General features: G+C 28.3%; 3 long non-coding RNA genes across 5 annotated transcripts; all 3 read left to right on the top strand.

The window, feature by feature from the left end:
- The first annotated feature begins 1,870 nt into the window (after positions 1–1,870).
- On the top strand, positions 1,871–9,430 carry LOC138356033 (uncharacterized). The gene is made up of 5 exons (XR_011224081.1): positions 1,871–1,987; positions 2,260–2,369; positions 3,855–3,983; positions 4,546–4,655; positions 8,982–9,430. It is a non-coding gene; the product is annotated as an uncharacterized lncRNA (long non-coding RNA).
- A 9,934-nt stretch (positions 9,431–19,364) lies between these two features.
- On the top strand, positions 19,365–25,860 carry LOC138356173 (uncharacterized). Of its 2 annotated transcripts, none has more exons than XR_011224239.1 (5): positions 19,365–19,484; positions 19,760–19,872; positions 21,357–21,485; positions 22,037–22,154; positions 25,363–25,860. It is a non-coding gene; the product is annotated as an uncharacterized lncRNA (long non-coding RNA). The 2 variants fall into 2 exon arrangements; XR_011224240.1 differs by having other exon boundaries at positions 19,448–19,652.
- A 16,281-nt stretch (positions 25,861–42,141) lies between these two features.
- On the top strand, positions 42,142–48,637 carry LOC123751917 (uncharacterized). Of its 2 annotated transcripts, none has more exons than XR_006772146.2 (5): positions 42,142–42,261; positions 42,537–42,649; positions 44,134–44,262; positions 44,814–44,931; positions 48,140–48,637. It is a non-coding gene; the product is annotated as an uncharacterized lncRNA (long non-coding RNA). The 2 variants fall into 2 exon arrangements; XR_011224238.1 differs by having other exon boundaries at positions 42,223–42,429.
- The last annotated feature ends 23,452 nt before the right edge of the window (positions 48,638–72,089 follow it).

The raw sequence follows: 72,089 nt of genomic DNA, 5'->3' as shown, positions 1-72,089 counted from the left end.
AATTACTGAAAACGGCGATGGGTCATATTATTCCCAAACCCCCTGCAGTTTTCAAAATGTTTGAAATGTCCGAAATTTGTTTCTTGAGCGTGATTTTTGAGCCGAATTCTGACTCTGCACCTATTTTCAGTTTTAAATTACGACTTTTTATACCGAAAATATGCCAATTACTGAAAACGGCGATGGGTCATATTTTGGCCAAACCCCCCTGCAGTTTTCAAAATGTCTGAAATGTCCGAAATTTGACTCCTGAGCGTGATTTTTGAGGCGAATTCTGACTCTCTGCACCTATTTTCATTTTCAAATTACGACTTTTTATACCGAAAATATGCCAATTACTGAAAACGGCGATGGGTCATATTATTCCCAAACCCCCTGCAGTTTTCAAAATGTCTGAAATGTCCGAAATTTTTCTCCTGAGCGTGATTTTTGCAGCTAACGGCCGAAAACCGCACTATTTTGCGCAAAAACCATGCGATTTTCGCAGCTGGCGGGCAAAAATCGCGATTTTCGCCGCTACCGGCCAAAAATAGCGCGATTTTCGCCGCTAGCGGCCAAAAATCGGGCGATTTTTGCCGCTAACGGCCGAATACCGCGCCATTTTGCGCAAAAACCATGCGATTTTCGCAGCTGGCGGGCAAAAATCGCAATTTTCACCGCTACCGGCCAAAAATAGCGCGATTTTCGCCGCTACCGGCCAAAAACCGCGCGATTTTCGCCGCTAGCGGCCAAAAACTATGCAATTTTCGCAGCTTGCGGGCAAAAATTGCGATTTTCGCCGCTACCGGCCAAAAATAGCGCTATTTTTGCCGATAGCGGCCAAAAATCGGGCGATTTTTGCCGCTAACGGCCGAAAACCGCGCCATTTTGCGCAAAAACTATGCGATTTTCGCAGCTGGCGGGCAAAAATCGCGATTTTCGCCGCTATGTTACGCTATGTTTCGTACGTTACGCAAGTACTTACGAACCTGTACATCTTTTCTCAATCGTGGCGGCTTTGTTTACAACTGTTAAACAGTTAATGAGCTCCGAAGCACCAGGAGGCTGTTTATAACATTAACAACAGTTGATTGGCAAGTTTTCATGCTTGTAAACTGTTTAATAAATGTAGCCCAAGCCGTCAAAGATTGAGGAAAGATGTACACGTTCGTAAGTGCTCGAGTAAGTGCTTTCGTGAATGAGGCCCTTGAACTCCACGGTACTGTACCTTTTACTGTAGTGTAGTGTACGGTACTGTACTGTTCTATATTGTAGTGTAGAGTACTGTGCCCTTGAGTGTACTGTATCGTAGGGTAGTGTACGGTACTGTACTGTATTGTAAAGTATACAGTATAGTAGACTGTAGTGCATCGTAGCGTACGGAAGTGTACACTACGGTACTGTACTATGGTGTACTGTGTTGTACTGTACATACAGCTTGAATAATTAATCTTATTATGTAATAATTATAATAATAGTTATATAAAAATAAGTAATCGAAAATCCTGAATTTTGAGTGTAATGTAAAACATTAAAAAAATGTATTTCTAAAAATATTGATATACATTAAGGTACAATGGGTTTGTGAGAATACATAGCATAGTACAGTAATTACACTGTTGTAAAGCCAGTAGTACGCGCAGGGTTTCGGGCCGGTCCTTAATTTAACCAATAATTATAAGTAGGTAAAATCGGAAAAAAAAAATAATTTCTCATCCATTTGATACATGTATGTTTCTCATACTTTGGGTATACATTTGAGTTGATATATTTCAGTTTCAAAAAATAAAACTCATTAACTAGTAAGGTATCCAATTACGTCGAGGCGACCAATGACAGTACAGCTTGCGACAATGTGACGTGAAGTGAAAATAGAAACGTGATTGGCTATTGAGTATGTGACGTCAACTGAAAATGAGAAACGTGATTGGCTATTGAGTCCACCTGCTCGTTGAGGCGCAACGGAACGTTATTTTGCCCCTAGAATTAGCCGAGTAGAGGTGTACAAGTTAGTGTTAGGGCGTTTTGTTACTCTGAGCTGGTACCCCGTTACCCTTTGGGGTCGCTAGGGCTGACAGACCCCTAGGTTACACTGTCACTCTGTACACCGTCCAAACGCACATAGGGGGAAAAATCTATATTTTTAGCTGTCGTATATACCCCCTGTTGGGTGGTATATATACTGGGATATTTGTTAGTCCTGACCCATAATCAGTACTAAAAGAAAAATAATAATGTTTACGTACTGTATTGATTAACATTTTGTATTTTTTTCCACAGCCGTCTTGAAGGAGCGATGATTGCAGTCATACCCTGCCGAGGAGGTGGTGGTAGATGTTCCAGTTGTGCTACTTTAGTTAGCAAGGTCTGATGGCCCTATCCGGCAGAAGGTAAATAGTTATAGTAATAATGTATTAGGATTAGGCTAATTTGGGCAATTGAAGTTTGACCAGTCATTACTACAGCCATATCAGGACCCGCATCAGTTTTGTTTTAAATCTGAAAATCTATGAGTTACGGTAATTAATGTTAAGTGGTGTAAAAAGTTGAGATAGTAAAAAAATGTAGTGTGGAAGGATGATGGTGGTGTTGCTTCCGGTAACTTTGGTGATTAAGAGTAGTGAATAAGTTGGGCGATAGGGTTTGGCCGCTGTCGGTGTGGGTCGAGTGTAGTGTTATTCAAATTGAAATTGCTGTTGCCCCCCCCCCCCCCCCCACACTTTAAATTGTTCAGGTTACCTGGGTACATAATTTGACGTATGAGGGGTGAACCGTTGATAATACGTAGCCTTCCTGTCCTCGTCGAAGGACGTAGACATGAATTGACGCGAGTCGTTTGAGGTACATAGGTGATAAAAATCAACATTGACTTATGAATGAAATGTTAGTGCCATTATTAATTGAAATTGTTTATAATGTTAAATATACAGCATTAAATAAGCGCGACCTCCTTCGTAGGACAAAGGTCATGTAAATGATATATTTTAGGTTTATTTTGTTACATGGAGTGGATGTGAAGGTTCCGGTTTACTTGCGACCAATGGCTGATTGACTGGAGATGTGACCCTCGTGACAGTATTTTTCTTGTTTACTGTAGGTGGCTGGCGAGGGTAGACGTGGGAGTGTGTTGGTGGTGGTTATGTTGTTGATATTGGTGTAATTGTGTAGTGAGCGGGATAGCGTGCGCTCCACCAGTAGTGTAGGTTGATGCAAAAGTGAAAAAGTCACTTGTAACTTAAGGTTGAGGTATTTGTTTACGATCTGTTTATCATTGTGTAGCAGGAAGTATATTGTGTGGACTTTATTTTATAGCGTTGAGAAATGTGTACTAGGAACATAGTGTTGTTTCCCTGGAACATAATCAGGCAAAGTGTGGTCATATAGGTACCCCAATTAGTACTGGTAGGTAATTATTGGGCAGTTAATGTTGTCTAGCCATAAGTGTAACAGAGACGGTGATTTGTGGAAGGGAGGATGATTGCGCGATCAGGAAACCCGAAGAATTGTCAATCTCGTGTTTAGCTTCGGATTGTAGGTATACCCGACATGGTGTTTGGAGTGTGGGGAAGGGTATTGTCATGGCTGCGCTTTGATGGTATTGAGAATAAAATTAGCACTGACGAGTGCTCCAAGACATGTTTTGTTATGTATTAGTTTTGTTTCGTCTAAATGGAGTTAGATGTTGGTAGACATATCAGAAAGTAATATCCAAATTGTTAGATGTTGAATTATACAATTATATTAGAGGAAATGAATTCGCAGGGAAGACAAAATTGTGTAATGAGTTTTGAGTAGAGTATTCATAGATGGTTGTAGCCCTTAACATCTTTTATTAAGGTTAGATGGATGCATATTACGCATTATATTTCATGCAGATGAGCGTGTGGAGAGCTGCGGGCTGGGCGAAACAGCAATGGTGAAGTATCTATTTGTGAAGAAAGGAGCATTTGTGGAGGCCAACCAACGGCACACTGCAGAGTAATGGAAGAGGCTGTGACCTACAGGCGAGTGTGATATGTTCATTTCAACACATCTTGCTGCAATAAATTAGTTAAGATTTGAGTTTTATGCACTACGTAACTAGTACTAAATATATTAGCATTGCTGAATTAATCATGTGGTGTACTTTGGCTCTCATCACGTCTAATGCTCAGTGTTACTAGACGGAACACTTGTATTATATAATAAAAAGAAATTGGTTGAAGTTAACATAACGTGTGGAAGCTTGGGTGTGTGTATAAATGAATGCTACGCGGTATTCATGTATAGATGTTGAAATACACATGAACATCTCACACACTCGCAGCTCCCAGATAAGAGAATAAGCTTAGTTGATAACCCCCCCCCCTTCCCCCCCCCCAACAGTGTCTGGAAGGTGGACTGGCGCTTTGAATCATAACTCGGTGCATGTCGCATTTCAAAACCTGGCCATGAGGCACCCCCCCTCGCTCCCAAGCTGTCTTGTTTTTGTGAACAGTGCATGGCGGTGTATTTGAGATATTAATGGTGATAAGGAAATTTTATCGTATGAATGTTCAGAATCCTGAATATAATATAGTTTCGCAGGTGACACGCTTGAGGAGGCTGGAGGTGGATGACGTTGATACCATCCTGTGTAGTTACTCTAGGGACACAACCTCCAGCTGTTGACTGATCAAGTTTCTCTTCCATTGAAGGTACGAAAGAATTAAACTTTGTTGTAAATGTATATATTGCAGAATCGTCGATCATGTAATTTGATGGTTAATCGATATCCAGTAGGTTTTTAATAGTTGTTAATGTTGATTGATACTAAAGTTGTGTATATATATATATACTAGAGAAATAGGAGGGAGTCGCCTAGAAGGCGTCTCGTTAGAGATGGCATTAAATGTGGTGTGGTCAAGGAAGGGTAAATATATAGTTGATGTAGAGAAATATTTTGGGGGAATTTTTGAATCATAAAGGAATAGATAGTTGTAGGGAATGTTAAGTAAATCATGAAATTTGAAGTACCTAATTTCGTAATAATTGTTACTGTAATTTCGTAAACCTAATAATCGTAATTAGGTACGTAAGTACCAAATATATAAAGTACCTAATTGCAGTGGGTATTAACGTTGGTATTTTATACTAATCAAGCTGTCAATGCAATGTGAGGTTTAATATAGCAATGTTGTATAATATACCTGTACCTACTAATGTGTTTACTGTCATGTTTTGTTTGTTTTTTATTAAAATGATTGATACATTGAAAAAATATCGTTAGCTAAATTCTACATCAAATTATGTTAGATTAAGGAGCTGGGCGAAACGCTGCGTGTACTAATGGTCTTAAAATTGTAAATAGCATGGTATGTATTCAAAGTCAATGTACCTTGTATATATGAATATTACTTTGGCATTGTAAGGAATAAAATAACAAGTTTGTAATGTATGGCAAACGTTAACGAAATGAAGAGGACTTGTTAATCGATATAAATGTAAAGTAGACGTGAATCAAGTGTTAGATCATTGACTGTAATTGACTTAGGCTAGTGTAAACGGTGGGTATAAAAAATTGTCGAATGTGGTTTCAGTTGGAATGTGTTATGGCTCACCAATTATTTATCTTTGACCCGCATCACGGGTCCAAGTCTGTTGGTGTTAGCTTCCTTTGGCTTGAAACTAAGAATTTTTTGTTCAATTTATTACAAATTATGGAATGGCGTCGTGCATGTTTTAATAATTTTATTCAAGAAGCAAGAGTTATGAGTGAATAAATAAGTAAAGCAACCTAGAATGTGGTAGTTCCTGAGTTCGAAGCCTCATGGCTTTGAGTTGAAGAATATAGTGGTATTGCGTACCATGAAGTTACCTGAATTTAATAAATCAATTTCTGGGGGTTAAGCTTCATGTTATTTACTGTTACTGGTGTTGGAATTGTTTTATTGTTTAACTATTGTTAGGCATGAAGTTTTCAAGTGAGTGAGTTAGGCTGTGATAGGCGCGGAGTAGGCCCACCCCCCTTGCCTCTTTTGTTAAGCTGACTGGCCCTGCATTGACGTTCCGTTACATCAGGTAACTCTTGCCGCCTATTATGCAGCGTCTTGGTGCATGTATATTTATTTATTACTGGTTTACACTGACGTGTGTTGATCATTTTGCTTATCGCTTAAAAGCGAATGGGTAAAGTCAGGTAGGTTAGGGTAGCTGCTGTGTGATAGGCCTCCGGTCCCTAGCTTGAAGTTTTCATGAACTTGTATTTTCCAAAAGTTTGCAGGATTTATTAATGAATGTTATGCAGTGTCAAGGTGCATGTTTCTTTGGTTGTTTTACAATTGTTGAACTTGTGCTTTTCCTGTACATAATAACTTAGTCAGGTAGGATGTGATAGTTGCAGGGATCGGGGCCCTTGCCTCTTGCTTGAAGTTTAATCTGGGTGTGCATTGACGTTTAGTTTGCTGTGCCAATTTTGTGCATTTTACATCGGTGTTGCTGCATTTTTTACTTAAAGGTGAAGCATTACTTGTTTACAAATAAGTAAACATAAGTTAAAGTCGTCTAGGATGTCGTAGACGGTGTGTTTGGGCCGCATGCCTGTGCCTTTAAGTTTATCTTTGAATCATAATATTAGTTCCTTCAGCAATTTATTTGTAGTTATGGATTGCTTAAGTGGATGTCATTTTAATTAGCGTGTTACGTTTATAGTTGTTTTCATGGGTTTGTTATTAAGTAGTGACAGGTAGAGAGTACGAGTTTCGTTTACCAGTAGCAGTAAACGTTTGCAGTCGTTTTGTCTGCCCGGTGTAGGCCGAAAGAATCTGGAGGCTCCCGGCTGGTTGTTTATCCAGATATGTGTGGCCTCCCAGGCCGCTGGTTATCCGACGTTGTGTGCTTGGTGTAGGCCGGAAGATAGTGCTGCTTCCCAGGCCGGTTGTTTATCCAGAGGAATTTGTGTTCCCAATGTAGCCGGGAAATTTGTCATAGCGACTGCCGTCTTAGCTGACTGCGTTGAGGGGCTGCTCTCGAGGCAACGTTGTTCTTATGAGTTAAGCCGGGGATGATGTTCAGGTATTATATTTGTCATATAAATATACGGGCTTCCAGGCCTGTTGTTTATACAGACATGTTGTGTGGCCGTAATTGACAGTGGCCCCACCCCCCCCAGGCCGCTTGTTTATCCCGACGTTTTGTCTGCCCGGTGTAGGGCGGAAGGTTTTCACAGGCACGGACGTCTTGGCTGCCTTCGTTGAGGGGTTGATGTCCGGCCGATGTTGTTCCTGCGACGTGTCACTGTTGTAGCGGCCGATGCTCGGTTTGGTCTGTTGCAGCCGGTCCAGCCATGTGGCCTAGTGTGCGAGCCGGCAGTCTTGGTACGTTGTTGCTCAATGTTGGTGTTCAGGTGTTTGTGTTCCGGCTGGTGACATTCCCGGCAGTCGGTGTCTTAGCTGTGGGTACAGCTGTTGGTGTCCCAGCTTGCTGCTGTTCAGGTTGAACCTGGTCCACGTTCAGGTGTTGTAGCTGATGTTCAGAGGCATGATTTTACAGTTTACATTAGGGAATTGTTGTTTGTTAAGCCGTTATTGACCACTAGTGTTCGTGTTGTGCATGCTACGTTATTGTTGGTTTGTTAAGGTTAGGGTTTCCCTGCTTAGTTCCTCCTCCGCAGTGTGGGACATAGACGTATTTATGTATACAGTTCGTACTGTATCATTACTCGTTATTTAAGTTGTTTATTAATAGGTGTTGGTTTTAGTCGCTGTAGTTGTAGCCTCGCTGTGCTTTACTTGTTATCGTTTTGTCTGTCATTTTTCGGCATGCCCTCGGTCTGCCCCGTACTAGGCCCATTAGTTGGGGGAGTGCGTTACTGGCCTAGTCGGGACCCCTGTGGAGCCCTTAGGTTGGCGTGGCCGCCGTGTTAGCGGGCTAATTGTCCTGCGACGTATTACTTTGGAATGAGTATTTGTTGCTTTTCCCTATCCTTGTAGTGGTTGTCTGTGTTTGACATATTGTTAGTGAAAAGTTCGTTATATTTGTAAGGTGGTAGTTATTGGTTGTGAATGTATGTGTGTGTATATATGTATATTCAATAGTTGCTACACTAATTGATAGTACTGTCATTCATTGTATTAATCGCATCTTGTCCGTAGTAATTTATTATGAGTCATTGAGTGTTTGTTACTATTTTCGTCCTTATTTGTGTTATTTGCATATATTAAATAAAAAAAATAGTTGACATTTAGGGATCCCTAGCGTGTTTGGTGTCCATTTCAGTTTAAGATCTCGGGATGTGAGGCAAAGTTGTTGGGGTACTGCTGCTCGCAGAATGGTGATTGACAGTGACCGAAGTCTTTACGCCTGTTAAGGGAGTTTGTTCGGGTAACTATTCAGCTGTAACATGCTTTGGGAGGCCAACATACACTGTAGATAACTGTAAGTGACTGTAACCATCGTTATAATTTGTCACTGTGGACGCATGCATGTTGCAGTTGCGCGTTAAGAGCTTTTTGTTAGATTTGAAAGATGGTTTTATTTATATATTCTGATATTATATACATAGTGGTCATAAAAGTATTGATTGTTGTTTATTTATAATATTGTAATTGATTAGTTAGAAAATAAATATTTGTTGCTAGATGCCTCCGCCTTGAATAATTTGTGCCCTTGACGCAGATACGGTAATTGTTCCCCCCCCCCCTTGCACCAAGGTTTGTTTTCGTTGTGCGGGTTTTACCCGCTAAAGTTCTGCTCGGGTTGGTAGTTACCTTAGTTCGCTAGAGAGTATTTTCCTGGAAGATCATTTTGTGTTCCTTTCCCCTCTAAGTGACTCCTTTCCCGTGTGCCAGTGTTCATGTTCAGAGTTGCCGGAGGGTATCACCCTGGGTTTATCCATTAATGACAGTTGCCCATTTCGGTTCGGTAAATGTCCCCCTCCTGTTAGCAAGTCATTGCAGCAGTATCCTTAAGGGTTCGGTTCCTTGGCCGTGACGTTCATACTGCATGCCCGTTTCTGCCCATCCTTACTGCCTTAATACTTCCAGAACCGAGTACGGAAGGAGCACGAGGTACACCATTGATGAACAAGGAAAAGGGATGGAGGCCGAGGGGAAGACTACTGCGGCCATGAGGTGGACACACATTCCTAGTTAAAGCGGGCAGCCGACGCGTTCTCCCTTGTGGGTGCTCCGTGTGAACCCCCAAAGTGATAAGGCCGCAGATATCTAAGAAATGTTCGCATTAAATGTAATTAGTGTAATGAAATAAATGCAACTTTCATATACTATGTATAGATTGTTAATAGTTATAATTGATTAGTACTTTATAATGAATAATCATTATAGGTTAATAGTTATTTGTTAAGCACTAGTCAATAAATAATTATCAATCATGGTAAATAGGTATTTTAATCATTAAAAATAAATGCTCATTATAATATATAATAATGAACTAATATATTATTTACCTATATAAAATAAACAAGTGCCCAATCTGAGGCTGTTTGTTTCCAAGCTCAGAAAAATAAGTTTATAGTATTGTTAGCGTTTAACGTTCTGTAGTGACAAATGTTAAAGTAAAACTGTATAGAGAAATACAATAGAAAATAGATATAATACCTTTGATTGTAAAATGTTTGCTTTCTGGTCACTTGGACAATAGTTAGTGTTGGGAGAGTCTGTCTGAGAAAATTTATTTGACGGAATGTGACTGAGAGGTCATAGATAGTTTTAATATGAAACATTGAAGAAAGTAGAGAATATTATGTTGAAGCGTTAATGTGATTAAAGTTTGTGTGGTTGATGTACACTATATTAGTACTATGTAAGAGTATATGAACGTGAAAAGTTAAATATGATTGTTGTATTTGTACTCGGTGAAATTGTGCGGCGGGAATGGGTAGAAATACCCTAAGGTACTCGTGAGTTGTTAATATTATTTTAACTTGTTTCAAATGACATAGTTCAAGTTTAATACATCATGTTCTTTGGAGTGTGAAGGTATTTAAGTTTCTATAGTTATAGATAAGTAGTTGACCACTGAAAATAGTTAGGATGTGTGATATCATTATAGGTCTGAGCTACAAGAATTTTGGCGCACATTTATATGGTGTGCTTACGATATTAAACCCCCTCCCCGCTCAGCTCGTTGTCGCCGTGTGGGGGCTTCGTGGGCGGCTGCCGGAGTGTGATGCTCCTTGGGACAGTCCTCTGTCCTTTTCTAGCCTTGTGCTCCTGCTGCCGTCCTCTCCAATTCTGCTGGGCACCTTTTCCTTTTCCTTCTGTTTCGTTTTTCTCCCCACTCTTCTATCTGCTTGCCGTTTCCTGCCGACCTTTTGCTCGTTCTGGTTCTTCCCTTGGACTTCTTCTATTTTGACGCCCGGGTGCTTGAGGAGGCATACTCATGCACCCGTAGAACTGCAGTACCCGACGTCGAGAGCGAGGGGAACGTTTTATTGTCAATCCCCTCTTCGTCACTGAACCCGATATCGACGGACTGTCGGTTTCTTAAGGTGGCGTTTGTGGGGCGTATACTCACGACGCACCCCTAGGAGGCCCTGACAAGATCGGCGATAGCTTCTTGTTGGGTGTCCTGCCTCTAATTGTGGCTCCATGGTGGGTGTGGGGGCACATTCGTGAATGAATTCTCCTTTTCGTCAAGATGATAACCCCTGTTTCTGCTGCTTCTGGCTTACCTTCTCAGGCTCGTGGGGTGGGCGACCAAGCCCCCGAGTCGGTCCGTATTGGAAGACCGGGCTCTGTAGCCTCTGCTGCATTGGGCCCCGACCTTGCTCCTCCTTTGGCCTCTCTGCCTCCTTCCCCTGGCTCCCCTCCCTCCTCTGTGGTTGGGTCGAGCCCCAAGCCCCCAGTGGTGACTACCTCGTCCCCTGGCGCGGCTCCTTCTCTAGTTGTAACTACTGTGCCTTTTAACCCCTCTCTCTCTGGGGGGTTCTCATCGCCGTCCTCGTCACGGCCGCCCTCGCTCGATTCCTTCCAGTTCTGCTACCTATCAAGCCTTGTTTGGTCCCGCTTCGTGGGCCAAATATTTTGATCTTCTCCCTCTTGATTCTGCGCCTCCTGACGATTTCTCCCTCCATCGGCATCTCATTGATTCCGTGGATGCCTCCATTACTTTCAACCCCACTCGTCTCGGTACACGTGTCGTTGATGCTCCTTCTCAGGATGCTGCTTCCCGCTTGGCTGCCTTATCCTGCCTTGGCGAGACCCCCGTTCGGGTCTCGAAGAACGCTCAGTTGAATGCCAGTGTTGGCACTATTTTGCTCCCGCCCCATGTTGCGACCGGTGTTCGGGACCTGCGCGACTGCCACGACGATATTCGACATATCCTCGCTGCCCAGGGCCATTCTATTCTCCAGGTGGACACGTTTACTCGTCCCCCTCGTGGTAGTCGCTGTCAACCCCTCCGGGTTGTGAAGATTACCTTTGATGGTAGGACCCTTCGACCCTCTGTCATTCTTGCTGGTGCCAGGTGCTCTGTCCAGGAGTACATTCCTTCTCCTCGGCTCTGCAACAAGTGCTGGAGGTTTGGGCATGGTGCCCTCCGCTGCTCCGGGACTGTCTGTCTCTGTCCTTTGTGTGGTGGCGAAGGTCACTCTAAGTCTGAGTGCACTTCTCCCCAGGCTCGTTGCCTCAACTGCGGTGAGGCCCATCCTACCTTCTCCCGTGCGTGTGTCCATTACAAGCTTGAGGCAGCCGTCCTCAACCTGAAGCACCAGGAGCGTTTATCTTTTCCTGAGGCGAGGCGCCAGGTTCGCCGGCTCCCGCCTTATGCTAATATCTCTTATGCTCGCGTGTTGCGCTCTTCCTCTCCTCGTCCTTCCCGCCTTCCTCAGACTCACAACCGTTTCCGGGCCTTGGACCCTGATGCGCCCACTGCCCCCTCCTCTGTTCCTTTGGGTTCTCTCCCGAAGGTTCCTCCTCCTGGTCCTCTGTCTGGGGTTCCCCTTCCTTCTACCCGGTCTGCCGTGTCTTCTGTGTCTTCTTCCTCGTCCCCCTCCGATCCTCCTTCCCATCCTCTTCCTGCATCTATCGGCTCTCCCCACCGCCTGTCGGTGCGGGCGGATGTCCATCGCTCTCCTACCGGCCGTCGTGTGTGCTCTCGTTCGGCTTCTGTTGAGACACTGGAATCCGTTGCCCGGTACGTAGTTGCTGGGACACCGGTCTCTTTAAGTCAGAAGCGTAAGCCTGGCTCCTCTCCTTCCTCTTCCCCGGCGGGTAAGAAGGCTTCGCTTTCTTCCTCAGCTCCTCCTTCTGGCTCTGTTGCTCCTTCCCCTCCCGTTTCAGTGCTTGCGCCCCCTGTTCCTGCTATGGAGGTTTCTTTGGCCCTTGCTTCCCTTTCGGTTGCTGCTCTTGCTGGGGTGCGCTCCCCTCTTTCTACTCCCCCTCCTCCTGCTGCTGTCCTTGACTGCTCCTCTCCGTTGTCTCCTCCTCCTCCTCCTCCGGACCCTGCCCGCCCACCTCTGATCTGTTCTCCCGTTTCCTTCCCTCCGTCTTTGCTCAGTTTACCCATGCCCCCTAACCCTGACTTTGCTGACCCTGATCCCGACCCTGATATTCTTTAACGTGCTCTGTTGGTCTTTCGCCTTTGTTTCTTCCTTGTTCTCTGTTTTTGTCCTTTCTCTTCTCATCGTTGTCCATTCTTCAATGGAACGTTCGAGGTTATTACGCCAATTTCCTCGAACTCCAACTTCTGGTTTCGCGGTTTTCGCCCCTTTGTGTCTGTCTCCAGGAGCCAATGCTTGGTGCTCGTCCTGGTCGTTTTCGTGGCTATTCCTTTCTCTCCCCCCCCCCCCCCCCAGCCATTGCTGGGGCTTCTAATTCTTCTGCTCTCTTGATTCGGGCTGATGTTCCCTTTGTTCCTTTACTTTTTCCTTCGCCTCTCCATTGTTCTGCTGCTCGTATCTTTGTTGGGAAATGGTACACAGTTTGTTCCATTTATCTCCCCCCGAGTGTCCCGCTCTCTTTTCCTGATTTGAAACACCTCCTAGACTCCTTGCCGGAGCCTGTGCTCCTGCTGGGTGACTTCAATTGTCGTCATTCTCTTTGGGGTGACGTTCTGACAAATACCCGGGGTCGCCTCCTTGAGCCGTTTCTCCTCTCTTCTTCCCTGTCTCTTCTGAATTCTGGTGAGCCCACTCATTTGGACTCTGACTCGCACCCTTTCTTGTCTTGATCTTTCTCTCTGCTCTTCTTCTCTTTACTTAGATTTCACGTGGCAGGTTCTTGATGACCTCAATGGAAGTGATCATTTCCCTATCCTTGTTTCCTTTGTCTGTTTTCGCCCTTCCCTCTCTTTCCCTAGGTGGCAGTTTGCTAAGGCAGACTGGACCCTATTTACCCTCAGTGCTGCTCTCTCTGATCTCTCCCTTCTGGCTCTTTCTCGCGCTCTCCTCCTTTTTCATGACACTGTCTTCAACGCTGCCCTCCGCTCTATTCCTCGCTCTTCCTCTCGGGGTCCACGGAAGTGCGTTCCCTGGTGGAATGCGGACTGTGCTCGGGCTGTCCGCTGTAAGCGTGCAGCCTGGAAGAGGCACCGCCGTAGGCAGACGACCGATTCTTTTCTTTTGTTTCGGAAAGCGAGTGTGGTGGCCCGTAGGGCCATCCGTACGGCTGAACGTGAATGTTGGGCATCTTATGTCTCAACAAATACGTCCGAGACCCCTCTGGCCCAGATCTGGAAGCGTATCCGCAAGATAGCGGGTAAGTTCGTTCCCGATGTTTCACCGGTCCTTCACCTCCATGATACTCTTGTGGCGGACCCGTTGCAGGTCGCTTCCGAAGTTGGTTCCCACTTTTCTTCTGTTAGCTCTGGTCTTCATCTTCCCCAATCTTTCCTTCTTCGTAAACCTGTCCTTGAGTCTCGTCCTTTAGATTTCTGCACTCATCTTCAGGTTCCCTATAATGATCCCTTCTCTCTCTCTGAACTTCGTTCTGCCCTGGCCCTCTGCGGTTTTACGGCGGCGGGCTCCGATGGTATTCATTATGAGATGCTTTGCCATCTCCCTCCGAGCACGTCTCAGTATTTACTGAGTGTGTATAATCGGATCTGGGAGTTGTCGTCAGTCCCTGAGGACTGGCTCGATGCCGTTGTCCTCCCTGTTCGCAAACCGGGGTCTCTGGGTACTTCCCCTAAGGAGTTTCGGCCTATTGCTCTCACAAGTTGTGTCTGCAAACTCTTTGAACGTATGGTTAACGTTCGTCTGATGTGGTTCCTGGAACACCATCACCTCCTCTCCCCTTCTCAATTTGGTTTCCGCAAGTGCCGCAGCACGACAGATGTCCTGGTGAACTTGGAGGTCTATATTCGTACTGCTTTTGCTGCGAAGACCTCCGTTGTTGCCGTCCTTTTTGATCTAGAAAAGGCTTACGACACCACTTGGCGTTATCATATCCTATCTCAACTTCATTCTTTTGGCCTTCGTGGTCATCTCCCTCTCTTTCTCCGCAGCTTCCTCTCTCGTCGTTCCTTTCGGGTGCGCCTTGGTACCGCTCTCTCTCCCTCTTTTCAGCAATACGAAGGTGTGGCCCAGGGTAGTGTTCTGAGCACTACTCTTTTTCTGGTTGCCCTCAATGGTCTTGTTTCCTCTCTTCCTTCTGGTGTCTTCTCCGCTGTCTATGTCGATGATCTTACCCTTTGTTGTCAGGGTGATGATTCGCGTCTCCTTCAACGCCTGCTTCAACTTGCAAATGATACCGTGTCGTCTTGGGCCACAGGTCATGGCTTCAAGTTCTCTACTTCTAAGACTTGTGCCATGACTTTTACGCGGAAACGGGTTGTTCTTCGTCCCTCTTTGTCACTTTATGGTCATCCCCTTGAATACAAAGATTCCGCGAAGCTTTTGGGGTTAATCCTTGACACTCGTTTGTCTTGGTCTCCCCATATCTCTTACCTCCGTGTTGAGTGCTCTAAGGCCCTTACCCTCCTTCGGGTCTTGTCCCATACTTCTTTGGGGGGCAGATAGGCGCACTCTCCTTGCTTTACATTCCTCTCTCGTCCTGTCTAAGCTCGATTATGGTTGCCCTGATTACTCGTCTGCTTCTCCTTCTACTCTTCGCCGTCTTGATGCTTTGCACCATACTGGGTTGCGCCTCAGTTCTGGTGCCTTTCGTTCGACTCCCATCCTTAGCTTGTATGTTGACACTGGCTTCCTGTCTCTCCAGGACCGCCGTGATCGCTACTGTCTTCGCTATCTTGCGCGGTCCTTGCAACATCCTTCCTCTCGCCTCTGTCGTGCTTTAACTTTTACCCCTCCTGCGGTTCCTGTTCCTCTTCACCACCTCCCTCTTTCTGTCCGGTTATCTCGCCTACAGGATTCTCTCTCCGTTCGTATTTGTGATGTTTCTCCTCGTGTTGTTCCTTCTTTGCCCCCGTGGAGGGTCCCTCTTCCGCGGTTTTGTACTTCCTTGACCCGTATCACTAAAGCTTTTACCCCTCCTACGGTTCTAAAACGCCTTTTCCTCGAGCACTTTTCTTCTCACTCCCGCTCCGTTTCTGTCTTCACCGATGGGTCTAAGTCAGCGGACGGTGTTGGCTACTCTGTTGTTTTTCCTGATCGCACTTATATGTGTCGCTTGCCTCCGGAGACTAGCATCTTTACAGCGGAACTTTATGCTATTCTCTATGCTCTTCGTCTCGTGCTTTCTCGTTGTCAGTCTTCCTTTGTGGTTGTTGTTGACTCTCGTAGTGCCCTCATGGCTCTCGGGTCCTTTAATCCGGTTCATGGAGTAGTTGTCGAGATCCAGCATTGGCTGTTTCTCGTTCACAGTAAATTTAAGTCGGTTGAGTTTTGTTGGGTTCCCAGCGATATTGGTGTGTCTTTAAATGAGCGTGCGGATGCTGCTGATAAGGAAGCTGTCCGCTCTTGTCCCATCTCTCGTAAAGGCATTCCGTATTCCGACTTTTACCCGGTTATCCATTCCTCAGTCCTTACCCGTTGGCAGGCTTCTTGGTTGTCTGTTACTGGTAACAAGCTACGTACTCTTAAATGTTGTTTCCTCGTGGCCGTCCTCGTTCCACCGAAACCGGCGGTGGGAAACAGCTCTGGCGAGGTTGCGTATTGGCCATACTCGCTTAACCCATGGTCACTTGATGGGGCGCCGCCCTGCTCCTTATTGTCCTAGTTGCATTGTCCCTCTTACGGTCGTAAATGTCCTTCTTGAATGTCCTGACTTCCAGGACGAGCGTGTGTCTTGCTTTCCGACCGCCCCACGCGGTCGCCTGTCCCTCGATAGAATTCTTGGTGACTCGGATACTTTTCATATCGTTCGCCTTATGCGTTTTTGTTCTCGTATTGGCATCCTTGGTGATATTTAGCGCCCTCTGATTATTTTGCGTATTTGATGGTGCTACATAGCCTTCCCGGTTTGGTGCGTTCTTTTGATAATTACTTACGATATTAAACAGGATTCTTGTATTGCGAATTGTGTATTTGCAGTGACTGAATTTGTGTGGGCCCTTGAGGTTCTGCAAATCGATTTGAATGGAAATACCGGAAAGTAGTGTATGTAATTGAGATGTATTTAATATTGTCTCAATAAACATAATTGAAGTGAATGTTGTTTGTAGTTTATTTATTGTTAACATCCTCTTTTGTCGTGTTTTTAGTCACCGGTGACATGTATGTATATAAACGTGCTTAGATTGGAAACCATTAATATTAAATAATAGTTGTGAAAACATTAGTATTAAATAAATAATATTGACCAGTATATTGAAATAAATAATAATTATTTGTTATTAATATAGTATTGAACAATTTTCTTTATTATTCAATATTTATCTTCCATATTGAAGAATATTTTTGAATATTGAAGAATATTCTTCAATAATAATCTTCAATATTTAAGAATATTCTTCAATATTGAATAATATTCTTCAATATTCATCTTCAATATTGAAGAATAATATTGAAGAATATTATTCAATATTGAAGAATATTATTCAATATTGAAGATGAATATTGAAGAATATTCTTCAATATTGAATATTATTCTTCAATATTGAAGAATATTCTTCAATATTGAAGAAAAATATGCAATATTGAAGAATATTCTTCAATATTCATCTTCAATATTGAAGAATAATATTGAAGAATAATATTCAATATTGAAGAATATTCTTCAATATTGAAGAATATTATTCAATATTGAAGAATATTCTTCAATATTGAAGAATATTCTTCAATATTGAAGAATATTCTTCAATATTGAAGAATATTCTTCAATATTGAAGAATAATATTCAATATTGAATATTATTCTTCAATATTGAAGAATATTCTTCAATATTGAAGAATATTCTTCAATATTGAAGAATATTCTTCAATATTGAAGAATATTCTTCAATATTGAAGAATATTATTCAATATTGACGAATAATCTTCAATATTGAAGAATATTCTTCAATATTGAAGAATATTCTTCAATATTGAACAATATTCTTCAATATTGAAGAATATTCTTCAATATTGAAGAATATTCTTCAATATTGAACAATATTCTTCAATATTGAACAATATTCTTCAATATTGAACAATATTCTTCAATATTGAACAATATTCTTCAATATTGAAGAATATTCTTCAATATTGAAGAATATTCTTCAGTATTGAAGAATATTCTTCAATATTGAAGAATATTCTTCAATATTGAATATTATTCTTCAATATTGAAGAATATTCTTCAATATTGAAGAATATTATTTCTATATATATTAGAATATTCTTATTATATTATAATATTATTGAATATTATAATATAATATTCAATAATACTGAAGAATATTATTCTTCAATATTGAAGAATATTCTTCAATATTGAAGAATATTCTTGAATATTGAAGAATATTCTTCAATATTGAATATTATTCTTAAATATTGAAGAATAATATTCCATATTGAAGAATATTCTTCAATATTGAAGAATATTATTCAATATTGAAGAATATTCTTCAATATTGAATATTCATCTTCAATATTGAAGAATATTCTTCAATATTCATCTTCAATATTGAATAATAATCTTCAATATTTAAGATTAATATTCAATATTGAAGAATATTCTTCAATATTGAAGAATATTCTTCAATATTGAATATTATTCTTCAATATTGAAGAATATTCTTCAATATTGAATATTATTCTTCAATATTGAAGAATATTCTTCAATATTGAATATTATTCTTGAATATTGAAGAATAATCTTCAATATTGAATATTATTCTTCAATATTGAAGAATAATATTCAATATTGAAGATTATTCTTCAATATTGAAGAATATTCTTCAATATTGAATATTATTCAATATTGAATATTATATTCTTCAATATTGAATATTGAAGAATAATATTCAATATTATTCTTCAATATTGAAGATTAATATTGAAGAATATTCGTCAATATTGAATATTATTCTTCAATATTGAAGAATATTCTTCAATATTGAAGAATATTCTTCAATATTGAAGAATATTCTTCAATATTGAAGAATATTCTTCAATATTGAAGAATATCGTACATCTTTTCTCAATCGTGGCGGCTTTGTTTACAACTGTTAAACAGTTAATGAGCTCCGAAGCACCAGGAGGGTGTTTATAACATTAACAACAGTTGATTGGCAAGTTTTCATGCTTGTAAAGTGTTTAATAAATGTAGCCCAAGCCGTCAAAGATTGAGGAAAGATGTACACGTTCGTAAGTGCTCGAGTAAGTGCTTTCGTGAATGAGGCCCTTGAACTCCACGGTACTGTACCTTTTACTGTAGTGTAGTGTACGGTACTGTACTGTTCTATATTGTAGTGTAGAGTACTGTGCCCTTGAGTGTACTGTATCGTAGGGTAGTGTACGGTACTGTACTGTATTGTAAAGTATACAGTATAGTAGACTATAGTGCATCGTAGCGTACGGAAGTGTACACTACGGTACTGTACTATGGTGTACTGTGTTGTACTGTACATACAGCTTGAATAATTAATCTTATTATGTAATAATTATAATAATAGTTATATAAAAATAAGTAATCGAAAATCCTGAATTTTGAGTGTAATGTAAAACATTAAAAAAATGTATTTCTAAAAATATTGATATACATTAAGGTACAATGGGTTTGTGAGAATACATAGCATAGTACAGTAATTACACTGTTGTAAAGCCAGTAGTACGCGCAGGGTTTCGGGCCGGTCCTTAATTTAACCAATAATTATAAGTAGGTAAAATGGGGAAAAAAAAAATAATTTCTCATCCATTTGATACATGTATGTTTCTCAGACTTTGGGTATACATTTGAGTTGATATATTTCAGTTTCAAAAAATAAAACTCATTAAGTAGTAAGGTATCCAATTACGTCGAGGCGACCAATGACAGTACAGCTTGCGACAATGTGACGTGAAGTGAAAATAGAAACGTGATTGGCTATTGAGTATGTGACGTCAACTGAAAATGAGAAACGTGATTGGCTATTGAGTCCACCTGCTCGTTGAGGCGCAACGGAACGTTATTTTGCCCCTAGAATTAGCCGAGTAGAGGTGTACAAGTTAGTGTTAGGGCGTTTTGTTACTCTGAGCTGGTACCCCGTTACCCTTTGGGGTCGCTAGGGCTGACAGACCCCTAGGTTACACTGTCACTCTGTACACCGTCCAAACGCACATAGGGGCAAAAATCTATATTATTTTTAGCTGTCGTATATACCCCCTGTTGGGGGGTATATATACTGCGATATTTGTTAGTCCTGACCCATAATCAGTACTAAAAGAAAAATAATAATGTTTACGTACTGTATTGATTAACATTTTGTATTTTTTTCCACAGCCGTCTTGAAGGAGCGATGATTGCAGTCATACCCTGCCGAGGAGGTGGTGGTGGTAGATGTTCCAGTTGTGCTACTTGAGTTAGCAAGGTCTGATGGCCCTATCCGGCAGAAGGTAAATAGTTATAGTAATAATGTATTAGGATTAGGCTAATTTGGGCAATTGAAGTTTGACCAGTCATTACTACAGCCATATCAGGACCCGCATCAGTTTTGTTTTAAATCTGAAAATCTATGAGTTACGGTAATTAATGTTAAGTGGTGTAAAAAGTTGAGATAGTAAAAAAATGTAGTGTGGAAGGATGATTGTGGTGGTGTTGCTTCCGGTAACTTTGGTGATTAAGAGTAGTGAATAAGTTGGGCGATAGTGTTTGGCCGCTGTCGGTGTGGGTCGAGTGTAGTGTTATTGAAATTGAAATTGCTGTTGCCCCCCCCCCCCCCCCCACACTTTAAATTGTTCAGGTTACCTGGTTACATAATTTGACGTATGAGGGGTGAACCGTTGATAATACGTAGCCTTCCTGTCCTCGTCGAAGGACGTAGACATGAATTGACGCGAGTCGTTTGAGGTACATAGGTGATAAAAATCAACATTGACTTATGAATGAAATGTTAGTGCCATTATTAATTGAAATTGTTTATAATGTTAAATATAGAGCATTAAATAAGCGCGACCTCCTTCGTAGGCCAAAGGTCATGTAAATGATATATTTTAGGTTTATTTTGTTACGTGGAGTGGATGTGAAGGTTCCGGTTTACTTGCGACCAATGGCTGATTGACTGGAGATGTGACCCTCGTGACAGTATTTTTCTTGTTTACTGTAGGTGGCTGGCGAGGGTAGACGTGGGAGTGTGTTGGTGGTGGTTATGTTGTTGATATTGGTGTAATTGTGTAGTGAGCGGGATAGCGTGCGCTGCACCAGTAGTGTAGGTTGATGCAAAAGTGAAAAAGTCACTTGTAACTTAAGGTTGAGGTATTTGTTTACGATCTGTTTATCATTGTGTAGCAGGAAGTATATTGTGTGGACTTTATTTTATAGCGTTGAGAAATGTGTACTAGGAACAGTGTTGTTTCCCTGGAACATAATCAGGCAAAGTGTGGTCATATAGGTACCGCAATTAGTACTGGTAGGTAATTATTGGGCAGTTAATGTTGTCTAGCCATAAGTGTAACAGAGACGGTGATTTGTGGAAGGGAGGATGATTGCGCGATCAGGAAACCCGAAGAATTGTCAATCTCGTTTAGCTTCGGATTGTAGGTATACCCGACATGGTGTTTGGAGTGTGGGGAAGGGTATTGTCATGGCTGCGCTTTGATGGTATTGATAATAAAATGAGCACTGACGAGTGCTCCAAGACATGTTTTGTTATGTATTAGTTTTGTTTCGTCTAAATGGAGTTAGATGTTGGTAGACATATCAGAAAGTAATATCCAAATTGTTAGATGTTGAATTATACAATTATATTAGAGGAAATGAATTCGCAGGGAAGACAAAATTGTGTAATGAGTTTTGAGTAGAGTATTCATAGATGGTTGTAGCCCTTAACATCTTTTATTAAGGTTAGATGGATGCATATTACGCATTATATTTCATGCAGATGAGCGTGTGGAGAGCTGCGGGGTGGGCGAAACAGCAATGGTGAAGTATCTATTTGTGAAGAAAGGAGCATTTGTGGAGGGCAACCAACGCCACACTGCAGAGTAATGGAAGAGGCTGTGACCTGCAGGTGAGTGATATGTTCATTTCAACACATCTTCCTCCAAGAATTTAGTTACTTAGTCCATAACAGGGAAATCGCCACTAGTAGTAAATATATTATCAATCCTGAATGAATCATGTGGTGTACTTTGAGCATTAGACGTCCTGAGACCCAGCCTTAGTAGAGGGAACACTTGATTATATAATCAACTAAATGGGTTGAAGTGAACATAACTTGTGGAAGGTTTGGTGTGTGTATATATGAATGGTACGCGGTATTCATGTATAGATGGTGAAATACACATGAACAGCTCACACACTCGCAGCTCCCAGAGAAGAGATTAAGCTTAGTTGATAAAAGCGCTCCCCCCCCCCCCCCCACCAGAGTGTCTGGAAGGTTGAGTGGGGCTTTGTTCATAACTTGGTGAATGTCCCATTTCAAATGTGTCCCATGAGGCACCCCCCTCCCTCCCAAGCCGTGTTGTTTTTTGAGCAGTGCATGGCCGTGTGTTTGAGATAGTAATTGTGATAAGGAATGTTTATCGTATATGAATGTTCAGAATCCTGAATACATTATAGTTTCGCAGGTGACACGCTTGAGTACCCTCGACGTGGATGACGTTGGTACCATCCTGTGTAGTTACTCTAGGGACACAACCTCCAGCTGTTGAAGGATCAAGTTTGTGTTCCATAGAAGGTACGAAAGAATTAAATATGGTTGTAAATGTTTATAGTGCATAATCGTCTAGCATCTAATTTGATTGTGAGTAGATATCCAGTTTGATTATAATTTGTATTACTGTTGATTGCTAATAAATTGCAGTATATATACAATAGAGAAATAGGATGGACTCGCCTAGAAGGCGTGTGCTAACAGAGGTCAGTAAATATGTGGTCTGGTCAAGGAAGGGGAAATATATAGTTGATGTAGTAATGCAATATTGTAATACGATGATGTAATATGAAATATTGTGGGGGAATTGTTGAATCATAAAGGAATAGATAGTTGTAGGGAATCATAATTAAAGTAGAATTACCTAATTTCTTAATATATTTGTTACTGTAATCTCCTAATATCGTAAACGTAATTTTCGTAATGAAGTACCTAATAATTGAAGTAAAAATTACGTAAATGCATCTTCATAGTTTTGCACATTGTTGATTTAAAATTGCACTGTATGTAGTGGTACCCAATCATGTACCCAATGGCAAAAACTTGACCATTGTGATCATTGGTGTCTTATGTGGTTTAAATTTGCTGTGGTGCCTATTAATCTTAGTATCAATTACCAATGAAGGTGTCAATGCAATGTGAGGTTTAATAAAGCAATATTGTTTAATATAGCTGTACCTACTAATGTCTGTAATCTCATGTCGAGTATTTTCTTTGATACATTGCAAAAATCATTATAATTGCGCTAGAATTGATTTAGTTAAAATTAATGTTACTTAAGGAGCTGGCCGAAAGGCTGCGCGTACTAATGGCGTTACAAGTGTAAATAGCATGCTATGTATTGTAACCAACCCAATGTACCTTTTTGTGTATATAAATAAATGATATTAATTTGCCATTCTAGGCAATAAAATAAGTTTGTAATATATGGGAAAGGTTACCGAAATGAAGATAAATTTGTTATAGATATAAATGTAAAGCAGACGTGAATCTATTGTTAGATCATTGACTGACCGTACTCTAAACGGTGGCTATATAAAATGTTATATTATTGTCTTTCACTTACAATGTGTTACGGCTGACAAATTAATTAACCGCAAATTATGTATCTTGGACCGGCATCACGGGTCCAAGGCTCTTGGTGTTACGTTGCTTGGGCTTGCAACTACGAATTGTTTGTTAAATTTATTACAAATGATGCATTGGCCCCGTGCATGTGTTACTAAAATATTAACTGTTGGATCTTGTATTGAGTTATGTATTAAGTAACCTAGGTTGTGCTAGTTCGTGAGTTACAAGCCTGATGGGTTTGACTTTTAAGAATATTTTTTTATTGTGTAGCATTAATGTACGTCAATTTATTACTGAAAATTATTTGGGTCAAGCTGCACGTGATTTACTCTACTTGTTTGTTGAACTATAAGTTATCAAGTAACTCAGGTAGGCTGTGATAGGCTTGGAGTAGGCCCCCCCCCCCCTGCCCCTCGCTTTAAGATTACTGGCCCTGCATTGACGTTTAGTTACATCACCAAACTATTCCCGCAAATTATGCAGCGTGTTGCTGCATGTGTATTTATTTATTGTTTCCACTTATGTTTGTTTATCATGATGGTTATCGCTTTGAAGTTAATAGGTAAAGTGAGCTAGGTTAGGCTACGTGCTGTGTCAGAGGCGTCCGGCCCGTAGCTTTAAGTTTTCATTGATTTATAATTTCCATAAATTCCGTTAATTTATTAATGAATGTTATGCATTGTCAAGGTGGATGTTTGTGCTTGTTTTACATTTGTTTGTTTAGTTAAAGGTGAAGCATAAGTTAGTCAGCTAGGATGTCCTAGACGCTGTCTTCGGGCCTCATGGCTGTCCCTGTTAAGTTGATCTTGGACTCATATTATGATTATTTCCTTCAGCAATATATTGCTAGTTATGCATTGCTTCAGTGCATGTCATTTTACTTAGCGTTTTACCTTTATACTTGTTTTCTTGAGTTTGTCATGAAGTTATTAAGTAGTGACAGGTAGGCAGCATGATTTTCGTTTACCAGTAGCAGTAAAAGTTTACATTAGTTTTGTGTGGGCGGTGTAGGGCGAAAGAATGTGTAGGCTCCCGGTTGGTGGTTTATGGAGACATGTGTGGCCTCCCAGGGCGGTGGTTATCCGACGTGTTGTGTGGTCGGTGTAGGCCGGAAGATAGTGCTGGTTCCCAGGGTGCTTGTTTATCCACACGTTTTTGTCTGGATAATGTAGCCAGGAAGGTTGTGATAGCCACTGCCGTCTTAGGTGACTGCGTTCATGGGGTGGTCTGGAGGCAACGTTCTTCCTGTGATGAGTTAAGGCGGCGATGTTATTCAGGTATTATATTTATATTGTTATTAATATGCGGCGTTCCAGGCCGCTGGTTTATGGAGACGTTTTACAATTAGGGATCCGTAGCGTTGCTGGTGTCCATTTCACTTTGCCTGAGATTGCGAGATATTTAAGTTGTTGGGGTACTGGTGCTCGCAGATGCTCATTGACACTGAGACTAAAGTAATTTACGGGTGTTAAGGCAGTTTGTTAGGGTAACTATTGAGGTGTAACATGCTTTCGGAGGCCAAGATACAATGGAGGTGAATGTATCGGACGCTGTTAGCATCGTTATAATTTGTCACTCTGGACGCAAGCATGTTGCAGTTGCGCCTTAGGACCTGTTTCTTATATTTGAAATATGGTTTTATTTATATATTGATTTGATATTATATACATAGTGGTCATATAAATAGTTAATGTTTTGTTTGTTTATATTAATGTATAGGAATAGTTTGAAATGAATTATTGGTTGCTAGATTCCTCCCCCTGGAATAACTTGTGCCCTTGACCCAGATACGGTAACTGTTTCCCCCCCCCCCCCCACCAACAGACACACCTGTTTGTACTTGTGTTTGTTTTTCCGGCTAAAGTTGTGCTCGGGTTGGTAGTTACCTTACTTCGCTAGCGACTACATTGCTGGAAGACGTTTTTCTCTTGCTTTCCCCTCTAGTCACTGCTTTCCCCTGTGCCAGTGTCCATTTTCAGTTTTCCACAGGGTATCACCGTGGCTTTATCCAATAATGACACTTGTGCAGTTCGCTTCCTGAAAAGTCCCCCCTCGTGTTAGAAAGTAATTCCAGCAGTACCCTTAAGGGTTATGTTGTTTGGCTGTCAGGTTGATACTTCATGTCCGTTTGTGCCCACCCTTACTGCTTTAATACTTACAGAACCGACTACGGAAGGAGCACAAGGTACAGCATTGGTGAAGAAGTAAAATGGATGGAGCCCGCGGGGAGAGTACTGCGCCCATGAGGTCGACAGAGATTCCTAGTTACAGCGGGCAGCCGCCGCGTTCGCCCTTCGGTGTGTTCAGCGGGAACCCCCAAAGTGATAAGCCTGTAGATAGGCAAGAAATAATCGCATGAATTGTATATAGTGTAATGAAATGAATGCAAGTTTAATATAGTACGTATAGATGTAGTTATTAATTGTAAATCATTATAAATAATGGATATATTATTATTATGGCGTAAATCGTTATCAAATAAATAGTTAATAATATATAATAAAATAAATGTTAGCATTAAAAAAAAATATATATGAATAATACCTTTGACAAATGTTTGACTTGCACAATAGTTACTGTGTGAGGAAATCCCGTATGTTACTGAATGTGAGGGACATGGCCAAGATAGTTTTAATATTAATCATGGAAGAAAGTATAGTGAGAATATTATGTTTGAGCGTTAATGTGTTAAAATTTGTTGGGGTTGATGTACAATAATATACCTAGATAGTACTATATTAACGTGAAAATTGAATGTTGTATATGTGAAGTTTTGGAGCTTGAATGGGTAGAAATACCCAAAGGTACTCGTGAGTTTATAATATGATTTAGTTCAGTTGTCTCCAATAACATAGTTGAAGTTTAATACATAAGGTTGTTTGTAGTGTCAACTTATGAATAAGTATAGAAACTTCAATAATTAGTGTAGCACTTAAAATTGAGTGATATCATTATGATAGACAGTATAGCTCGGAGCTACAAGAAATGTTCCCAAAGAGTCTAACATTTATATGGTGTGCTTACTATATTAAACAGGATTCTTGTATTGTGTATTTGTAGGGCCGTTTGAGGTTCTGCAAGTAGAGTATAAATACCCTAAAGTACTGTATCCCTTTGAGATGTATTTATTAATGTGTCAATAAACATAGTTGAATTGACGGTTGTTTTTTGTTTCTAAGAACCTCATGTGTTTTGTGTGTTTTTTAGTCACCTGTGACATGTACGTATGTACATATTTTATATAAACGTGCTTTGATTGAAAAGTAAGGTTGAAGAATATTAATCATATTCAATATTCTTCAATATTGACGATTATTCTTCAATATTTTAGAATAATATTCAATATTTAAGAATAATATTCAATATTGAAGAATAATATTCAATATTGAAGAATAATATTCAATATTGAAGAATATTCTTCAATATTGAAGAATAATATTCAATATTGAATATTATTCTTCAATATTGAAGAATAATATTCAATATTGAATATTATTCTTCAATATTGAAGAATATTCTTCAATATTGAAGAATATTCTTCAATATTGAAGAATATTCTTCAATATTGAAGAATATTCTTCAATATTGAAGAATAATATTCAATATTGAAGAATAATATTCAATATTATTCTTCAATATTGAAGAATATTCTTCAATATTGAAGAATATTCTTCAATATTGAATATTATTCTTAAATATTGAAGAATATTCTTCAATATTGAAGAATAATATTCAATATTGAAGAATAATATTCAATATTGAAGAATAATATTCAATATTGAAGAATAATATTCAATATTGAAGAATAATATTCAATATTGAAGAATAATATTCAATATTATTCTTCAATATTGAAGAATATTCTTCAATATTGAAGAATATTCTTCAATATTGAAGAATATTCTTCAATATTGAATATTATTCTTCAATATTGAATATTATTCTTCAATATTGAAGAATATTCTTCAATATTGAAGAATATTCTTCAATATTGAAGAATAATATTCAATATTATTCTTCAATATTGAAGAATATTCTAAAATATTTAAGAATAATATTCAATATTGAAGAATATTCTTCAATATTGAAGAATAATATTCAATATTGAAGAATAATATTCAATATTGAAGAATAATATTCAATATTGAAGAATAATATTCAATATTGAAGAATATTCTTCAATATTGAAGAATATTCTTCAATATTGAAGAATATTCTTCAATATTGAAGAATAATATTCAATATTGAATATTATTCTTCAATATTGAAGAATATTCTTCAATATTGAAGAATAATATTGTATATTATTCTTCAATATTGAATAATATTCAATATTGAAGAATAATATTCAATATTGAAGAATATTATTCAATATTGAAGAATATTCTTCAATATTGAAGAATATTCTTCAATATTGAAGAATATTCTTCAATATTGAAGAATAATATTCAATATTATTCTTCAATATTGAATATTATTCTTCAATATTGAAGAATATTCTTCAATATTGAAGAATAATATTCAATATTGAAGAATAATATTCAATATTGAAGAATAATATTCAATATTGAAGAATATTCTTCAATATTGAAGAATAATATTCAATATTGAAGAATAATATTCAATATTATTCTTCAATATTGAAGAATATTCTTCAATATTGAAGAATATTCTTCAATATTGAATATTATTCTTAAATATTGAAGAATATTCTTCAATATTGAAGAATAATATTCAATATTGAAGAATAATATTCAATATTGAAGAATAATATTCAATATTGAAGAATAATATTCAATATTGAAGAATAATATTCAATATTGAAGAATATTCATCAATATTGAAGAATATTCTTCAATATTGAAGAATATTCTTCAATATTGAAGAATAATATTCAATATTATTCTTCAATATTGAAGAATATTCTTCAATATTGAAGAATATTCTTCAATATTGAAGAATATTCTTCAATATTGAATAATATTCAATATTGAAGAATATTCTTCAATATTGAAGAATATTCTTCAATATTGAAGAATAATATTGAATATTATTCTTCAATATTGAATATTATTCTTCAATATTGAAGAATATTCTTCAATATTGAAGAATATTCTTCAATATTGAAGAATATTCTTCAATATTGAATAATATTCAATATTGAAGAATAATATTCAATATTGAAGAATATTCTTCAATATTGAAGAATATTCTTCAATATTGAATAATATTCAATATTGAAGAATAATATTCAATATTGAAGAATATTCTTCAATATTGAAGAATATTCTTCAATATTGAAGAATAATATTCAATATTATTCTTCAATATTGAAGAATATTCTTCAATATTGAAGAATATTCTTCAATATTGAATAATATTCAATATTGAAGAATAATCTTCAATATTGAAGAATAATATTGAATATTATTCTTCAATATTGAAGAATATTCTTCAATATTGAAGAATATTCTTCAATATTGAAGAATAATATTGAATATTATTCTTCAATATTGAATATTATTCTTCAATATTGAAGAATATTCTTCAATATTGAAGAATATTCTTCAATATTGAAGAATATTCTTCAATATTGAAGAATATTCTTCAATATTGAAGAATATTCTTCAATATTGAAGAATATTCTTCAATATTGAAGAATAATATTCAATATTGAAGAATAATATTCAATATTGAAGAATAATATTCAATATTGAAGAATAATATTCAATATTGAAGAATATTCTTCAATATTGAAGAATATTCTTCAATATTGAAGAATATTCTTCAATATTGAATATTATTCTTCAATATTGAAGAATATTCTTCAATATTGAAGAATAATATTGTATATTATTCTTCAATATTGAATAATATTCAATATTGAAGAATAATATTCAATATTGAAGAATATTCTTCAATATTGAAGAATATTCTTCAATATTGAAGAATATTCTTCAATATTGAAGAATAATATTCAATATTATTCTTCAATATTGAATATTATTCTTCAATATTGAAGAATATTCTTCAATATTGAAGAATAATATTCAATATTGAAGAATAATATTCAATATTGAAGAATAATATTCAATATTGAAGAATATTCTTCAATATTGAAGAATATTCTTCAATATTGAAGAATAATATTCAATATTGAAGAATAATATTCAATATTATTCTTCAATATTGAAGAATATTCTTCAATATTGAAGAATATTCTTCAATATTGAATATTATTCTTAAATATTGAAGAATATTCTTCAATATTGAAGAATAATATTCAATATTGAAGAATAATATTCAATATTGAAGAATAATATTCAATATTGAAGAATATTCATCAATATTGAAGAATATTCTTCAATATTGAAGAATATTCTTCAATATTGAAGAATAATATTGTATATTATTCTTCAATATTGAATAATATTCAATATTGAAGAATAATATTCAATATTGAAGAATATTCTTCAATATTGAAGAATATTCTTCAATATTGAAGAATAATATTCAATATTATTCTTCAATATTGAAGAATATTCTTCAATATTGAAGAATATTCTTCAATATTGAAGAATATTCTTCAATATTGAATAATATTCAATATTGAAGAATATTCTTCAATATTGAAGAATAATATTGAATATTATTCTTCAATATTGAAGAATATTCTTCAATATTGAAGAATATTCTTCAATATTGAAGAATAATATTGAATATTATTCTTCAATATTGAATATTATTCTTCAATATTGAAGAATATTCTTCAATATTGAAGAATATTCTTCAATATTGAAGAATATTCTTCAATATTGAAGAATATTCTTCAATATTGAATATTATTCTTCAATATTGAATATTATTCTTCAATATTGAATATTATTCTTCAATATTGAATATTATTCTTCAATATTGAATATTATTCTTCAATATTGAATATTATTCTTCAATATTGAAGAATATTCTTCAATATTTAAGAATAATATTCAATATTGAATATTATTCTTCAATATTGAAGAATATTCTTCAATATTGAAGAATATTCTTCAATATTGAAGAATATTCTTCAATATTGAAGAATATTCTTCAATATTGAAGAATATTCTTCAATATTGAAGAATATTCTTCAATATTGAAGAATATTCTTCAATATTGAAGAATATTCTTCAATATTGAAGAATATTCTTCAATATTGAAGAATAATATTCAATATTGAATATTATTCTTAAATATTGAAGAATATTCTTCAATATTGAAGAATAATATTCAATATTGAAGAATAATATTCAATATTGAAGAATAATATTCAATATTGAAGAATAATATTCAATATTGAAGAATAATATTCAATATTGAAGAATAATATTCAATATTGAAGAATAATATTCAATATTGAAGAATAATATTCAATATTGAAGAATATTCTTCAATATTGAAGAATATTCTTCAATATTGAAGAATAATATTGAATATTATTCTTCAATATTGAAGAATATTCTTCAATATTGAAGAATAATATTGAATATTATTCTTCAATATTGAATATTATTCTTCAATATTGAAGAATATTCTTCAATATTGAAGAATATTCTTCAATATTGAAGAATATTCTTCAATATTGAAGAATAATATTCAATATTGAATATTATTCTTCAATATTGAATATTATTCTTCAATATTGAAGAATATTCTTCAATATTGAAGAATATTCTTCAATATTGAAGAATATTCTTCAATATTGAAGAATATTCTTCAATATTGAAGAATATTCTTCAATATTGAATATTATTCTTCAATATTGAATATTATTCTTCAATATTGAAGAATAATATTCAATATTGAAGAATATTCTTCAATATTGAAGAATATTCTTCAATATTGAAGAATATTCTTCAATATTGAAGAATATTCTTCAATATTGAAGAATAATATTCAATATTGAAGAATAATATTCAATATTGAAGAATAATATTCAATATTGAAGAATATTCTTCAATATTGAAGAATATTCTTCAATATTGAAGAATATTCTTCAATATTGAAGAATAATATTCAATATTGAAGAATAATATTCAATATTGAAGAATAATATTCAATCTTCAATATTGAAGAATATTCTTCAATATTGAAGAATAATATTCAATATTGAAGAATAATATTCAATATTATTCTTCAATATTGAAGAATATTCTTCAATATTGAAGAATATTCTTCAATATTGAATATTATTCTTAAATATTGAAGAATATTCTTCAATATTGAAGAATAATATTCAATATTGAAGAATAATATTCAATATTGAAGAATAATATTCAATATTGAAGAATAATATTCAATATTGAAGAATAATATTCAATATTGAAGAATATTCATCAATATTGAAGAATATTCTTCAATATTGAAGAATATTCTTCAATATTGAAGAATATTCTTCAATATTGAAGAATAATATTGAATATTATTCTTCAATATTGAAGAATATTCTTCAATATTGAAGAATATTCTTCAATATTGAAGAATATTCTTCAATATTGAAGAATAATATTCAATATTGAATATTATTCTTCAATATTGAAGAATATTCTTCAATATTGAAGAATATTCTTCAATATTGAAGAATATTCTTCAATATTGAATATTATTCTTTAATATTCAATATTGAAGAATAATATTCAATATTGAAGAATATTCTTCAATATTGAAGAATATTCTTCAATATTGAAGAATATTCTTCAATATTGAAGAATAATATTCAATATTGAATATTATTCTTCAATATTGAAGAATATTCTTCAATATTGAAGAATATTCTTCAATATTGAATAATATTCAATATTGAAGAATAATATTCAATATTGAAGAATAATATTCAATATTGAAGAATAATATTCAATATTGAAGAATATTCTTCAATATTGAAGAATAATATTGAATATTATTCTTCAATATTGAAGAATATTCTTCAATATTGAATAATATTCAATATTGAAGAATATTCTTCAATATTGAAGAATAATATTCAATATTGAAGAATAATATTCAATATTGAAGAATAATATTCAATATTGAAGAATAATATTCAATATTGAAGAATAATATTCAATATTGAAGAATAATATTCAATATTGAAGAATAATATTCAATATTGAAGAATATTCTTCAATATTGAAGAATATTCTTCAATATTGAAGAATATTCTTCAATATTGAAGAATAATATTGAATATTATTCTTCAATATTGAAGAATATTCTTCAATATTGAAGAATATTCTTCAATATTGAAGAATAATATTGAATATTATTCTTCAATATTGAATATTATTCTTCAATATTGAAGAATATTCTTCAATATTGAAGAATATTCTTCAATATTGAAGAATATTCTTCAATATTGAAGAATAATATTCAATATTGAATATTATTCTTCAATATTGAAGAATATTCTTCAATATTGAAGAATATTCTTCAATATTGAAGAATATTCTTCAATATTGAAGAATATTCTTCAATATTGAATATTATTCTTCAATATTGAATATTATTCTTCAATATTGAAGAATATTATTCTTCAATATTGAAGAATATTATTCTTCAATATTGAAGAATATTCTTCAATATTGAAGAATATTCTTCAATATTGAAGAATAATATTCAATATTGAAGAATAATATTCAATATTGAAGAATAATATACAATATTATTCTTCAATATTGAAGAATATTCTTCAATATTGAAGAATAATATTCAATATTGAATATTATTCTTCAATATTGAAGAATAATATTCTTCAATATTGAAGAATATTCTTCAATATTGAAGAATAATATTCAATATTGAATAATAATATTCAATATTGAAGAATAATATTCATTATTGAAGAATATTCTTCAATATTGAAGAATATTCTTCAATATTGAAGAATATTCTTCAATATTGAATATTATTCTTCAATATTGAAGAATATTCTTCAATATTGAAGAATATTCTTCAATATTGAAGAATATTCTTCAATATTGAAGAATAATATTCAATATTGAAGAATAATATTCAATATTGAAGAATATTCTTCAATATTGAAGAATATTCTTCAATATTGAAGAATATTCTTCAATATTGAAGAATATTCTTCAATATTGAAGAATAATATTCAATATTGAAGAATAATATTCAATATTATTCTTCAATATTGAAGAATATTCTTCAATATTGAAGAATATTCTTCAATATTGAATATTATTCTTAAATATTGAAGAATATTCTTCAATATTGAAGAATAATATTCAATATTGAAGAATAATATTCAATATTGAAGAATAATATTCAATATTATTCTTCAATATTGAAGAATATTCTTCAATATTGAAGAATAATATTCAATATTGAAGAATAATATTCAATATTGAAGAATAATATTCAATATTGAAGAATAATATTCAATATTGAAGAATAATATTCAATATTGAAGAATAATATTCAATATTGAAGAATAATATTCAATATTGAAGAATAATATTCAATATTGAAGAATAATATTCAATATTGAAGAATATTCTTCAATATTGAAGAATATTCTTCAATATTGAAGAATATTCTTCAATATTGAAGAATATTCTTCAATATTGAAGAATAATATTGAATATTATTCTTCAATATTGAAGAATATTCTTCAATATTGAAGAATATTCTTCAATATTGAAGAATAATATTGAATATTATTCTTCAATATTGAATATTATTCTTCAATATTGAAGAATATTCTTCAATATTGAAGAATAATATTCAATATTGAATATTATTCTTCAATATTGAAGAATATTCTTCAATATTGAAGAATATTCTTCAATATTGAAGAATATTCTTCAATATTGAAGAATATTCTTCAATATTGAAGAATATTCTTCAATATTGAATATTATTCTTCAATATTGAATATTATTCTTCAATATTGAAGAATATTATTCTTCAATATTGAAGAATATTATTCTTCAATATTGAAGAATATTCTTCAATATTGAAGAATATTCTTCAATATTGAAGAATAATATTCAATATTGAAGAATAATATTCAATATTGAAGAATAATATACAATATTATTCTTCAATATTGAAGAATATTCTTCAATATTGAAGAATAATATTCAATATTGAATATTATTCTTCAATATTGAATATTATTCTTCAATATTGAAGAATATTCTTCAATATTGAAGAATATTCTTCAATATTGAAGAATAATATTCAATATTGAAGAATAATATTCAATATTGAAGAATAATATTCAATATTGAAGAATATTCTTCAATATTGAAGAATATTCTTCAATATTGAAGAATATTCTTCAATATTGAATATTATTCTTCAATATTGAATATTATTCTTCAATATTGAAGAATATTCTTCAATATTGAAGAATATTCTTCAATATTGAAGAATATTCTTCAATATTGAAGAATAATATTCAATATTGAAGAATAATATTCAATATTGAAGAATAATATTCAATATTGAAGAATATTCTTCAATATTGAAGAATAATATTCAATATTGAAGAATATTCTTCAATATTGAAGAATATTCTTCAATATTGAAGAATATTCTTCAATATTGAAGAATATTCTTCAATATTGAATATTATTCTTAAATATTGAAGAATATTCTTCAATATTGAAGAATAATATTCAATATTGAAGAATAATATTCAATATTGAAGAATAATATTCAATATTGAAGAATAATATTCAATATTGAAGAATAATATTCAATATTGAAGAATATTCATCAATATTGAAGAATATTCTTCAATATTGAAGAATAATATTGTATATTATTCTTCAATATTGAATAATATTCAATATTGAAGAATATTCTTCAATATTGAAGAATATTCTTCAATATTGAAGAATATTCTTCAATATTGAAGAATAATATTCTTCAATATTGAATAATATTCTTCAATATTGAAGAATATTCTTCAATATTGAAGAATAATATTCAATATTGAATATTATTCTTCAATATTGAATATTAAAGAATAATATTCAATATTGAAGAATAATATTCAATATTGAAGAATATTCTTCAATATTGAATATTATTCTTCAATATTGAATATTATTCTTCAATATTGAAGAATATTATTCTTCAATATTGAAGAATATTATTCTTCAATATTGAAGAATATTCTTCAATATTGAAGAATATTCTTCAATATTGAAGAATAATATTCAATATTGAAGAATATTCTTCAATATTGAAGAATAATATTGAATATTATTCTTCAATATTGAAGAATATTCTTCAATATTGAAGAATATTCTTCAATATTGAAGAATAATATTGAATATTATTCTTCAATATTGAATATTATTCTTCAATATTGAAGAATATTCTTCAATATTGAAGAATATTCTTCAATATTGAAGAATATTCTTCAATATTGAAGAATATTCTTCAGTATTGAAGAATAATATTCAATATTATTCTTCAATATTGAAGAATATTCTTCAATATTGAAGAATATTCTTCAATATTGAAGAATATTCTTCAATATTGAATATTATTCTTTAATATTCAATATTGAAGAATAATATTCAATATTGAAGAATATTCTTCAATATTGAAGAATATTCTTCAATATTGAAGAATATTCTTCAATATTGAAGAATAATATTCAATATTGAATATTATTCTTCAATATTGAAGAATATTCTTCAATATTGAAGAATATTCTTCAATATTGAAGAATAATATTCAATATTGAAGAATAATATTCAATATTATTCTTCAATATTGAAGAATATTCTTCAATATTGAAGAATATTCTTCAATATTGAAGAATAATATTCAATATTGAAGAATAATATTCAATATTATTCTTCAATATTGAAGAATATTCTTCAATATTGAATATTATTCAATATTGAAGAATATTCTTCAATATTGAAGAATATTCTTCAATATTGAAGAATATTCTTCAATATTGAAGAATATTCTTCAATATTGAATATTATTCTTCAATATTGAATATTATTCTTCAATATTGAAGAATATTCTTCAATATTGAAGAATAATATTCAATATTGAAGAATAATATTCAATATTATTCTTCAATATTGAAGAATATTCTTCAATATTGAAGAATATTCTTCAATATTGAATATTATTCTTCAATATTGAATATTATTCTTCAATATTGCATATTATTCTTCAATATTGAAGAATATTCTTCAATATTGAAGAATAATATTCTTCAATATTGAAGAATAATATTCAATATTGAAGAATAATATTCAATATTGAAGAATAATATTCAATATTGAAGAATATTCTTCAATATTGAAGAATATTCTTCAATATTGAAGAATAATATTCAATATTGAATATTATTCTTCAATATTGAAGAATATTCTTCAATATTGAAGAATATTCTTCAATATTGAAGAATAATATTCTTCAATATTGAATAATATTCTTCAATATTGAAGAATATTCTTCAATATTGAAGAATATTCTTCAATATTGAAGAATAATATTCTTCAATATTGAATAATATTCTTCAATATTGAATAATATTCTTCAATATTGAAGAATATTCTTCAATATTGAAGAATAATATTCTTCAATATTGAATAATATTCTTCAATATTGAAGAATATTCTTCAATATTGAAGAATAATATTCAATATTGAATATTATTCTTCAATATTGAAGAATATTCTTCAATATTGAAGAATATTATTCAATATTGAAGAACAATATTGAATATTATTCTTCAATATTGAAGAATATTCTTCAATATTGAAGAATATTCTTCAATATTGAAGAATAATATTCTTCAATATTGAAGAATATTCTTCAATATTGAATATTCTTCTTCAATATTGAATATTATTCTTCAATATTGAAGAATATTCTTCAATATTGAAGAAGAATATTCAATATTGAAGAATAATATTCAATATTGAATATTATTCTTCAATATTGAAGAATATTCTTCAATATTGAAGAATATTCTTCAATATTGAATATTATTCTTCAATATTCAAGAATATTCTTCAATATTGAATATTATTCTTCAAAATTGAATATTATTCTTCAATATTGAAGAATATTCTTCAATATTGAAGAATAATATTCAATATTGAAGAATAATATTCAATATTGAAGAATAATATTCAATATTGAATATTATTCTTCAATATTGAAGAATATTCTTCAATATTGAAGAATATTCTTCAATATTGAATATTATTCTTCAATATTGAATATTATTCTTCAATATTGAATATTATTCTTCAATATTGAAGAATATTCTTCAATATTGAAGAATAATATTCAATATTGAAGAATAATATTCAATATTGAATATTATTCTTCAATATTGAAGAATATTCTTCAATATTGAAGAATATTCTTCAATATTGAAGAATATTCTTCAATATTGAATATTATTCTTCAATATTGAATATTATTCTTCAATATTGAAGAATATTCTTCAATATTGAAGAATAATATTCTTCAATATTGAAGAATAATATTCAATATTGAAGAATAATATTCAATATTGAAGAATATTCTTCAATATTGAAGAATATTCTTCAATATTGAATATTATTCTTCAATATTGAAGAATATTCTTCAATATTGAATATTATTCTTCAATATTGAATATTAAAGAATAATATTCAATATTGAAGAATAATATTCAATATTGAAGAATATTCTTCAATATTGAATATTATTCTTCAATATTGAATATTATTCTTCAATATTGAAGAATATTCTTCAATATTGAAGAATAATATTCAATATTGAAGAATAATATTCAATATTGAAGAATAATATTCAATATTGAATATTATTCTTCAATATTGAAGAATATTCTTCAATATTGAAGAATAATATTGAATATTATTCTTCAATATTGAATATTATTCTTCAATATTGAAGAATATTCTTCAATATTGAAGAATATTCTTCAATATTGAAGAATATTCTTCAATATTGAAGAATAATATTCAATATTGAATATTATTCTTCAATATTGAAGAATATTCTTCAATATTGAATATTATTCTTCAATATTGAAGAATATTCTTCAATATTGAAGAATATTCTTCAATATTGAATATTATTCTTCAATATTGAATATTATTCTTCAATATTGAATATTATTCTTCAATATTGAAGAATATTCTTCAATATTGAAGAATATTCTTCAATATTGAATATTATTCTTCAATATTGAATATTATTCTTCAATATTGAATATTATTCTTCAATATTGAAGAATATTCTTCAATATTGAAGAATATTCTTCAATATTGAATATTATTCTTCAATATTGAATATTATTCTTCAATATTGAAGAATATTCTTCAATATTGAAGAATAATATTCTTCAATATTGAAGAATAATATTCAATATTGAAGAATAATATTCAATATTGAAGAATATTCTTCAATATTGAAGAATATTCTTCAATATTGAAGAATATTCTTCAATATTGAAGAATAATATTCAATATTGAATATTATTCTTCAATATTGAATATTATTCTTCAATATTGAAGAATATTCTTCAATATTGAAGAATAATATTCAATATTGAAGAATAATATTCAATATTGAAGAATATTCTTCAATATTGAAGAATATTCTTCAATATTGAAGAATAATATTCAATATTGAAGAATAATATTCAATATTGAAGAATAATATTCAATATTGAAGAATATTCTTCAATATTGAAGAATATTCTTCAATATTGAAGAATAATATTCAATATTGAATATTATTCTTCAATATTGAAGAATATTCTTCAATATTGAAGAATAATATTCAATATTGAAGAATAATATTCAATATTATTCTTCAATATTGAAGAATAATCTTCAATATTGAAGAATAATATTCAATATTGAAGAATAATATTCAATATTGAAGAATATTCTTCAATATTGAAGAATATTCTTCAATATTGAAGAATAATATTCAATATTGAATATTATTCTTCAATATTGAAGAATATTCTTCAATATTGAAGAAGAATATTCAATATTGAAGAATAATATTCAATATTATTGTTCAATATTGAAGAATATTCTTCAATATTGAATATTATTCTTCAATATTGAAGAATAATATTCAATATTGAAGAATAATATTGAATATTATTCTTCAATATTGAAGAATATTCTTCAATATTGAAGAATATTCTTCAATATTGAATATTATTCTTCAATATTGAATATTATTCTTCAATATTGCATATTATTCTTCAATATTGAAGAATATTCTTCAATATTGAAGAATAATATTCTTCAATATTGAAGAATAATATTCAATATTGAAGAATAATATTCAATATTGAAGAATAATATTCAATATTGAAGAATAATATTCAATATTGAAGAATATTCTTCAATATTGAAGAATATTCTTCAATATTGAAGAATATTCTTCAATATTGAAGAATATTCTTCAATATTGAAGAATATTCTTCAATATTGAAGAATATTCTTCAATATTGAAGAATATTCTTCAATATTGAAGAATAATATTCAATATTGAATATTATTCTTCAATATTGAAGAATATTCTTCAATATTGAAGAATATTCTTCAATATTGAAGAATATTCTTCAATATTGAAGAATAATATTCTTCAATATTGAAGAATATTCTTCAATATTGAAGAATAATATTCTTCAATATTGAATAATATTCTTCAATATTGAAGAATATTCTTCAATATTGAAGAATAATATTCAATATTGAATATTATTCTTCAATATTGAAGAATATTCTTCAATATTGAAGAATATTCTTCAATATTGAAGAATATTCTTCAATATTGAAGAATATTCTTCAATATTGAAGAATATTATTCAATATTGACGAATAATCTTCAATATTGAAGAATATTCTTCAATATTGAAGAATATTCTTCAATATTGAACAATATTCTTCAATATTGAAGAATATTCTTCAATATTGAAGAATATTCTTCAATATTGAACAATATTCTTCAATATTGAACAATATTCTTCAATATTGAACAATATTCTTCAATATTGAACAATATTCTTCAATATTGAAGAATATTCTTCAATATTGAAGAATATTCTTCAGTATTGAAGAATATTCTTCAATATTGAAGAATATTCTTCAATATTGAATATTATTCTTCAATATTGAAGAATATTCTTCAATATTGAAGAATATTATTTCTATATATATTAGAATATTCTTATTATATTATAATATTATTGAATATTATAATATAATATTCAATAATACTGAAGAATATTATTCTTCAATATTGAAGAATATTCTTCAATATTGAAGAATATTCTTGAATATTGAAGAATATTCTTCAATATTGAATATTATTCTTAAATATTGAAGAATAATATTCCATATTGAAGAATATTCTTCAATATTGAAGAATATTATTCAATATTGAAGAATATTCTTCAATATTGAATATTCATCTTCAATATTGAAGAATATTCTTCAATATTCATCTTCAATATTGAATAATAATCTTCAATATTTAAGATTAATATTCAATATTGAAGAATATTCTTCAATATTGAAGAATATTCTTCAATATTGAATATTATTCTTCAATATTGAAGAATATTCTTCAATATTGAATATTATTCTTCAATATTGAAGAATATTCTTCAATATTGAATATTATTCTTGAATATTGAAGAATAATCTTCAATATTGAATATTATTCTTCAATATTGAAGAATAATATTCAATATTGAAGATTATTCTTCAATATTGAAGAATATTCTTCAATATTGAATATTATTCAATATTGAATATTATATTCTTCAATATTGAATATTGAAGAATAATATTCAATATTATTCTTCAATATTGAAGATTAATATTGAAGAATATTCGTCAATATTGAATATTATTCTTCAATATTGAAGAATATTCTTCAATATTGAAGAATATTCTTCAATATTGAAGAATATTCTTCAATATTGAAGAATATTCTTCAATATTGAAGAATATCGTACATCTTTTCTCAATCGTGGCGGCTTTGTTTACAACTGTTAAACAGTTAATGAGCTCCGAAGCACCAGGAGGGTGTTTATAACATTAACAACAGTTGATTGGCAAGTTTTCATGCTTGTAAAGTGTTTAATAAATGTAGCCCAAGCCGTCAAAGATTGAGGAAAGATGTACACGTTCGTAAGTGCTCGAGTAAGTGCTTTCGTGAATGAGGCCCTTGAACTCCACGGTACTGTACCTTTTACTGTAGTGTAGTGTACGGTACTGTACTGTTCTATATTGTAGTGTAGAGTACTGTGCCCTTGAGTGTACTGTATCGTAGGGTAGTGTACGGTACTGTACTGTATTGTAAAGTATACAGTATAGTAGACTATAGTGCATCGTAGCGTACGGAAGTGTACACTACGGTACTGTACTATGGTGTACTGTGTTGTACTGTACATACAGCTTGAATAATTAATCTTATTATGTAATAATTATAATAATAGTTATATAAAAATAAGTAATCGAAAATCCTGAATTTTGAGTGTAATGTAAAACATTAAAAAAATGTATTTCTAAAAATATTGATATACATTAAGGTACAATGGGTTTGTGAGAATACATAGCATAGTACAGTAATTACACTGTTGTAAAGCCAGTAGTACGCGCAGGGTTTCGGGCCGGTCCTTAATTTAACCAATAATTATAAGTAGGTAAAATGGGGAAAAAAAAAATAATTTCTCATCCATTTGATACATGTATGTTTCTCAGACTTTGGGTATACATTTGAGTTGATATATTTCAGTTTCAAAAAATAAAACTCATTAAGTAGTAAGGTATCCAATTACGTCGAGGCGACCAATGACAGTACAGCTTGCGACAATGTGACGTGAAGTGAAAATAGAAACGTGATTGGCTATTGAGTATGTGACGTCAACTGAAAATGAGAAACGTGATTGGCTATTGAGTCCACCTGCTCGTTGAGGCGCAACGGAACGTTATTTTGCCCCTAGAATTAGCCGAGTAGAGGTGTACAAGTTAGTGTTAGGGCGTTTTGTTACTCTGAGCTGGTACCCCGTTACCCTTTGGGGTCGCTAGGGCTGACAGACCCCTAGGTTACACTGTCACTCTGTACACCGTCCAAACGCACATAGGGGCAAAAATCTATATTATTTTTAGCTGTCGTATATACCCCCTGTTGGGGGGTATATATACTGCGATATTTGTTAGTCCTGACCCATAATCAGTACTAAAAGAAAAATAATAATGTTTACGTACTGTATTGATTAACATTTTGTATTTTTTTCCACAGCCGTCTTGAAGGAGCGATGATTGCAGTCATACCCTGCCGAGGAGGTGGTGGTGGTAGATGTTCCAGTTGTGCTACTTGAGTTAGCAAGGTCTGATGGCCCTATCCGGCAGAAGGTAAATAGTTATAGTAATAATGTATTAGGATTAGGCTAATTTGGGCAATTGAAGTTTGACCAGTCATTACTACAGCCATATCAGGACCCGCATCAGTTTTGTTTTAAATCTGAAAATCTATGAGTTACGGTAATTAATGTTAAGTGGTGTAAAAAGTTGAGATAGTAAAAAAATGTAGTGTGGAAGGATGATTGTGGTGGTGTTGCTTCCGGTAACTTTGGTGATTAAGAGTAGTGAATAAGTTGGGCGATAGTGTTTGGCCGCTGTCGGTGTGGGTCGAGTGTAGTGTTATTGAAATTGAAATTGCTGTTGCCCCCCCCCCCCCCCCCACACTTTAAATTGTTCAGGTTACCTGGTTACATAATTTGACGTATGAGGGGTGAACCGTTGATAATACGTAGCCTTCCTGTCCTCGTCGAAGGACGTAGACATGAATTGACGCGAGTCGTTTGAGGTACATAGGTGATAAAAATCAACATTGACTTATGAATGAAATGTTAGTGCCATTATTAATTGAAATTGTTTATAATGTTAAATATAGAGCATTAAATAAGCGCGACCTCCTTCGTAGGCCAAAGGTCATGTAAATGATATATTTTAGGTTTATTTTGTTACGTGGAGTGGATGTGAAGGTTCCGGTTTACTTGCGACCAATGGCTGATTGACTGGAGATGTGACCCTCGTGACAGTATTTTTCTTGTTTACTGTAGGTGGCTGGCGAGGGTAGACGTGGGAGTGTGTTGGTGGTGGTTATGTTGTTGATATTGGTGTAATTGTGTAGTGAGCGGGATAGCGTGCGCTGCACCAGTAGTGTAGGTTGATGCAAAAGTGAAAAAGTCACTTGTAACTTAAGGTTGAGGTATTTGTTTACGATCTGTTTATCATTGTGTAGCAGGAAGTATATTGTGTGGACTTTATTTTATAGCGTTGAGAAATGTGTACTAGGAACAGTGTTGTTTCCCTGGAACATAATCAGGCAAAGTGTGGTCATATAGGTACCGCAATTAGTACTGGTAGGTAATTATTGGGCAGTTAATGTTGTCTAGCCATAAGTGTAACAGAGACGGTGATTTGTGGAAGGGAGGATGATTGCGCGATCAGGAAACCCGAAGAATTGTCAATCTCGTTTAGCTTCGGATTGTAGGTATACCCGACATGGTGTTTGGAGTGTGGGGAAGGGTATTGTCATGGCTGCGCTTTGATGGTATTGATAATAAAATGAGCACTGACGAGTGCTCCAAGACATGTTTTGTTATGTATTAGTTTTGTTTCGTCTAAATGGAGTTAGATGTTGGTAGACATATCAGAAAGTAATATCCAAATTGTTAGATGTTGAATTATACAATTATATTAGAGGAAATGAATTCGCAGGGAAGACAAAATTGTGTAATGAGTTTTGAGTAGAGTATTCATAGATGGTTGTAGCCCTTAACATCTTTTATTAAGGTTAGATGGATGCATATTACGCATTATATTTCATGCAGATGAGCGTGTGGAGAGCTGCGGGGTGGGCGAAACAGCAATGGTGAAGTATCTATTTGTGAAGAAAGGAGCATTTGTGGAGGGCAACCAACGCCACACTGCAGAGTAATGGAAGAGGCTGTGACCTGCAGGTGAGTGATATGTTCATTTCAACACATCTTCCTCCAAGAATTTAGTTACTTAGTCCATAACAGGGAAATCGCCACTAGTAGTAAATATATTATCAATCCTGAATGAATCATGTGGTGTACTTTGAGCATTAGACGTCCTGAGACCCAGCCTTAGTAGAGGGAACACTTGATTATATAATCAACTAAATGGGTTGAAGTGAACATAACTTGTGGAAGGTTTGGTGTGTGTATATATGAATGGTACGCGGTATTCATGTATAGATGGTGAAATACACATGAACAGCTCACACACTCGCAGCTCCCAGAGAAGAGATTAAGCTTAGTTGATAAAAGCGCTCCCCCCCCCCCCCCCACCAGAGTGTCTGGAAGGTTGAGTGGGGCTTTGTTCATAACTTGGTGAATGTCCCATTTCAAATGTGTCCCATGAGGCACCCCCCTCCCTCCCAAGCCGTGTTGTTTTTTGAGCAGTGCATGGCCGTGTGTTTGAGATAGTAATTGTGATAAGGAATGTTTATCGTATATGAATGTTCAGAATCCTGAATACATTATAGTTTCGCAGGTGACACGCTTGAGTACCCTCGACGTGGATGACGTTGGTACCATCCTGTGTAGTTACTCTAGGGACACAACCTCCAGCTGTTGAAGGATCAAGTTTGTGTTCCATAGAAGGTACGAAAGAATTAAATATGGTTGTAAATGTTTATAGTGCATAATCGTCTAGCATCTAATTTGATTGTGAGTAGATATCCAGTTTGATTATAATTTGTATTACTGTTGATTGCTAATAAATTGCAGTATATATACAATAGAGAAATAGGATGGACTCGCCTAGAAGGCGTGTGCTAACAGAGGTCAGTAAATATGTGGTCTGGTCAAGGAAGGGGAAATATATAGTTGATGTAGTAATGCAATATTGTAATACGATGATGTAATATGAAATATTGTGGGGGAATTGTTGAATCATAAAGGAATAGATAGTTGTAGGGAATCATAATTAAAGTAGAATTACCTAATTTCTTAATATATTTGTTACTGTAATCTCCTAATATCGTAAACGTAATTTTCGTAATGAAGTACCTAATAATTGAAGTAAAAATTACGTAAATGCATCTTCATAGTTTTGCACATTGTTGATTTAAAATTGCACTGTATGTAGTGGTACCCAATCATGTACCCAATGGCAAAAACTTGACCATTGTGATCATTGGTGTCTTATGTGGTTTAAATTTGCTGTGGTGCCTATTAATCTTAGTATCAATTACCAATGAAGGTGTCAATGCAATGTGAGGTTTAATAAAGCAATATTGTTTAATATAGCTGTACCTACTAATGTCTGTAATCTCATGTCGAGTATTTTCTTTGATACATTGCAAAAATCATTATAATTGCGCTAGAATTGATTTAGTTAAAATTAATGTTACTTAAGGAGCTGGCCGAAAGGCTGCGCGTACTAATGGCGTTACAAGTGTAAATAGCATGCTATGTATTGTAACCAACCCAATGTACCTTTTTGTGTATATAAATAAATGATATTAATTTGCCATTCTAGGCAATAAAATAAGTTTGTAATATATGGGAAAGGTTACCGAAATGAAGATAAATTTGTTATAGATATAAATGTAAAGCAGACGTGAATCTATTGTTAGATCATTGACTGACCGTACTCTAAACGGTGGCTATATAAAATGTTATATTATTGTCTTTCACTTACAATGTGTTACGGCTGACAAATTAATTAACCGCAAATTATGTATCTTGGACCGGCATCACGGGTCCAAGGCTCTTGGTGTTACGTTGCTTGGGCTTGCAACTACGAATTGTTTGTTAAATTTATTACAAATGATGCATTGGCCCCGTGCATGTGTTACTAAAATATTAACTGTTGGATCTTGTATTGAGTTATGTATTAAGTAACCTAGGTTGTGCTAGTTCGTGAGTTACAAGCCTGATGGGTTTGACTTTTAAGAATATTTTTTTATTGTGTAGCATTAATGTACGTCAATTTATTACTGAAAATTATTTGGGTCAAGCTGCACGTGATTTACTCTACTTGTTTGTTGAACTATAAGTTATCAAGTAACTCAGGTAGGCTGTGATAGGCTTGGAGTAGGCCCCCCCCCCCCTGCCCCTCGCTTTAAGATTACTGGCCCTGCATTGACGTTTAGTTACATCACCAAACTATTCCCGCAAATTATGCAGCGTGTTGCTGCATGTGTATTTATTTATTGTTTCCACTTATGTTTGTTTATCATGATGGTTATCGCTTTGAAGTTAATAGGTAAAGTGAGCTAGGTTAGGCTACGTGCTGTGTCAGAGGCGTCCGGCCCGTAGCTTTAAGTTTTCATTGATTTATAATTTCCATAAATTCCGTTAATTTATTAATGAATGTTATGCATTGTCAAGGTGGATGTTTGTGCTTGTTTTACATTTGTTTGTTTAGTTAAAGGTGAAGCATAAGTTAGTCAGCTAGGATGTCCTAGACGCTGTCTTCGGGCCTCATGGCTGTCCCTGTTAAGTTGATCTTGGACTCATATTATGATTATTTCCTTCAGCAATATATTGCTAGTTATGCATTGCTTCAGTGCATGTCATTTTACTTAGCGTTTTACCTTTATACTTGTTTTCTTGAGTTTGTCATGAAGTTATTAAGTAGTGACAGGTAGGCAGCATGATTTTCGTTTACCAGTAGCAGTAAAAGTTTACATTAGTTTTGTGTGGGCGGTGTAGGGCGAAAGAATGTGTAGGCTCCCGGTTGGTGGTTTATGGAGACATGTGTGGCCTCCCAGGGCGGTGGTTATCCGACGTGTTGTGTGGTCGGTGTAGGCCGGAAGATAGTGCTGGTTCCCAGGGTGCTTGTTTATCCACACGTTTTTGTCTGGATAATGTAGCCAGGAAGGTTGTGATAGCCACTGCCGTCTTAGGTGACTGCGTTCATGGGGTGGTCTGGAGGCAACGTTCTTCCTGTGATGAGTTAAGGCGGCGATGTTATTCAGGTATTATATTTATATTGTTATTAATATGCGGCGTTCCAGGCCGCTGGTTTATGGAGACGTTTTACAATTAGGGATCCGTAGCGTTGCTGGTGTCCATTTCACTTTGCCTGAGATTGCGAGATATTTAAGTTGTTGGGGTACTGGTGCTCGCAGATGCTCATTGACACTGAGACTAAAGTAATTTACGGGTGTTAAGGCAGTTTGTTAGGGTAACTATTGAGGTGTAACATGCTTTCGGAGGCCAAGATACAATGGAGGTGAATGTATCGGACGCTGTTAGCATCGTTATAATTTGTCACTCTGGACGCAAGCATGTTGCAGTTGCGCCTTAGGACCTGTTTCTTATATTTGAAATATGGTTTTATTTATATATTGATTTGATATTATATACATAGTGGTCATATAAATAGTTAATGTTTTGTTTGTTTATATTAATGTATAGGAATAGTTTGAAATGAATTATTGGTTGCTAGATTCCTCCCCCTGGAATAACTTGTGCCCTTGACCCAGATACGGTAACTGTTTCCCCCCCCCCCCCCACCAACAGACACACCTGTTTGTACTTGTGTTTGTTTTTCCGGCTAAAGTTGTGCTCGGGTTGGTAGTTACCTTACTTCGCTAGCGACTACATTGCTGGAAGACGTTTTTCTCTTGCTTTCCCCTCTAGTCACTGCTTTCCCCTGTGCCAGTGTCCATTTTCAGTTTTCCACAGGGTATCACCGTGGCTTTATCCAATAATGACACTTGTGCAGTTCGCTTCCTGAAAAGTCCCCCCTCGTGTTAGAAAGTAATTCCAGCAGTACCCTTAAGGGTTATGTTGTTTGGCTGTCAGGTTGATACTTCATGTCCGTTTGTGCCCACCCTTACTGCTTTAATACTTACAGAACCGACTACGGAAGGAGCACAAGGTACAGCATTGGTGAAGAAGTAAAATGGATGGAGCCCGCGGGGAGAGTACTGCGCCCATGAGGTCGACAGAGATTCCTAGTTACAGCGGGCAGCCGCCGCGTTCGCCCTTCGGTGTGTTCAGCGGGAACCCCCAAAGTGATAAGCCTGTAGATAGGCAAGAAATAATCGCATGAATTGTATATAGTGTAATGAAATGAATGCAAGTTTAATATAGTACGTATAGATGTAGTTATTAATTGTAAATCATTATAAATAATGGATATATTATTATTATGGCGTAAATCGTTATCAAATAAATAGTTAATAATATATAATAAAATAAATGTTAGCATTAAAAAAAAATATATATGAATAATACCTTTGACAAATGTTTGACTTGCACAATAGTTACTGTGTGAGGAAATCCCGTATGTTACTGAATGTGAGGGACATGGCCAAGATAGTTTTAATATTAATCATGGAAGAAAGTATAGTGAGAATATTATGTTTGAGCGTTAATGTGTTAAAATTTGTTGGGGTTGATGTACAATAATATACCTAGATAGTACTATATTAACGTGAAAATTGAATGTTGTATATGTGAAGTTTTGGAGCTTGAATGGGTAGAAATACCCAAAGGTACTCGTGAGTTTATAATATGATTTAGTTCAGTTGTCTCCAATAACATAGTTGAAGTTTAATACATAAGGTTGTTTGTAGTGTCAACTTATGAATAAGTATAGAAACTTCAATAATTAGTGTAGCACTTAAAATTGAGTGATATCATTATGATAGACAGTATAGCTCGGAGCTACAAGAAATGTTCCCAAAGAGTCTAACATTTATATGGTGTGCTTACTATATTAAACAGGATTCTTGTATTGTGTATTTGTAGGGCCGTTTGAGGTTCTGCAAGTAGAGTATAAATACCCTAAAGTACTGTATCCCTTTGAGATGTATTTATTAATGTGTCAATAAACATAGTTGAATTGACGGTTGTTTTTTGTTTCTAAGAACCTCATGTGTTTTGTGTGTTTTTTAGTCACCTGTGACATGTACGTATGTACATATTTTATATAAACGTGCTTTGATTGAAAAGTAAGGTTGAAGAATATTAATCATATTCAATATTCTTCAATATTGACGATTATTCTTCAATATTGAAGAATATTAATCATATTCAATATTCTTCAATATTGACGATTATTCTTCAATATTTTAGAATAATATTCAATATTTAAGAATAATATTCAATATTGAAGAATAATATTCAATATTGAAGAATAATATTCAATATTGAAGAATATTCTTCAATATTGAAGAATAATATTCAATATTGAATATTATTCTTCAATATTGAAGAATAATATTCAATATTGAATATTATTCTTCAATATTGAAGAATATTCTTCAATATTGAAGAATATTCTTCAATATTGAAGAATATTCTTCAATATTGAAGAATATTCTTCAATATTGAAGAATAATATTCAATATTGAAGAATAATATTCAATATTATTCTTCAATATTGAAGAATATTCTTCAATATTGAAGAATATTCTTCAATATTGAATATTATTCTTAAATATTGAAGAATATTCTTCAATATTGAAGAATAATATTCAATATTGAAGAATAATATTCAATATTGAAGAATAATATTCAATATTGAAGAATAATATTCAATATTGAAGAATAATATTCAATATTGAAGAATAATATTCAATATTATTCTTCAATATTGAAGAATATTCTTCAATATTGAAGAATATTCTTCAATATTGAAGAATATTCTTCAATATTGAATATTATTCTTCAATATTGAATATTATTCTTCAATATTGAAGAATATTCTTCAATATTGAAGAATATTCTTCAATATTGAAGAATAATATTCAATATTGAAGAATAATATTCAATATTATTCTTCAATATTGAAGAATATTCTAAAATATTTAAGAATAATATTCAATATTGAAGAATATTCTTCAATATTGAAGAATAATATTCAATATTGAAGAATAATATTCAATATTGAAGAATAATATTCAATATTGAAGAATAATATTCAATATTGAAGAATATTCTTCAATATTGAAGAATATTCTTCAATATTGAAGAATATTCTTCAATATTGAAGAATAATATTCAATATTGAATATTATTCTTCAATATTGAAGAATATTCTTCAATATTGAAGAATAATATTGTATATTATTCTTCAATATTGAATAATATTCAATATTGAAGAATAATATTCAATATTGAAGAATATTATTCAATATTGAAGAATATTCTTCAATATTGAAGAATATTCTTCAATATTGAAGAATATTCTTCAATATTGAAGAATAATATTCAATATTATTCTTCAATATTGAATATTATTCTTCAATATTGAAGAATATTCTTCAATATTGAAGAATATTCTTCAATATTGAAGAATAATATTCAATATTGAAGAATAATATTCAATATTGAAGAATAATATTCAATATTGAAGAATATTCTTCAATATTGAAGAATAATATTCAATATTGAAGAATAATATTCAATATTATTCTTCAATATTGAAGAATATTCTTCAATATTGAAGAATATTCTTCAATATTGAATATTATTCTTAAATATTGAAGAATATTCTTCAATATTGAAGAATAATATTCAATATTGAAGAATAATATTCAATATTGAAGAATAATATTCAATATTGAAGAATAATATTCAATATTGAAGAATAATATTCAATATTGAAGAATATTCATCAATATTGAAGAATATTCTTCAATATTGAAGAATATTCTTCAATATTGAAGAATAATATTCAATATTATTCTTCAATATTGAAGAATATTCTTCAATATTGAAGAATATTCTTCAATATTGAAGAATATTCTTCAATATTGAATAATATTCAATATTGAAGAATATTCTTCAATATTGAAGAATATTCTTCAATATTGAAGAATAATATTGAATATTATTCTTCAATATTGAATATTATTCTTCAATATTGAAGAATATTCTTCAATATTGAAGAATATTCTTCAATATTGAAGAATATTCTTCAATATTGAATAATATTCAATATTGAAGAATAATATTCAATATTGAAGAATATTCTTCAATATTGAAGAATATTCTTCAATATTGAATAATATTCAATATTGAAGAATAATATTCAATATTGAAGAATATTCTTCAATATTGAAGAATATTCTTCAATATTGAAGAATAATATTCAATATTATTCTTCAATATTGAAGAATATTCTTCAATATTGAAGAATATTCTTCAATATTGAAGAATATTCTTCAATATTGAATAATATTCAATATTGAAGAATAATCTTCAATATTGAAGAATAATATTGAATATTATTCTTCAATATTGAAGAATATTCTTCAATATTGAAGAATATTCTTCAATATTGAAGAATAATATTGAATATTATTCTTCAATATTGAATATTATTCTTCAATATTGAAGAATATTCTTCAATATTGAAGAATATTCTTCAATATTGAAGAATATTCTTCAATATTGAAGAATATTCTTCAATATTGAAGAATATTCTTCAATATTGAAGAATATTCTTCAATATTGAAGAATAATATTCAATATTGAAGAATAATATTCAATATTGAAGAATAATATTCAATATTGAAGAATAATATTCAATATTGAAGAATATTCTTCAATATTGAAGAATATTCTTCAATATTGAAGAATATTCTTCAATATTGAATATTATTCTTCAATATTGAAGAATATTCTTCAATATTGAAGAATAATATTCAATATTATTCTTCAATATTGAATATTATTCTTCAATATTGAAGAATATTCTTCAATATTGAAGAATAATATTCAATATTGAAGAATAATATTCAATATTGAAGAATAATATTCAATATTGAAGAATATTCTTCAATATTGAAGAATATTCTTCAATATTGAAGAATAATATTCAATATTGAAGAATAATATTCAATATTATTCTTCAATATTGAAGAATATTCTTCAATATTGAAGAATATTCTTCAATATTGAATATTATTCTTAAATATTGAAGAATATTCTTCAATATTGAAGAATAATATTCAATATTGAAGAATAATATTCAATATTGAAGAATAATATTCAATATTGAAGAATATTCATCAATATTGAAGAATATTCTTCAATATTGAAGAATATTCTTCAATATTGAAGAATAATATTGTATATTATTCTTCAATATTGAATAATATTCAATATTGAAGAATAATATTCAATATTGAAGAATATTCTTCAATATTGAAGAATATTCTTCAATATTGAAGAATAATATTCAATATTATTCTTCAATATTGAAGAATATTCTTCAATATTGAAGAATATTCTTCAATATTGAAGAATATTCTTCAATATTGAATAATATTCAATATTGAAGAATATTCTTCAATATTGAAGAATAATATTGAATATTATTCTTCAATATTGAAGAATATTCTTCAATATTGAAGAATATTCTTCAATATTGAAGAATAATATTGAATATTATTCTTCAATATTGAATATTATTCTTCAATATTGAAGAATATTCTTCAATATTGAAGAATATTCTTCAATATTGAAGAATATTCTTCAATATTGAAGAATATTCTTCAATATTGAATATTATTCTTCAATATTGAATATTATTCTTCAATATTGAATATTATTCTTCAATATTGAATATTATTCTTCAATATTGAATATTATTCTTCAATATTGAATATTATTCTTCAATATTGAAGAATATTCTTCAATATTTAAGAATAATATTCAATATTGAATATTATTCTTCAATATTGAAGAATATTCTTCAATATTGAAGAATATTCTTCAATATTGAAGAATATTCTTCAATATTGAAGAATATTCTTCAATATTGAAGAATATTCTTCAATATTGAAGAATATTCTTCAATATTGAAGAATATTCTTCAATATTGAAGAATATTCTTCAATATTGAAGAATAATATTCAATATTGAATATTATTCTTAAATATTGAAGAATATTCTTCAATATTGAAGAATAATATTCAATATTGAAGAATAATATTCAATATTGAAGAATAATATTCAATATTGAAGAATAATATTCAATATTGAAGAATAATATTCAATATTGAAGAATAATATTCAATATTGAAGAATAATATTCAATATTGAAGAATAATATTCAATATTGAAGAATATTCTTCAATATTGAAGAATATTCTTCAATATTGAAGAATAATATTGAATATTATTCTTCAATATTGAAGAATATTCTTCAATATTGAAGAATATTCTTCAATATTGAAGAATAATATTGAATATTATTCTTCAATATTGAATATTATTCTTCAATATTGAAGAATATTCTTCAATATTGAAGAATATTCTTCAATATTGAAGAATATTCTTCAATATTGAAGAATAATATTCAATATTGAATATTATTCTTCAATATTGAATATTATTCTTCAATATTGAAGAATATTCTTCAATATTGAAGAATATTCTTCAATATTGAAGAATATTCTTCAATATTGAAGAATATTCTTCAATATTGAAGAATATTCTTCAATATTGAATATTATTCTTCAATATTGAATATTATTCTTCAATATTGAAGAATAATATTCAATATTGAAGAATATTCTTCAATATTGAAGAATATTCTTCAATATTGAAGAATATTCTTCAATATTGAAGAATATTCTTCAATATTGAAGAATAATATTCAATATTGAAGAATAATATTCAATATTGAAGAATAATATTCAATATTGAAGAATATTCTTCAATATTGAAGAATATTCTTCAATATTGAAGAATATTCTTCAATATTGAAGAATAATATTCAATATTGAAGAATAATATTCAATATTGAAGAATAATATTCAATCTTCAATATTGAAGAATATTCTTCAATATTGAAGAATAATATTCAATATTGAAGAATAATATTCAATATTATTCTTCAATATTGAAGAATATTCTTCAATATTGAAGAATATTCTTCAATATTGAATATTATTCTTAAATATTGAAGAATATTCTTCAATATTGAAGAATAATATTCAATATTGAAGAATAATATTCAATATTGAAGAATAATATTCAATATTGAAGAATAATATTCAATATTGAAGAATAATATTCAATATTGAAGAATATTCATCAATATTGAAGAATATTCTTCAATATTGAAGAATATTCTTCAATATTGAAGAATATTCTTCAATATTGAAGAATAATATTGAATATTATTCTTCAATATTGAAGAATATTCTTCAATATTGAAGAATATTCTTCAATATTGAAGAATATTCTTCAATATTGAAGAATAATATTCAATATTGAATATTATTCTTCAATATTGAAGAATATTCTTCAATATTGAAGAATATTCTTCAATATTGAAGAATATTCTTCAATATTGAATATTATTCTTTAATATTCAATATTGAAGAATAATATTCAATATTGAAGAATATTCTTCAATATTGAAGAATATTCTTCAATATTGAAGAATATTCTTCAATATTGAAGAATAATATTCAATATTGAATATTATTCTTCAATATTGAAGAATATTCTTCAATATTGAAGAATATTCTTCAATATTGAATAATATTCAATATTGAAGAATAATATTCAATATTGAAGAATAATATTCAATATTGAAGAATAATATTCAATATTGAAGAATATTCTTCAATATTGAAGAATAATATTGAATATTATTCTTCAATATTGAAGAATATTCTTCAATATTGAATAATATTCAATATTGAAGAATATTCTTCAATTTTGAAGAATAATATTCAATATTGAAGAATAATATTCAATATTGAAGAATAATATTCAATATTGAAGAATAATATTCAATATTGAAGAATAATATTCAATATTGAAGAATAATATTCAATATTGAAGAATAATATTCAATATTGAAGAATATTCTTCAATATTGAAGAATATTCTTCAATATTGAAGAATATTCTTCAATATTGAAGAATAATATTGAATATTATTCTTCAATATTGAAGAATATTCTTCAATATTGAAGAATATTCTTCAATATTGAAGAATAATATTGAATATTATTCTTCAATATTGAATATTATTCTTCAATATTGAAGAATATTCTTCAATATTGAAGAATATTCTTCAATATTGAAGAATATTCTTCAATATTGAAGAATAATATTCAATATTGAATATTATTCTTCAATATTGAAGAATATTCTTCAATATTGAAGAATATTCTTCAATATTGAAGAATATTCTTCAATATTGAAGAATATTCTTCAATATTGAATATTATTCTTCAATATTGAATATTATTCTTCAATATTGAAGAATATTATTCTTCAATATTGAAGAATATTATTCTTCAATATTGAAGAATATTCTTCAATATTGAAGAATATTCTTCAATATTGAAGAATAATATTCAATATTGAAGAATAATATTCAATATTGAAGAATAATATACAATATTATTCTTCAATATTGAAGAATATTCTTCAATATTGAAGAATAATATTCAATATTGAATATTATTCTTCAATATTGAAGAATAATATTCTTCAATATTGAAGAATATTCTTCAATATTGAAGAATAATATTCAATATTGAATAATAATATTCAATATTGAAGAATAATATTCATTATTGAAGAATATTCTTCAATATTGAAGAATATTCTTCAATATTGAAGAATATTCTTCAATATTGAATATTATTCTTCAATATTGAAGAATATTCTTCAATATTGAAGAATATTCTTCAATATTGAAGAATATTCTTCAATATTGAAGAATAATATTCAATATTGAAGAATAATATTCAATATTGAAGAATATTCTTCAATATTGAAGAATATTCTTCAATATTGAAGAATATTCTTCAATATTGAAGAATATTCTTCAATATTGAAGAATAATATTCAATATTGAAGAATAATATTCAATATTATTCTTCAATATTGAAGAATATTCTTCAATATTGAAGAATATTCTTCAATATTGAATATTATTCTTAAATATTGAAGAATATTCTTCAATATTGAAGAATAATATTCAATATTGAAGAATAATATTCAATATTATTCTTCAATATTGAAGAATATTCTTCAATATTGAAGAATAATATTCAATATTGAAGAATAATATTCAATATTGAAGAATAATATTCAATATTGAAGAATAATATTCAATATTGAAGAATAATATTCAATATTGAAGAATAATATTCAATATTGAAGAATAATATTCAATATTGAAGAATAATATTCAATATTGAAGAATAATATTCAATATTGAAGAATATTCTTCAATATTGAAGAATATTCTTCAATATTGAAGAATATTCTTCAATATTGAAGAATATTCTTCAATATTGAAGAATAATATTGAATATTATTCTTCAATATTGAAGAATATTCTTCAATATTGAAGAATAATATTCAATATTGAATATTATTCTTCAATATTGAAGAATATTCTTCAATATTGAAGAATATTCTTCAATATTGAAGAATATTCTTCAATATTGAAGAATATTCTTCAATATTGAAGAATATTCTTCAATATTGAATATTATTCTTCAATATTGAATATTATTCTTCAATATTGAAGAATATTATTCTTCAATATTGAAGAATATTATTCTTCAATATTGAAGAATATTCTTCAATATTGAAGAATATTCTTCAATATTGAAGAATAATATTCAATATTGAAGAATAATATTCAATATTGAAGAATAATATACAATATTATTCTTCAATATTGAAGAATATTCTTCAATATTGAAGAATAATATTCAATATTGAATATTATTCTTCAATATTGAATATTATTCTTCAATATTGAAGAATATTCTTCAATATTGAAGAATATTCTTCAATATTGAAGAATAATATTCAATATTGAAGAATAATATTCAATATTGAAGAATAATATTCAATATTGAAGAATATTCTTCAATATTGAAGAATATTCTTCAATATTGAAGAATATTCTTCAATATTGAATATTATTCTTCAATATTGAATATTATTCTTCAATATTGAAGAATATTCTTCAATATTGAAGAATATTCTTCAATATTGAAGAATATTCTTCAATATTGAAGAATAATATTCAATATTGAAGAATAATATTCAATATTGAAGAATAATATTCAATATTGAAGAATATTCTTCAATATTGAAGAATAATATTCAATATTGAAGAATATTCTTCAATATTGAAGAATATTCTTCAATATTGAAGAATATTCTTCAATATTGAAGAATATTCTTCAATATTGAATATTATTCTTAAATATTGAAGAATATTCTTCAATATTGAAGAATAATATTCAATATTGAAGAATAATATTCAATATTGAAGAATAATATTCAATATTGAAGAATAATATTCAATATTGAAGAATAATATTCAATATTGAAGAATATTCATCAATATTGAAGAATATTCTTCAATATTGAAGAATAATATTGTATATTATTCTTCAATATTGAATAATATTCAATATTGAAGAATATTCTTCAATATTGAAGAATATTCTTCAATATTGAAGAATATTCTTCAATATTGAAGAATAATATTCTTCAATATTGAATAATATTCTTCAATATTGAAGAATATTCTTCAATATTGAAGAATAATATTCAATATTGAATATTATTCTTCAATATTGAATATTAAAGAATAATATTCAATATTGAAGAATAATATTCAATATTGAAGAATATTCTTCAATATTGAATATTATTCTTCAATATTGAATATTATTCTTCAATATTGAAGAATATTATTCTTCAATATTGAAGAATATTATTCTTCAATATTGAAGAATATTCTTCAATATTGAAGAATATTCTTCAATATTGAAGAATAATATTCAATATTGAAGAATAATATTCAATATTGAAGAATAATATACAATATTATTCTTCAATATTGAAGAATATTCTTCAATATTGAAGAATAATATTGAATATTATTCTTCAATATTGAAGAATATTCTTCAATATTGAAGAATATTCTTCAATATTGAAGAATAATATTGAATATTATTCTTCAATATTGAATATTATTCTTCAATATTGAAGAATATTCTTCAATATTGAAGAATATTCTTCAATATTGAAGAATATTCTTCAATATTGAAGAATATTCTTCAGTATTGAAGAATAATATTCAATATTATTCTTCAATATTGAAGAATATTCTTCAATATTGAAGAATATTCTTCAATATTGAAGAATATTCTTCAATATTGAATATTATTCTTTAATATTCAATATTGAAGAATAATATTCAATATTGAAGAATATTCTTCAATATTGAAGAATATTCTTCAATATTGAAGAATATTCTTCAATATTGAAGAATAATATTCAATATTGAATATTATTCTTCAATATTGAAGAATATTCTTCAATATTGAAGAATATTCTTCAATATTGAAGAATAATATTCAATATTGAAGAATAATATTCAATATTATTCTTCAATATTGAAGAATATTCTTCAATATTGAAGAATATTCTTCAATATTGAAGAATAATATTCAATATTGAAGAATAATATTCAATATTATTCTTCAATATTGAAGAATATTCTTCAATATTGAATATTATTCAATATTGAAGAATATTCTTCAATATTGAAGAATATTCTTCAATATTGAAGAATATTCTTCAATATTGAAGAATATTCTTCAATATTGAATATTATTCTTCAATATTGAATATTATTCTTCAATATTGAAGAATATTCTTCAATATTGAAGAATAATATTCAATATTGAAGAATAATATTCAATATTATTCTTCAATATTGAAGAATATTCTTCAATATTGAAGAATATTCTTCAATATTGAATATTATTCTTCAATATTGAATATTATTCTTCAATATTGCATATTATTCTTCAATATTGAAGAATATTCTTCAATATTGAAGAATAATATTCTTCAATATTGAAGAATAATATTCAATATTGAAGAATAATATTCAATATTGAAGAATAATATTCAATATTGAAGAATATTCTTCAATATTGAAGAATATTCTTCAATATTGAAGAATATTCTTCAATATTGAAGAATATTCTTCAATATTGAAGAATATTCTTCAATATTGAAGAATATTCTTCAATATTGAAGAATAATATTCAATATTGAATATTATTCTTCAATATTGAAGAATATTCTTCAATATTGAAGAATATTCTTCAATATTGAAGAATAATATTCTTCAATATTGAATAATATTCTTCAATATTGAAGAATATTCTTCAATATTGAAGAATATTCTTCAATATTGAAGAATAATATTCTTCAATATTGAATAATATTCTTCAATATTGAATAATATTCTTCAATATTGAAGAATATTCTTCAATATTGAAGAATAATATTCTTCAATATTGAATAATATTCTTCAATATTGAAGAATATTCTTCAATATTGAAGAATAATATTCAATATTGAATATTATTCTTCAATATTGAAGAATATTCTTCAATATTGAAGAATATTATTCAATATTGAAGAACAATATTGAATATTATTCTTCAATATTGAAGAATATTCTTCAATATTGAAGAATATTCTTCAATATTGAAGAATAATATTCTTCAATATTGAAGAATATTCTTCAATATTGAATATTCTTCTTCAATATTGAATATTATTCTTCAATATTGAAGAATATTCTTCAATATTGAAGAAGAATATTCAATATTGAAGAATAATATTCAATATTGAATATTATTCTTCAATATTGAAGAATATTCTTCAATATTGAAGAATATTCTTCAATATTGAATATTATTCTTCAATATTCAAGAATATTCTTCAATATTGAATATTATTCTTCAAAATTGAATATTATTCTTCAATATTGAAGAATATTCTTCAATATTGAAGAATAATATTCAATATTGAAGAATAATATTCAATATTGAAGAATAATATTCAATATTGAATATTATTCTTCAATATTGAAGAATATTCTTCAATATTGAAGAATATTCTTCAATATTGAATATTATTCTTCAATATTGAATATTATTCTTCAATATTGAATATTATTCTTCAATATTGAAGAATATTCTTCAATATTGAAGAATAATATTCAATATTGAAGAATAATATTCAATATTGAATATTATTCTTCAATATTGAAGAATATTCTTCAATATTGAAGAATATTCTTCAATATTGAAGAATATTCTTCAATATTGAATATTATTCTTCAATATTGAATATTATTCTTCAATATTGAAGAATATTCTTCAATATTGAAGAATAATATTCTTCAATATTGAAGAATAATATTCAATATTGAAGAATAATATTCAATATTGAAGAATATTCTTCAATATTGAAGAATATTCTTCAATATTGAATATTATTCTTCAATATTGAAGAATATTCTTCAATATTGAATATTATTCTTCAATATTGAATATTAAAGAATAATATTCAATATTGAAGAATAATATTCAATATTGAAGAATATTCTTCAATATTGAATATTATTCTTCAATATTGAATATTATTCTTCAATATTGAAGAATATTCTTCAATATTGAAGAATAATATTCAATATTGAAGAATAATATTCAATATTGAAGAATAATATTCAATATTGAATATTATTCTTCAATATTGAAGAATATTCTTCAATATTGAAGAATAATATTGAATATTATTCTTCAATATTGAATATTATTCTTCAATATTGAAGAATATTCTTCAATATTGAAGAATATTCTTCAATATTGAAGAATATTCTTCAATATTGAAGAATAATATTCAATATTGAATATTATTCTTCAATATTGAAGAATATTCTTCAATATTGAATATTATTCTTCAATATTGAAGAATATTCTTCAATATTGAAGAATATTCTTCAATATTGAATATTATTCTTCAATATTGAATATTATTCTTCAATATTGAATATTATTCTTCAATATTGAAGAATATTCTTCAATATTGAAGAATATTCTTCAATATTGAATATTATTCTTCAATATTGAATATTATTCTTCAATATTGAATATTATTCTTCAATATTGAAGAATATTCTTCAATATTGAAGAATATTCTTCAATATTGAATATTATTCTTCAATATTGAATATTATTCTTCAATATTGAAGAATATTCTTCAATATTGAAGAATAATATTCTTCAATATTGAAGAATAATATTCAATATTGAAGAATAATATTCAATATTGAAGAATATTCTTCAATATTGAAGAATATTCTTCAATATTGAAGAATATTCTTCAATATTGAAGAATAATATTCAATATTGAATATTATTCTTCAATATTGAATATTATTCTTCAATATTGAAGAATATTCTTCAATATTGAAGAATATTCTTCAATATTGAAGAATATTCTTCAATATTGAAGAATATTCTTCAATATTGAAGAATATTCTTCAATATTGAAGAATAATATTCAATATTGAAGAATAATATTCAATATTGAAGAATAATATTCAATATTGAAGAATAATATTCAATATTGAAGAATATTCTTCAATATTGAAGAATATTCTTCAATATTGAAGAATATTCTTCAATATTGAATATTATTCTTCAATATTGAAGAATATTCTTCAATATTGAAGAATAATATTGTATATTATTCTTCAATATTGAATAATATTCAATATTGAAGAATAATATTCAATATTGAAGAATATTCTTCAATATTGAAGAATATTCTTCAATATTGAAGAATATTCTTCAATATTGAAGAATAATATTCAATATTATTCTTCAATATTGAATATTATTCTTCAATATTGAAGAATATTCTTCAATATTGAAGAATAATATTCAATATTGAAGAATAATATTCAATATTGAAGAATAATATTCAATATTGAAGAATAATATTCAATATTATTCTTCAATATTGAAGAATAATATTCAATATTGAAGAATAATATTCAATATTATTCTTCAATATTGAAGAATAATATTCAATATTGAAGAATATTCTTCAATATTGAATATTATTCTTCAATATTGAATATTATTCTTCAATATTGAAGAATATTCTTCAATATTGAAGAATATTCTTCAATATTGAAGAATATTCTTCAATATTGAAGAATATTCTTCAATATTGAAGAATAATATTCAATATTGAATATTATTCTTCAATATTGAAGAATATTCTTCAATATTGAAGAATATTCTTCAATATTGAAGAATAATATTCAATATTGAAGAATAATATTCAATATTATTCTTCAATATTGAAGAATATTCTTCAATATTGAAGAATATTCTTCAATATTGAATATTATTCTTAAATATTGAAGAATATTCTTCAATATTGAAGAATAATATTCAATATTGAAGAATAATATTCAATATTGAAGAATAATATTCAATATTGAAGAATAATATTCAATATTGAAGAATAATATTCAATATTGAAGAATAATATTCAATATTGAAGAATAATATTCAATATTGAAGAATATTCTTCAATATTGAAGAATATTCTTCAATATTGAAGAATATTCTTCAATATTGAAGAATATTCTTCAATATTGAAGAATAATATTGAATATTATTCTTCAATATTGAAGAATATTCTTCAATATTGAAGAATATTCTTCAATATTGAAGAATAATATTGAATATTATTCTTCAATATTGAATATTATTCTTCAATATTGAAGAATATTCTTCAATATTGAAGAATAATATTCAATATTGAATATTATTCTTCAATATTGAAGAATATTCTTCAATATTGAAGAATATTCTTCAATATTGAAGAATATTCTTCAATATTGAAGAATATTCTTCAATATTGAAGAATATTCTTCAATATTGAATATTATTCTTCAATATTGAAGAATATTATTCTTCAATATTGAAGAATATTATTCTTCAATATTGAAGAATATTCTTCAATATTGAAGAATATTCTTCAATATTGAAGAATAATATTCAATATTGAAGAATAATATTCAATATTGAAGAATAATATACAATATTATTCTTCAATATTGAAGAATATTCTTCAATATTGAAGAATAATATTCAATATTGAATATTATTCTTCAATATTGAATATTATTCTTCAATATTGAAGAATATTCTTCAATATTGAAGAATATTCTTCAATATTGAAGAATAATATTCAATATTGAAGAATAATATTCAATATTGAAGAATAATATTCAATATTGAAGAATATTCTTCAATATTGAAGAATATTCTTCAATATTGAAGAATATTCTTCAATATTGAATATTATTCTTCAATATTGAATATTATTCTTCAATATTGAAGAATATTCTTCAATATTGAAGAATATTCTTCAATATTGAAGAATATTCTTCAATATTGAAGAATAATATTCAATATTGAAGAATAATATTCAATATTGAAGAATAATATTCAATATTGAAGAATATTCTTCAATATTGAAGAATAATATTCAATATTGAAGAATATTCTTCAATATTGAAGAATATTCTTCAATATTGAAGAATATTCTTCAATATTGAAGAATATTCTTCAATATTGAATATTATTCTTAAATATTGAAGAATATTCTTCAATATTGAAGAATAATATTCAATATTGAAGAATAATATTCAATATTGAAGAATAATATTCAATATTGAAGAATAATATTCAATATTGAAGAATAATATTCAATATTGAAGAATATTCATCAATATTGAAGAATAATATTGTATATTATTCTTCAATATTGAATAATATTCAATATTGAAGAATATTCTTCAATATTGAAGAATATTCTTCAATATTGAAGAATATTCTTCAATATTGAAGAATAATATTCTTCAATATTGAATAATATTCTTCAATATTGAAGAATATTCTTCAATATTGAAGAATAATATTCAATATTGAATATTATTCTTCAATATTGAATATTAAAGAATAATATTCAATATTGAAGAATAATATTCAATATTGAAGAATATTCTTCAATATTGAATATTATTCTTCAATATTGAATATTATTCTTCAATATTGAAGAATATTATTCTTCAATATTGAAGAATATTATTCTTCAATATTGAAGAATATTCTTCAATATTGAAGAATATTCTTCAATATTGAAGAATAATATTCAATATTGAAGAATAATATTCAATATTGAAGAATAATATACAATATTATTCTTCAATATTGAAGAATATTCTTCAATATTGAAGAATAATATTGAATATTATTCTTCAATATTGAAGAATATTCTTCAATATTGAAGAATATTCTTCAATATTGAAGAATAATATTGAATATTATTCTTCAATATTGAATATTATTCTTCAATATTGAAGAATATTCTTCAATATTGAAGAATATTCTTCAATATTGAAGAATATTCTTCAATATTGAAGAATATTCTTCAGTATTGAAGAATAATATTCAATATTATTCTTCAATATTGAAGAATATTCTTCAATATTGAAGAATATTCTTCAATATTGAAGAATATTCTTCAATATTGAATATTATTCTTTATTATTCAATATTGAAGAATAATATTCAATATTGAAGAATATTCTTCAATATTGAAGAATATTCTTCAATATTGAAGAATATTCTTCAATATTGAAGAATAATATTCAATATTGAATATTATTCTTCAATATTGAAGAATATTCTTCAATATTGAAGAATATTCTTCAATATTGAAGAATAATATTCAATATTGAAGAATAATATTCAATATTATTCTTCAATATTGAAGAATATTCTTCAATATTGAAGAATATTCTTCAATATTGAAGAATAATATTCAATATTGAAGAATAATATTCAATATTATTCTTCAATATTGAAGAATATTCTTCAATATTGAATATTATTCAATATTGAAGAATATTCTTCAATATTGAAGAATATTCTTCAATATTGAAGAATATTCTTCAATATTGAAGAATATTCTTCAATATTGAATATTATTCTTCAATATTGAATATTATTCTTCAATATTGAAGAATATTCTTCAATATTGAAGAATAATATTCAATATTGAAGAATAATATTCAATATTATTCTTCAATATTGAAGAATATTCTTCAATATTGAAGAATATTCTTCAATATTGAATATTATTCTTCAATATTGAATATTATTCTTCAATATTGCATATTATTCTTCAATATTGAAGAATATTCTTCAATATTGAAGAATAATATTCTTCAATATTGAAGAATAATATTCAATATTGAAGAATAATATTCAATATTGAAGAATAATATTCAATATTGAAGAATATTCTTCAATATTGAAGAATATTCTTCAATATTGAAGAATATTCTTCAATATTGAAGAATATTCTTCAATATTGAAGAATATTCTTCAATATTGAAGAATATTCTTCAATATTGAAGAATAATATTCAATATTGAATATTATTCTTCAATATTGAAGAATATTCTTCAATATTGAAGAATATTCTTCAATATTGAAGAATAATATTCTTCAATATTGAATAATATTCTTCAATATTGAAGAATATTCTTCAATATTGAAGAATATTCTTCAATATTGAAGAATAATATTCTTCAATATTGAATAATATTCTTCAATATTGAATAATATTCTTCAATATTGAAGAATATTCTTCAATATTGAAGAATAATATTCTTCAATATTGAATAATATTCTTCAATATTGAAGAATATTCTTCAATATTGAAGAATAATATTCAATATTGAATATTATTCTTCAATATTGAAGAATATTCTTCAATATTGAAGAATATTATTCAATATTGAAGAACAATATTGAATATTATTCTTCAATATTGAAGAATATTCTTCAATATTGAAGAATATTCTTCAATATTGAAGAATAATATTCTTCAATATTGAAGAATATTCTTCAATATTGAATATTCTTCTTCAATATTGAATATTATTCTTCAATATTGAAGAATATTCTTCAATATTGAAGAAGAATATTCAATATTGAAGAATAATATTCAATATTGAATATTATTCTTCAATATTGAAGAATATTCTTCAATATTGAATATTATTCTTCAATATTCAAGAATATTCTTCAATATTGAATATTATTCTTCAAAATTGAATATTATTCTTCAATATTGAAGAATATTCTTCAATATTGAAGAATAATATTCAATATTGAAGAATAATATTCAATATTGAAGAATAATATTCAATATTGAATATTATTCTTCAATATTGAAGAATATTCTTCAATATTGAAGAATATTCTTCAATATTGAATATTATTCTTCAATATTGAATATTATTCTTCAATATTGAATATTATTCTTCAATATTGAAGAATATTCTTCAATATTGAAGAATAATATTCAATATTGAAGAATAATATTCAATATTGAATATTATTCTTCAATATTGAAGAATATTCTTCAATATTGAAGAATATTCTTCAATATTGAAGAATATTCTTCAATATTGAATATTATTCTTCAATATTGAATATTATTCTTCAATATTGAAGAATATTCTTCAATATTGAAGAATAATATTCTTCAATATTGAAGAATAATATTCAATATTGAAGAATAATATTCAATATTGAAGAATATTCTTCAATATTGAAGAATATTCTTCAATATTGAATATTATTCTTCAATATTGAAGAATATTCTTCAATATTGAATATTATTCTTCAATATTGAATATTAAAGAATAATATTCAATATTGAAGAATAATATTCAATATTGAAGAATATTCTTCAATATTGAATATTATTCTTCAATATTGAATATTATTCTTCAATATTGAAGAATATTCTTCAATATTGAAGAATAATATTCAATATTGAAGAATAATATTCAATATTGAAGAATAATATTCAATATTGAATATTATTCTTCAATATTGAAGAATATTCTTCAATATTGAAGAATAATATTGAATATTATTCTTCAATATTGAATATTATTCTTCAATATTGAAGAATATTCTTCAATATTGAAGAATATTCTTCAATATTGAAGAATATTCTTCAATATTGAAGAATAATATTCAATATTGAATATTATTCTTCAATATTGAAGAATATTCTTCAATATTGAATATTAATCTTCAATATTGAAGAATATTCTTCAATATTGAAGAATATTCTTCAATATTGAATATTATTCTTCAATATTGAATATTATTCTTCAATATTGAATATTATTCTTCAATATTGAAGAATATTCTTCAATATTGAAGAATATTCTTCAATATTGAATATTATTCTTCAATATTGAATATTATTCTTCAATATTGAATATTATTCTTCAATATTGAAGAATATTCTTCAATATTGAAGAATATTCTTCAATATTGAATATTATTCTTCAATATTGAATATTATTCTTCAATATTGAAGAATATTCTTCAATATTGAAGAATAATATTCTTCAATATTGAAGAATAATATTCAATATTGAAGAATAATATTCAATATTGAAGAATATTCTTCAATATTGAAGAATATTCTTCAATATTGAAGAATATTCTTCAATATTGAAGAATAATATTCAATATTGAATATTATTCTTCAATATTGAATATTATTCTTCAATATTGAAGAATATTCTTCAATATTGAAGAATAATATTCAATATTGAAGAATAATATTCAATATTGAAGAATATTCTTCAATATTGAAGAATATTCTTCAATATTGAAGAATAATATTCAATATTGAAGAATAATATTCAATATTGAAGAATAATATTCAATATTGAAGAATATTCTTCAATATTGAAGAATATTCTTCAATATTGAAGAATAATATTCAATATTGAATATTATTCTTCAATATTGAAGAATATTCTTCAATATTGAAGAATAATATTCAATATTGAAGAATAATATTCAATATTATTCTTCAATATTGAAGAATAATCTTCAATATTGAAGAATAATATTCAATATTGAAGAATAATATTCAATATTGAAGAATATTCTTCAATATTGAAGAATATTCTTCAATATTGAAGAATAATATTCAATATTGAATATTATTCTTCAATATTGAAGAATATTCTTCAATATTGAAGAAGAATATTCAATATTGAAGAATAATATTCAATATTATTGTTCAATATTGAAGAATATTCTTCAATATTGAATATTATTCTTCAATATTGAAGAATAATATTCAATATTGAAGAATAATATTGAATATTATTCTTCAATATTGAAGAATATTCTTCAATATTGAAGAATATTCTTCAATATTGAATATTATTCTTCAATATTGAATATTATTCTTCAATATTGCATATTATTCTTCAATATTGAAGAATATTCTTCAATATTGAAGAATAATATTCTTCAATATTGAAGAATAATATTCAATATTGAAGAATAATATTCAATATTGAAGAATAATATTCAATATTGAAGAATAATATTCAATATTGAAGAATATTCTTCAATATTGAAGAATATTCTTCAATATTGAAGAATATTCTTCAATATTGAAGAATATTCTTCAATATTGAAGAATATTCTTCAATATTGAAGAATATTCTTCAATATTGAAGAATATTCTTCAATATTGAAGAATAATATTCAATATTGAATATTATTCTTCAATATTGAAGAATATTCTTCAATATTGAAGAATATTCTTCAATATTGAAGAATATTCTTCAATATTGAAGAATAATATTCTTCAATATTGAAGAATATTCTTCAATATTGAAGAATAATATTCTTCAATATTGAATAATATTCTTCAATATTGAAGAATATTCTTCAATATTGAAGAATAATATTCAATATTGAATATTATTCTTCAATATTGAAGAATAATATTCTTCAATATTGAAGAATAATATTCAATATTGAAGAATAATATTCAATATTGAAGAATAATATTCAATATTGAAGAATATTCTTCAATATTGAAGAATATTCTTCAATATTGAAGAATATTCTTCAATATTGAAGAATAATATTCAATATTGAATATTATTCTTCAATATTGAATATTATTCTTCAATATTGAAGAATATTCTTCAATATTGAAGAATAATATTCAATATTGAAGAATAATATTCAATATTGAAGAATATTCTTCAATATTGAAGAATATTCTTCAATATTGAAGAATAATATTCAATATTGAAGAATAATATTCAATATTGAAGAATAATATTCAATATTGAAGAATATTCTTCAATATTGAAGAATATTCTTCAATATTGAAGAATAATATTCAATATTGAAGAATAATATTCAATATTGAAGAATAATATTCAATATTGAAGAATATTCTTCAATATTGAAGAATAATATTCAATATTGAAGAATAATATTCAATATTGAATATTATTCTTCAATATTGAAGAATATTCTTCAATATTGAAGAATAATATTCAATATTGAAGAATAATATTCAATATTGAAGAATAATATTCAATATTGAAGAATATTCTTCAATATTGAAGAATATTCTTCAATATTGAAGAATAATATTCAATATTGAATATTATTCTTCAATATTGAAGAATATTCTTCAATATTGAAGAAGATTATTCAATATTGAAGAATAATATTCAATATTATTGTTCAATATTGAAGAATATTCTTCAATATTGAATATTATTCTTCAATATTGAAGAATATTCTTCAATATTGAAGAATATTCTTCAATATTGAAGAATATTCTTCAATATTGAAGAATAATATTGAATATTATTCTTCAATATTGAATATTATTCTTCAATATTGAAGAATATTCTTCAATATTGAAGAATAATATTCAATATTGAAGAATAATATTCAATATTGAAGAATAATATTCAATATTGAAGAATATTCTTCAATATTGAAGAATAATATTCAATATTGAAGAATATTCTTCAATATTGAAGAATAATATTCAATATTGAAGAATATTCTTCAATATTGAAGAATAATATTGAATATTATTCTTCAATATTGAAGAATATTCTTCAATATTGAAGAATATTCTTCAATATTGAAGAATATTCTTCAATATTGAAGAATATTCTTCAATATTGAATATTATTCTTCAATATTGAATATTATTCGTCAATATTGAAGAATATTCTTCAATATTGAAGAATATTCTTCAATATTGAAGAATATTCTTCAATATTGAAGAATAATATTCAATATTGAAGAATAATATTCAATATTGAAGAATATTCTTCAATATTGAAGAATATTCTTCAATATTGAAGAATAATATTCAATATTGAAGAATATTCTTCAATATTGAATATTAGTCTTCAATATTGAAGAATATTCTTCAATATTGAAGAATAATATTCAATATTGAAGAATAATATTCAATATTGAAGAATATTCTTCAATATTGAAGAATATTCTTCAATATTGAAGAATAATATTCAATATTGAATATTATTCTTCAATATTGAAGAATAATATTCAATATTGAAGAATATTCTTCAATATTGAAGAATATTCTTCAATATTGAAGAATAATATTCAATATTGAATATTATTCTTCAATATTGAAGAATATTCTTCAATATTGAAGAAGAATATTCAATATTGAAGAATAATATTCAATATTGAATATTATTCTTCAATATTGAAGAATATTCTTCAATATTGAAGAATATTCTTCAATATTGAAGAATAATATTCAATATTGAATATTATTCTTCAATATTGAAGAATATTCTTCAATATTGAAGAAGAATATTCAATATTGAAGAATATTATTCAATATTATTCTTCAATATTGAAGAATATTCTTCAATATTGAAGAAGAATATTCAATATTGAAGAATAATATTCAATATTATTGTTCAATATTGAAGAATATTCTTCAATATTGAATATTATTCTTCAATATTGAAGAATATTCTTCAATATTGAAGAATAATATTGAATATTATTCTTCAATATTGAATATTATTCTTCAATATTGAAGAATATTCTTCAATATTGAAGAATAATATTCAATATTGAAGAATAATATTCAATATTGAAGAATAATATTCAATATTGAAGAATATTCTTCAATATTGAAGAATAATATTCAATATTGAAGAATAATATTCAATATTGAAGAATATTCTTCAATATTGAAGAATATTCTTCAATATTGAAGAATAATATTCTTCAATATTGAAGAATAATATTGAATATTATTCTTCAATATTGAAGAATATTCTTCAATATTGAAGAATATTCTTCAATATTGTAGAATATTCTTCAATATTGAAGAATATTCTTCAATATTGAATATTATTCTTCAATATTGAATATTATTCTTCAATATTGAAGAATATTCTTCAATATTGAAGAATATTCTTCAATATTGAAGAATAATATTCTTCAATATTGAAGAATAATATTCAATATTGAAGAATAATATTCAATATTGAAGAATATTCTTCAATATTGAAGAATATTCTTCAATATTGAAGAATAATATTCAATATTGAAGAATATTCTTCAATATTGAATATTATTCTTCAATATTGAATATTAAAGAATAATATTCAATATTGAAGAATAATATTCAATATTGAAGAATATTCTTCAATATTGAAGAATATTCTTCAATATTGAAGAATATTCTTCAATATTGAAGAATAATATTCAATATTGAAGAATAATATTCAATATTGAAGAATATTCTTCAATATTGAAGAATATTCTTCAATATTGAAGAATAATATTCAATATTGAAGAATAATATTCAATATTGAAGAATAATATTCAATATTGAAGAATATTCTTCAATATTGAAGAATATTCTTCAATATTGAAGAATATTCTTCAATATTGAAGAATAATATTCAATATTGAAGAATATTCTTCAATATTGAAGAATATTCTTCAATATTGAATATTATTCTTCAAT

The sequence above is a fragment of the Procambarus clarkii genome, chromosome 70 (genome assembly GCF_040958095.1).
Source record: "Procambarus clarkii isolate CNS0578487 chromosome 70, FALCON_Pclarkii_2.0, whole genome shotgun sequence".
Classification (NCBI taxonomy): Eukaryota; Metazoa; Arthropoda; class Malacostraca; order Decapoda; family Cambaridae; genus Procambarus; species Procambarus clarkii.
This window is presented reverse-complemented; position numbering and strand designations above follow the sequence as displayed.